Source organism: Lycium ferocissimum, chromosome 2, assembly GCF_029784015.1.
Source record: "Lycium ferocissimum isolate CSIRO_LF1 chromosome 2, AGI_CSIRO_Lferr_CH_V1, whole genome shotgun sequence".
Taxonomy (NCBI): Eukaryota; Viridiplantae; Streptophyta; class Magnoliopsida; order Solanales; family Solanaceae; genus Lycium; species Lycium ferocissimum.
The window spans coordinates 65,335,344-65,407,432 of record NC_081343.1 but is presented as its reverse complement, the minus strand read 5'-3'; the positions used below and the strand labels follow the sequence as shown (position 1 = coordinate 65,407,432).

The following is a 72,089-nucleotide window of genomic DNA, read 5'->3' as shown; positions in this document are numbered from 1 at the left end:
TGGCCAATCCTCACGTGATGAGTCGTTTTGCTCATAACTATATTGGTCCTAAAGAGAATATGATTTTAAAAGATATGCCTACTCACCAAATGGATTTGGTTGCTCTCGGGCTTATGATTCAGGCTCAGACATATTTATGTGGGAGTCTTGAACGTTCTGAAGGTGAGGCCAAACTTATCCAAAAGCTTCGTGAAAAGAACATCGTACTTACTCAGGAAGTGAAAATTTTCAAGGCAGAATACAACTCTTCTGTAGCAGAGTTAGATAGGGCCAAAGATGAGCTAGTGGCGCACCGGGCTGAGGAGAGAAATTTTCAAAAACGAATTGATGAGCTTGAAAAAAAAAAACGAAGCTTTTCGCATAGCGAAGCAAGAAGAATTGGTTATCAATGATCTGAATCAAAAGCTAGTAGAATCAAATCAGCTTTAGATTGATCTCCAAAACAAATTGTGGGATCAAAGCGCCAAATTCAGCAAACTTGAGTCTAATTTTCACACTTTGGAATTGAAAAATGTCAATGATTCTGGTGAACTTGCATAGGTTTTGATTAACGTAGATCAAAGTAAACATGGTAACCATGCTCTAAAGAAAGAGTTAGCAGATAAAGATCGAGATCTTCATAAGAAAAGTGTCGCCTTGGCGGAGAATCATAATAAATTTTCTGGATTTATGGATCACTCCAAAAAATTGCGTGAGCAATCAAATCAACTCCTGGAACAAAATGATATGTTCAAGCGACAAATTGAAAAAATGGAGAAGGAATTTAAGGATGAAAAACAAAAGATTCTTAGTCACGTTATCAAAGCTCGACATGATTTCTTAAAGACTTTCAATCCTACTTCTTTTGATCATGTTCAGCCTTTCACCCTTGCTGAGTGGAATATGAAAGAAGCCAAAGAGATCCTTGGATATAATAAGGATGAATCTACGGTTGAAGAAGGAGAAGATGTCCATACCTCAAATGAAACGAATATATTATCCAGAGACGCATCCATTCCTGTTTCTGAAGATACTTTCTGAAGATACCATAATCAAAAAAGATATGAAGATTGATCCAAATGCCAGAAATGTTCCCTAGAGTACTCTTGTGCAAAATTCCCAAGATGCCCTTCTTCCTTCTTCTTCGATAGTTTCTTCTTCGCATTTTTGAATGTTTCGTTTTATGTGCCTTTCTCTTGTAAGGCTTTGTTTTTTTAAATAAAATTTCTTTTATTCATGGTTTTCCTTTTTTATAAATAATCTCTTGGAAGTTTTCTCTAATTAAAATATTTTGCGGGTGATCAATCCGATTAAGATTTTAATTGTCAGAATCCTTGTACGAAGAATTGTAATTTTAATTTTTGGGAAGTTTGACTTATTGGGTAAAAAAGTCGTATGCCAAATTCCAATGTTTATCAACTAATGGAATTGGAAACTTCCGGCATTATGAATGCATTACTAGCATGTATGATTGAAATCACGAATACTATCAAAAATATGATTGGAATCATGGATATAATTAATTGAAAATAATATGATCGGAATCATAACAATAGAAATCAATTGCAAATAGTAATATGATCGGAATCATGAATCAATAGAATTCAATTGCAAATAGTAATATGATCGGAATCATGAATACACCATACAAACTCGCAAAGATCATGTCATATTCAGTGTTATTACACACATGATTATAAGTTCATAAATTGATCCCGAAGGCTTTACCCCGTACATTTTTGGAGTGATAGATAAACTCTATTGTCGGTTCCTTGTGATAGTCCCTCGTCGTTTTGTTGTGAAGTATGAAGAACTAAACGATGTTGCCCGTAGTCCATTTCCCGTGCATTCAACTTACTGTCTCGTTAAAAACCTTTCCAGTAAAACCCGAATGGGACAAAACCTAGATAAAGGAAAAAGAGTACAGCTCGTTGAATGCAACTAGATGTTAGGAATGGAAGAGCTTCAGGTTGCTTATGTTGTAGTTGTTGGAGACAATCTTTCCATCCAAAGTTTCCAATTGAAATGTTCCTTTCCCTGTATCAGCTATAACCTTATAGGGCCCTTCCCAATTCGCTCCTAGTTTACCTTCGTTCGGTATCTTGGTAGCTGAAGTTACCATTCGCATGACTAAGTCCCCAACTTTAATTTGCCGTAATTTGGTCTTATTGTTGTAATATCTTTCCACTTGTTGTTTCGACGTTTTTAACTTGATTAAAGCCAATTCTCGGTGTTCTTCCAGCAAATCAAGTCCATCCTTCATTGCTTCCACGTTTTCCGCATCTGTTGCATGTACATACCTTATGCTTGGCTCCATTACGTCAATTGGTACCAACACTTTCGCTCCATAAACTAATGAAAAAAGTGTTCCTCTAGTACTAGTTTTGTATGTAACTCGGTAAGACCAAAGAACTTCAGGAAGAACATCAGGCCAACTTAAAGCATTGCAGATTCGTATTTTCAACACTCTAATTATCATTTTCTTTGTGGATTCTGCTTGTCTGTTGCCAGATTGGTGATATGGTGAAGAGGTTACTCGTTTGATCCCAAGATTTTAGAGAATATTCGTTAACTCTGCTCCAACAAATTGTTTCCCGTTGTCGCAGCTTATCTCTTTTGGAATTTTGAATCGGCATATGATGTCTTTCCAGAGGAAATTAATAACTTTCTCCTCTCCAACCTTTGCGTATGCCCCTTGTTGACACCCAATTTTGCCCATCCCTTTATTCTGATTCGTTCTTTTCTTGAGTTGCTAATACTTTAAATATCTTATTCTCACTAGCACTTCATTATTATTATTATTATTACTATGATTAAATACTATTATTTATTAATGCATCGTATATTGCTATTTATTTATTACATATTAATCGTAAAACTAACCTTGATAATATTTCTACTTTATTGTCGCTTTACCTATATATCTATAGTTTCTCTATTATTAGTAAATTTGTAACATTAAATTACTAATTGCATGTTTATTCCAAAAAGAAAAGGATCAAATTCGGATCACACCAGCCCATACTTTAATTAATTCGGCTGGCCCACTATCCGTTTAAATAAATCAGCCCATATTTAAGCCAACAGCCCACATTTTAAGTCATCTATCCGACCAGCCCACTACCCATTTCCACCCGACCCGGCCCGTGTAATAAAATGTTTTCATCATCCTTTTCATCCTAAACCCTAACGCCGCACTTCTCTTTCTCCTTTCTCCTCATCTTCATCTCTCTCTCTCCACCATTTTAGCTACAACACAGTCCCCTTTTCAACCATGGCAGAAAAACAGATGCCATTTTCGTATATCTAATAAATGTCCCTCTCACCTCTTTCCTTTTCGAACAATGATCCATTTTTTAGCCATGGCAGATTTTGGTCTTGCCATTTCTATACAAGTATTCTCTTTCTCCTATCTTCAACGGTCGAATCAACATAAACGATCAAAAATGCCTCTGAAATTTCTGGAAAAAAAAAGCAGCTTTAAGGATTCGATTTTTGATTTTCAAATGGCGAATTCAAGCTCAAAAACCCCGCCCAGACGAAACCCTAGAGTTTGAACTTCACCTATAAATACATCGTTAAGTCCATAGCCGAAATGGGGGGGGGGGGGGGGAGATCGATCGGGTGAGATAGGGATATTTTCTCTCACAAAAAGTCTCGAGTTTCTCTTTTTGTTCAAAATCTGGTCTTGAACTTTTTAAACCGGTAAAACATTGTGTTAAAAACATGAATTTAATGTCGAAAAGTTAAGGCTTTCGATTCGACTAACTTTCGTCGCTGTTGGCCAAAGGACTTTAACTACCAAAGGCATTTTAATTTTCGATCGAGTTTCGGGTCTATTCATAACGAGAGAGTAGATTCGACGCCATCGACACCCCGTTCACTGCACCTAACAAAGGACCATCGCACACGAGTCCGAGGGACTCGTTACCTTCCGCATTCGGTGTTGGGCCAAAGCCCAACGAAATCTTCCTCCCGAGTCAGCCCACCCGCAGCAAAATTCTGGGCCGAGGCCCATAACAATGTAAAAGACAACGAGAGATAATAGCGATCTTAAAATGGGCGAGCCCATTTAAATCATCTTTACTCCTCCATTTTGTCTTTGTGCATTTAAATTATATTGAAGGACTAACACTTTATTTGTCGATTTAGATGAACCTCAGCGAAATTAGAGGATATAGTTTTAGTAATGGGTAGTTAATTTAAGGGAAACCCACAGTTAATTTTATAAGATTTCTTTCTCTCTTTCTTTTGTTAAATTATTCATAGTATCTACAATATTTATTTTCATTAGAAATAATTGATTTTCGAAATAGCGTAACCACATATTTTGAGTTAAAGGCGAATAGTAATAACACTTTCCAAACAAATCATGTTGATTTCAAAACATTTTAAAATAGTGAAGGCTTGAATCATTCCCTTTTATACGTTAAAATCCTCTCTCTGATTTCCGACGATTGCGTCGTATTTTAATAATGTAAAACTTTAAAACTTTATCGATATCAATCTTACAATGATTCTTTTAATTTGTTAGTCAGTATAACTTATTTTCTTCAAGTATTTACAAAACGTTATACATCCTGCACTTTCTCAGTTTATTTATAACTAAGCTATTTTATACCAATTATTATTTTCCTACAAGTCCTATTTTAAATAGCATTACTATATGTCTATCTACAAGTTTAACAATACTTACAAAGATATTTTCTTAAATATTATAAAATATTATCTCCACATTCTTAGCCTAATTAAATATGAGTCCGGTCGGTTAACCGTCTTTTAACGGATCTTAAAGGGTGCTTAATACCTTCCCTTTAGATTAATAGAACCCTTACTCAGATTTTTTTTTGGTTTCGTAGACTTTAAAATAAAATTAACTTTAGATAATTACTTTAATTACCTTAGGTGTCCTAATTCTCCATAAATAATTAGGTGGCGACTCCTGTACTTTAATTAACCCCGAAATTATCGGGATGTTGTAAACTATTTTGATCCCGGTTGAAATAGGGTATAACACCCCTGCTTCAACCCACTTAGAAAAATAGTCAGTTGCAACAAGTAAGAATTTTACTTTACCTTTGGCTTCGGGGAATGGTCCCATGATGTCGAGCCCCCATTTCATGAAAGGCCATGGGGTAATGACTAAATGCAGTGGTTCTGCAGGATGATGTATTGCAGATGCATATGCTTGGCATTCTTTGCATCGACATACAAAATTTTGTGAATCTTTGTCTATGGTGTTCCAATAATAACCTGCACGTAGCAAACATCGGGCTAAAGATCTCCCACTGGAGTGATTTCCACGATATCCACTGTGCACTTGCTGCATAGTGGGTTCCGTATCGTTTGGGCTTAAACACTTGGCGAGTAGCCCTCCAAAAGTTCTCTGATATAACTCTCCATAAACCAGGCAATATCTAATTGCTTTTACTCGCAATTTTCGTGCTTTTTTCTTATCTATGGATTGAGTCCCTTGTTGCAAAAAATTAAGTATTTTATTCCTCCAATCATGTGCCGATCCCGTCTCATGTACTTCAATTTCGCAACCAATTGGATGCAATAAATGGATCACACTTCTACTTCCTGGTTCTCCGGGATCAGCAACTGATGCCAATTTTGCTAAACTGTCAGCCTTGGCATTACTTTCTCGTGGAACCTGCTCTAATTCCCATTCCTTGAATCTTGCAAAGAGGTCTAATATTTGTGTTTGATACTTCTGCATACGTAGGTCTTTGATACTGAAAGTTCCATTCACCTGGTTAACCACCAATTGAGAATCACAATGTACCCTGTTGCTTTTTGCTCCGTATTCCAAAGCCAGCTTTAAACCTGCAACAACAGCCTCATACTCGGCTTTATTGTTAGTGATCTTCGGGCATTTAATGGCTTAGCGGACAATTTCACTGCTGGGTATTTTTAGTACTAAGCCTAATCCCGACCCACTTTCATTAAATGCCTTATCAGTGTACAAGGTCCATATCCCAGAGGATAACCCCGTATTTGTGATGGTTTCTTTTTCCACTTCTGAAGTTAATTTTGAATTAAAATCTGCCACAAAATCGGCAAGAATGTGCGATTTTATAGCATTTCTAGGTTGATAAGTAATATCAAATTCACTAAGTTCAATTGCCCATTTAGCCAATCTGTCTGATAACTCCGGTCTATGGAGAACACTCCGTGGACGGAATGTCGTTACCACGGCAATTGGATGGCTTGGAAAATAATGCCTTAATTTTCTAGCAGCACGTATTAAAGCCAGGGCCAATTTTTCTAAATGTGGATATCTAGTTTCAGCATTTAAAAGTGTTTTATTAACATAATAAATTGGAGATTGTTTACCTTCATCTTCACGTACCAAAACTGTGCTTACCGATACCTCTAAAACGGTAAGGTATAGAAACAGCTTCTCCTAGGCGTTTGGTTTTGACAGCAACGGCGGGCTTGAAAGATACCTTTTGAGTTCTTGCAACGCTTGTTTACATTCTGGCTTCCACTCAAAGTTTTGTTGCTTTTTTCAAAGACAAGGAAGAATTTGTGGCATCTCTCCGATGATCTTCAAATGAATCGAGATAACGCTCGTTACCCTACCAGTCAAACTTCGCACCTCTTTTATGTTGTTGAGATCATCGGGAATGTTTTCGATTGCCTTTATCTGGTCTGAATTTATCTCTATTCCTCGTTTTGAAACCATAAACCCCAAGAACTTTCCAGAGGATACATTGAATGCACATTTTTCTGGGTTCAGCTTCATGTTGAGTTGCCTTATTATTGCGAACACTTCTTTTAAATGAATCAGATGGTCTTCCGCTCTTTCTGATTTTACAACCATATCATCTATATACACCTCCATCGTTTTTCCCAACTGATCTTTGAACATCATGGTGACTAACCATTGAAATGTTGGACCGGGGTTTTTGAGTCCAAACGGCATTACATTATAACAATGCAAACCCCTCAGCCTTATAAATGTTATTTTTGTTTGATCGGCAGGATTCATCTTGATTTGATTGTATCCTGAATATGCGTTAAGAAAACTCAACAATTCATGGCCGGCTGTTGCGTCTATCATTTGATCTATATGAGGAAGTGGGAATAGATCTTTTGGACATGCTTTATTTAGATCTGTGAAATCCACACACATTCGCATCTTTTCATTCTTCTTTCGTACCACTACCACATTCGATACCCATTCTGTATGCTCCGCCGGCCTTATAGATCCAGCATCTAATAGCCTTTGTAGCTCTTCTTCTGTGAATTTGCTTCTATCATCGGGGAATCTTCTTCGGGGTTGCTTTACAGGTCAGTGATAAAGATCGATGTGTAATTTGTGTGTTGCTACCTCCGGTGCTATTCCTATCATGCCAGCGTGGCAAAAAGCAAAAACATTTATATTGTCTTGCAAAAATTAAATATACTTACTTGGTTGGTGTAGTTTGCACCCGATGAATGTGCGCTTTTTCGGAGATGCATCGTCAAACGACATTGAGTTGAGATCCTCAACTGTAGCCGTTGAATGTTCTTCTGTTGAAGAATCTTGTATAGCTTCTTTTTCAACATCTTAAGTGCTTGATCCCGTTTGCTACAGTATAAGGACTTATTTATCCCTTTTACATTCACTTTCTGGCTCGAAATGTTCTATTTTGAGCATGCCTTTCTTTATCGCCACTGCATAACAGTCTCGAGAAATTCTTTATTCTCCCCGAACTTCACCTACACCCCATGGTGTTGGGAATTTGACCACTTGATGATATGTAGATTGTACTCCCTTCATGGCGTGCATCCAAGGACGTCTAACTATCATGTTATAAGCCATTGCAGAGGACATAATAAAAAAAAAGCAGTTTGTAACTCTACTCCGCCCGTTACTACTGGTAAAATGATTTCCCCCAGAGTTCTTTCTGTTAAATTATTAAAGCCAGTGAGCATGTCGGATTTGTGGATTACTTTGCTCGTCAATTTCATCTCCTCTATGACCCCGAAAGTTTATGATGCTTGCAACATTTCCCTGATCAACAAAAACACGTTTAATATCAGTATCCAAGATGCGTAAGGTAAATACTAACCTATCATTATGCGGGAAATGCATATTATCGGCGTCGGCTTCATCAAAAGGTGATACAATCTTCGATAAGAGCCAGCCTATCCCGCTTTTCACTTTGGGTTGTTATCCTTTTGAACTTCACGCTTGAAGTATAAGTAACTTTGTTGACGTCCTCCTGTAATATTGATATCTGCACCACCAGTAATAAAATTAACCACTCGCTATGGCTCTGGAAGTGGCGGCGGCGCTCCTTGCTCTCTATTTCTATAATATGCTTGTTTGCCTTTCTCCGAAAGCAACTCTGTCAAATGTCCTTGCTCTAGGAGATCGGCAACTGCTAATCGCAATGCATGGCAATCTTCAGTCTTATGACCATGTCCTTTGTGAAATTCACAGAAATGTTCTGGATTTCTTTTGCTTGGATCCAATTTCATTTTTTCGGGCCATTTGACCCTATTCCCCAAATTATCCAACGCCGCGACAACTTCTGGCGTCGAAACACAAAAATTATAATCCGTGAGTTTTGGAGCTCCGGTGTTATAATTTTCTCGGAAAGTCCCTGCTGCTGCTGGTGATCTATGTCGATATTGATTATTCCTTCGTGTACCTTTAGGCTTCCTCATGGGTAATATGGTTCATAACGTTCCCTTGTATGCGTCTTATCTCCATCGTTTCTTCTGAAATTACTTCTACTTGACGTATTCTTGGTTGATGGTGACGATTTTCTCATGATTGGATTAACGATATCCTGTTCTATCCAAATTTTTGAACAGTATTGGTAATATATGTCGTTCTAAGTCTTTGCCGGGTACTAAATTAAATGTTTGGTGAGATCCTTAGTTGTCGGCGTTCCATTGTGATGTAATACATGTCGGAACACAATTCCAGCCCATTTGTCTTCGTTTTGAGGCAAGGTGTTGCGGTGTTTCTGGAACCGATGAACGAATTCTTGTAAGGTTTCATCCCTCCTTTGCTTGATGTTGAATATATCTTCCATTCTTTTTTCTGCATTCTTTGCCCCAGTATGTGCCTTTTTTAATTTATCCACCAAATCCGCAAAGGATTCAAGTAAATTTGGGGGCAATTTGGCATACCAATCTAACACTCCTCCTATCAGTACTTACCCAAATCGTTTAATCATAACTGAACGAGTCATCTTTGGTCCAAGATCGCAGGCCCGAATAGCGGATGTATAAAAGTGATATGATGCGAGGGCCGGTGAGTTCCATCATATTTCTTCATTTTTGGTAATTTGAAACTTTCTGGAACATGCTCCGAATCTGCAGAATCTTTCCATCGATGATATCTATAATCACTATCATCCTCTTTTTTGATAGCGGGTGGTGCCCCAGGTATTCTACTAATTCTTTCCTCATGTTCTTTGAACTTTTTCATATGCTCCTCGAACCGCTGCACTATTGGAATAGGTATAATTGGATTGATATCGGCATCAGCATGCCCCGTAGCCTCTGTTGTTATGCCGAGATCATCGGCATTGGTTGGCTCTCCATTTATTCTCTGCTCAAGTGGTACTGATCAACTTGAACCAGCAATCCCGTTTAATGGAGGTGGTTGCGTGAAATTTTGCCGTATTTCCACCATCATTTGTTTCATCACCTCCGTCATCTCTCCTTTCGTAGAATTGCCGTAAATCTTCCACTGGAATTGAAGCTTGATTTGGATGTGCCATTGATGCATTTCCCGTTATCCCATTAGCCGGGTTAGCCAGTACTTCTTCATTGGTCTTTTCGTTTGTCACAAGAGGTGATGTAGAGGTAGCTCCTGCCATATTTGAATGAAAAAGCAAAAGAAAATACCAAAGTAATAATACTTGTGTAAACTGAGATAATACAGAGATCGAACTACAAAGCCAACTGTAGAATTCCCACAGACGGCACCAAACTGTTTGGGTCAAAATTCGTATTTAACTCAAATAGTTGAATTTGTACTGAGGTTAACTGCAGTTGGTAATAATTTGATTTAGGTAAAAGGAATAAGATAATTTGATTTAGGTAAAAGGATCTCTTAGTTATTGATAAAGAATAGATAAAAAATAGATAAATAAAAGGAAAGAGTAAACTTATTCCAATATTGATGAACAACAATTGCTTGGCTCTTAATCTTCAAGAATGAATGAAAGCTTGTTGACCAAAGAATAAAAGTGACAATAAGCAAGAAATAATGATAATAGTGTATTTTCTCAGTAAGACTTGGATCTTTTCTCTATCAATGAAAATCCTATTTATAGGTATATGATTCTATCTGGTGCTCTTTCCGTTGTATGCTTGTAACGGCAATCATTAATTAATGAATTGATGATTGTCATTTAATTTCCTTGAAGGTGGTATCGTTAATAGAAGATTGTGCCTCCATGGTATTCGACATTAATTCCATTTAATGCTCAATAAAGAGGGTATTATCTGTTGTTCCCGTTGATGTTCACCGTTGACTCAATCTGATGCCTTTCCGTAAAGGCTATGCTCCTCAATCTGATGCCTTTCCGTAAAGGCTATGCTCGGCATTATTATCTAATATCTATTTGTCGTTGAATAAATTCACACATGTCAACTGCACGTTGGTCCACATGACAGGTACATTTTTACCCATACACCTACCTAACCAAGAACTTCAACTCTTGTTACAACATGGAAAGTTTTCTCCTTTTAATTTGGCATTCTTTGCCACTAATACATCCCCCTTCCAACCTAGCCAAAGGTTAAATTTCATCTTTTATCCTCTTTTACTTTTGGAATCAGTCAAATGCAATTTGCATTGAAATGGACATGTAGTTAGCTCTGTGGTAAATAAGAAGTGTGCAAGAGAACTCCAGAACCATTAAGAGTGGCGCTAATCCTGCAATTTGCATCAATATGGACTAGAAAAATATAAAATAATTGCAGTACTGGTAAAAAGGGTACGCACGCGACCCACTAGAGGCATGAATGTGCCATTGTGATTAATTAGAAGGCTTCTCAGTGGTGAACATATAAGAGTCAAAGATGCTGTGGCTCTTGGATTCACCTATTAGCCGCAATACATGTAAGAATATTTTGAATTGATTCAACTCCCAATTTAACCGTGACAAAAACTGATGATACAACTTCTCACACCTGTGTGTTCTGAACTTCTGATTGAGACTTCTTTTGTTCTGTTTTGCATTTTTTTTAATTAAAAGGTGATCTTGAGTAATAATAGAATGGCGTATGCTTATTTTTTAAATATATAATGACTGGTAGAGGATCCATTTCGGAGATTTTTGCTAACCATCACCATCCCACCTGGGCTGGTACAAAATAAACCGACAAATTGCACCAAACCGATAAAATCGAAAAAAAAATTCGGCTAGTGGTTTGGTTTGACTTGGTTTGGTGTTAAAAAAAAAAATCCAACCATAATTGGTTTGGTTTGATTTTAGCTAAAAAAAGTCAAACCGAAACAAACCAACCCGACATTACATGTTTCAATTTTTAAAATATTTTATACATAAAAATATTTATTCGTAACCTAATTTATAAATATTTCTTAAATTGTTCATAGTTTTTTGTCTTTTATCATATTATTTCAAGCTTGAACTTAGAATTTTAAATGTCAATAAGTTTTATATCCCATGGATGTTCGTAACTCAAATAAAGTCCAAACCAAAACCAACTCAACACTAATACTAACAAACGAAATTCAATTCTACCACCAAATGAAATAACGTCGATTTCTATTCTTTAGTTTAACCATATTGGTTTAGAGTGAAAATACATAACCTTTTTTTTTCTTTGTCATGTAATTAATATTTATTAGTTGTACTTATTGTAGCATGACTTAGGCCTCATTTGTTTTCATTAAGATTAAGACGTCTGAATCTGAATGTACATCTGAATGATTAAGATGTTGTCTCTAGGTACCGAACACCGAATGATTTATTTCATTTGTTTTTCAATATCTGAAAGTGCATAATGTATTTATTGAAACATAACAAATATACAATTTAAATTAAAAAGCAACTAAATAGTAGAAAATAAATACAAATTTAATAAAATAAATTATTATTTGATAAAAAATGAAACATTTATGTTCACTAGTAATGATGAAGATGTTTTGTAATCGTGGTGGGTGGTGAGTTGGGGGTGGTGAGTGGTTGGGGTGAGAGGTAAGATGTAGTGGGGGTGGGGTTCCTTACAGGAGGCTAAGGTAAGTTTTATCATCTGGTGTGGGGATGGGTTGTCGTTGGTGGGGGTGGGGGTGGGGAAGTGGGGGGATTATGGAGTGGGGTGGGGTTGGGGTGGGACGGTGGGGGGCTGGAGAGTGAGAGTGGGTGGGTGGGGTTGAGGTAGGAGGGTTTGGGGTTGGGGTCATGATAAAAAGTTTCATACAAAAATACCTCTTAATGATACTAAAACTGGTGCAAGCATCTTAATGATTAAGACTTATTATACCCAATAAACGTAGATCTTAACGCAAACAAATGCACTTAATGACTTAAGGTCTGAATCATTCAGATTTAGACCTCCAATAATATAGCAAATAAATGAGGCCTTAGTATTTTTAGATTATATGGTCCTTTTCTTTATGGCTTATTAATTAGCAATATTTATTTTAACCGAGTTATTATCTTTTTTGTTGAATATTTTAATACAATGTCATCACTCATCTCACATTTTGTGTTATTTTCTTAATAAATACAGTAATTATATAGTTATATCTTACTAGAACTAAAGAATATGAAGTAAAAGTTATATGTTTTGTATGAAGACTTTTCCGGAATAAAAAATCGAAAAACCCCGAGAAAACTGAATAACTCGAGAAAATCCGAGGTTGAAAAACCCGAATTTTATTGGTTTGATTTATAAATTTAAAAACCCGACTCAATTGATTTAGTTTAGTATTTAGAATAATCGAACCAACTCGGTCCATGTACACCCCTAATGGCACCCTTGTGGGGTTTTAACTTTAAATTTTGTATCTTAACAAAAAAAGATCCTAATTTGTCTTGTATGTATATAATAAAGATCTTTTCCCACGTTCTCAATCACGTATCGAAAAGAAAAAATTTGGCCAGCTAGCTAGAGGATACTTGTTGAATTTAGACAACGTTAACTAGTTTTTTGAGTTTCTATGTTTTTGAAAGGGTAAAAAGACTGAGTTAGGAAATCTTTAAAAGAAATTGTGCAAACTCAATTTTTGAAAATTTCAAACAAACGCCACCAATTGTTTTTGGTTATTGTAATCTGAACGCGCTATCATCAATTGAAAAAGTGTACTATTGAAGTATTCAAATTTGAGAAAGTCAAAAGGAATAGGATTTTCCCTTTATAATTTGAAGATTAATAAAAGAGACTAGAAGAATAGAATAGTAAAAGAATGGGTAATTTAAGTGCGAGTTTGAAGAAATAAGCTTTGGTTAGCCCTGATAGTGAATGTTTCCTGTAGAACGAAATAATTAAGTTTATGATTCATTACAGATTACAATTAATGCTCTTTCAGTTATATGATCTCATTAACATGATTAAATGAAAGCAGTAAGTAAACTACAAAAATAGTTAATATAAAATTATTTTCGCTTTATGCAAATTATAACTGATTATCGGAGATTATTTCCTTCTGAAAAGAGGCAGCGGACACTCTCCTATTACCAATTGCGTCAAAGCTTGCACTCCCTCAACTTTTTGGGTAAGAATCAGATAGTTGAATCTTGAAAGTTGATGTATCCTCCTATATATATCTCAAGGGGTTCTGATCGTATATAATTACTTGGGAAGAGTGGAAGCAACCGAAAGAAGAAAGAAAAAAGGTCAAGTTTCAGTGGGCGGATTGAGCCTAATTAAAAAGAAAATTATAAATGTGTGTACATAGACTCTAATTCATGAAACAGTTGGAAACAGTTTGGTCAGGCTTTCATGACTAGAAATAAAGAAAGTGTCACGTTGACAGGCCAATCTTTATTGCATGATATTGTTCTAGAAGACTAGAAAGAGTCACTTTTTAAGTTTATATTTATAAACCAAAAAAATGGAAATTAATTCAGAAAAATCATGGATCATGAGAATCCTCAGAATAGCAAATTGCAAAGGAAAAGGTCCCGAGGGTATGCAAGTTGTTTTAGAGCCGCAAAATGCGAGGCTTGCAGTTGATAAAATAACCAATGGGAAGGCAGAATCAATTATTTGTTGCCGTCATACAATAGTAGTTTATATTTAAAAGTGATTCAAAACACACTCAAACTATACCAAATTCGCCATAACACACCTCAACTCCTCATGGGGTCCTATGACCCCCGACTTATTTTTTGTGTATTATTTTCGCTTTCAACCTAAGTGACATTGGACTAGCAAGTGTAGCTACTCTCCTTCTGTGTAAGAAGAGATGATAAAAACTATATGGATTAGTTGTATATTTGCCACATGGCCGTCCAAATAACGTTTTTAATTCCCCAAATCCAATCTTAAATCCCCACAAACGGCTACATCTTCTTCTCTTCTTCCACATTGAGTTCTTCCCCAAATTTTTGGTAAATTTCTTCTCTTCATGTTTCAATTCTTACCCAAGATTGATTCTTGTTACTTTCTTTCCCCAAATTTCGATTAAAATTCAAGTTAGCTATGGAAGAAACAAGATTGGATTTGAATAAGCTTTGTATGGACAATGAAGATCCAATGTTGAATGAGTGAGGTGCGATGAACATGGTGTGTTGCTCCCATTGAAGACTTCCGGTCCGACAACAATCCCGAAGAAGATATTGGTTCTGCCTCCTACAATGGTTCGAAGAAGTGTAAATTTTTTCAATGGAGGGATCGTTCCAGAGTTGATGAAAGATCGAAGTACATTATTCCAAAGTTGGTGAACAAAATGAAGGATATGCATGAAGAATTAGCTTCAAAAGGGAAGAAAATTAAGGAGACGGAAAGGACGGAAGTTCCGAAATTGCCGAGATGTTGAAAGAGATTGAAATGGAAGAACAATTTGTCTCAAGTGATATGAAAATGAAGGAGATGGAAGAACAATCAAGTGTGATTAACTGGGGCGAAATTGAAAATGCAAAAGAGATAAAATCGAAAAAGAAGGGATCAACAACTTTAGCTCTAATTTGATTTTCACATTTTGTATCTTGTTTTGTTTTAGTATTTGGATCAGCTTGGTTAATGCGAGGAAATTCTTCAACTTGTCATGACCAATTGCCTTAGTGTTTCTTGTATTTTTGAAGTTGAATGGTTTAGTTTTGTGCTTGACGTTAGGTAGGCAAAGGCTTGGAAAAATGTCTTTTTTGTGTACCGTGGTTAATGTTAGGTAAGAACTACTTTTCCATTTTATTTTGTCTGTGGTTAATGTATGTTAGGAATCCTTTCTAGTTTTCTTTTGTTTTGTGTTTAATGTAAGTTTGAAATTGATGAATGAAATCCCTTTAATTTAGAAATCAAAGGTGTTACATGTGCTCCAACATAAACCTTGCTTAAATTGAAAACACGGAGATAAAGCCTAATCTATTTCTATGATCTCCTCGTTTTTTTTCAACAAGGAAGTGTATCCGGTCTCTAAGCAAACACATGTGCCTTGAAACACAATATATCCCATGTAACTTTGGTTTATATGCTTGAAAAAATATATATATATATGCTTCAAGGCAAAGTTTGTATAGGCATAAGTATGCCCCCATCGGCATAAGTTTGGTAAATCCTTAACAAGTTTATGCCGACGGGGGCATACTTTTAAAGTATAAACTTTTATGCCGGATCCGGCATAAACTCGTGAAGGAATTTGCAAAGTTATGTATTCGGATCCGATAACTAAATGTTCATCTCAAGACCGCCAAGTGTCGGCGTACTTTTAGTTAAACATAACTAAAAGTCATTTATGTGGCATACAAAATTTAAACTTTGCCTTATAAGGCAAACTTTTTTTTTTGGTTGAAAGTCTATTTTATTCCATCCAAAAACTTTTACAAAAGATAATACTTTTCCATGTAACTTTGGTTTATATGCTTGAAAAAATACATATATATGCTTCAAGGCAAAGTTTGCCCATAAGGCATAAGATGCCCCCATCGGCATAAGTTTGGTAAACTTAACAAGTTTATGCCGACGGGGGCATACTTTTAAAGGGCAAACTTTTATGCCGGATCCGCATAAACTTCGTGGAAGGAATTTGCAAAGTTACGCCGGATCCTAAGATAAACTTGTGTAAGTGAAAGCCTATATTTATAATGTCTTTTGCAATAAATTCCCCACTACTTAACCCCCAACCACCTTAGTCGTTTTTGACCACCTTTAAATCCGGTCAAAAGCTTGACCACATTTGGTTTGCAACATTAAACATGTCTTACCGATGTTATGCCGAAAGAGAGATTAATAATAGAAACAGACTTCCCTTATATATATAAACACTTGCACCAATATAAGTTTGTACAAAAGTAGCGCATCACATTCACGATGATGCAACATTCAAGTGCAGTAGCATAATGTCACAAAACAAGCATCTAAGCCACAGCTACTTTAGTTTGTTTATGAACTGCAAAAACTAACAACTACATTAACTTGTTCTACCAACTACCAACATATTAACACTACTTTCATGGATCCTTTGTCTCATGTAGTTTGGGATTGTCGTCACTTTTTTCCTTTTATTTACCCTCATCTCTTCAAGCCGGGTTTGATGTCATGTCTTTTGCCCTTCCACCTCACCCGGCCCTTGCTTTGTGACCAAGGTCCCAAGAATATCACCGACCTTATATGCTTTCTTGAGCAAAGATCAATTATCCTACTACTTGGCAAGCCATGTCAGAGACAAAGCAAAACAATTGTTTATAGTTAGTAAACTCACTTGCAACAAATATACCCAATCCAACAAATATTTCAGCTCTTATCATTGTATGTTGTAAATCCATTTTCTCGATAAATATACCCATTCCAACAGCCCTAGGCCTTTTGTGCGGGTAGTTCTTCCTCTTTCATTATCAACAAACTGTTACACTAGAAGCTTCAGAGAGGTTTTTGGTCTTCCCCTCCTCACATTAGACCGAAGCAAAGAGTCGATCAGTGCATTGGCCGCAATGTGGCAAGACTAGAAGCTTCAGAGGTTTTTCTTGGTCTTCCCCTCCTCACGTTGGGGACCGAGAAGCGCAGTTGATGTGTGCATAACTTGTTGCATTTTCAAACCATTTAGCACTAATGGTTGTAATTGGACGCAATTACAACAGTAATACTACACGACATAAGATTACACATCTCTTAACCCCAAATAACCCCAATTTAAACTAGGAAAAACCCATAATTTTTTAACAAACCCTAGAAATTCATACGACAATTCCATAAATCCTATATATAATATGGAAAAAAATAAACTTTATGCGTACAAATACCGACAAAGAACAAGACTAACCCGGTATTTTTTCGCTTCACTAAAAGCTTCGAAGATCAATCGACGATTTCGGTCAAAATCCACCGCGATGTTACCACCCAAAGTTAGTTTAACTATGATTCACACCGATTTGCGCTTTAAAATGGTATTTGAGTGATTAATATGGCGTAAATCGAGTGGAAGGTGAGAGAGAATTTGGATTTCAAATTTTGGAAACCAAAATAATGAAACGACCCGTCCGATTTTAATTTTATGAGCGCGTGCATACACTCAAACTCGTTTGAGTGACTTTGAACCATTGAAAGCAAAATAATACACAAAAAATAAGTCCAGTGACATTAAGACCCCCGAAACATGAGGTGTGTTGCAAGAAATTCGGGGCCATAAAACAGTTTGAGTGTGTTTTGAATACTTTTCCCTTTATATTTGGGGAAGAACATGCCAACATGTGATCGTTACAGTTTCACTGCACTTATTCCAATGACGTTAGTCTTAGTATATTTTTGGCTATTTTAGTTATTTTACACTCTAAATCTCACTTGCATGAACATTGGCACTACCCTCTCGGCTATGGCCCCCTTTTTTTTTTCGTTCTTTTCTCTGTGTATATTTATGGGCATTGGGAAAAATTATAGTAAGCATTAGTTACAACCCTTATTAGTAACTTAATTTTTTATTTATATTTAGATTTATATTTTTCGTAATATTATTCTAGGCAATCGAATTTCTTAGACCAAATGAATGATCATTATCTGTGTGTCACGAAAACGAAGGACAATAAGCATTATTATGAAGGGTAAAGTCGAAGCTAGGAGATCTCTTTCATATACAAAACTTACAAGCTGTATTATTCTCTCACCTGATTTGCAAGCCATCAAATTGGGGCCTTTACCCCTAGCATTCTGTGCCTATAATACCTTTTGCAACCGCAATTACCGGCAAGCAAAGCTTTATGAAAATCTGGTGTTGCTTCCTCTGCGCCGCAAAGTGGCAAAATATTTCTGACCTCAAAAAAAGTGAAGAGCACATTTGTTGTCATGTCACACATTTTTTTGTCATGTAATCATTTGTGTCAGGTACAAGTTTGAATAGCGGGTCGTTTGGTACGCAGACTAAATTATTTTGATATTATAATCCTAAAATTATTATTTCAGGACTAATTTATTTCACCTGGGAGGTGGGATAAAATAATACCAACCTTGATGGATAAGATGGGTTATTCTAGACTAACTTTGGGATAAATTTTATAACTTGTTTGGTTGAAGGTATAAATTTATCTCGGGATAAATTTATACTTTCAACCAAACAAGGTATAAAATTTATCTCAAAGTTAATCCCTAAATATCTCATCTTATCCCCGCACCAAACGACCCCTAAGTGTTTAATACGAACAAGTCCTAGTTCAAGTGAAAAATGAGAGTGCTTAACCTAAAAATAAAGGGAATAGTCAAATTTATTTAGGGGTTTAAAGGATACGTGATTTGTGTTTGTTATCAGAGATAAAATAAATAATTAACAGAAATGAACGTGATATTAAGCAGATAAAATATTGAAATAAATAATAATGAAATGATTAAGCCTGGGCTTGATTATTTCTCGGAGTAAATCCCTTGATGAGCTTTATCCGGTGAGAACAGTATCAAAGCTTCAGCAATATTCCAGAGCAAAAGAATAACTTAAGAGAGTCAATTTAACTAGCAAAAGCTTGTAAGAATAAAGTATAGTATGTTGTATTCGATGGTCCTCTTTTTTGGGCTGTTAAGCTCCTTTTATAGTACAAATATAATGACCCTTTAACCAGTAATTAAATCCTAATAATGAATCATAATGAGAAATTAATATTTCCCCTAATACTAAATCGTAACGTCTGCTTCAGATGTGGTCCGGTCGCGTAATGTTATTCCGCTATTAATTACCCGATGTGATTTTCCCTTGTAATTTGACTCTGGGTAGAATCGGGGCTCTTTTGCTTGTATTGAATACTGCAACTGGAAACATTTCATCTTCCTCTGCCACGTGTCCCAATATTGTTTTGACACGTATTAAGTTGTATTTTGTCATGTATACAGAAAGATGTGTACAACTTTAAAGGTGGCTTATGACTTTAGCCTTCATTTTAGACAGCTTAGAGACTAGAACACTACAATTGAATTATGAACTTAATCTCTTGTATTTCGATTACTATTATCTAGCTATATCTTCCTAACTCAATAATCAAGTGAAGATTTTTTTTTTAAAAAAAAAAACATAAATAGTGGGGAAGCGTGGTACAATTATTGAAAAAAGGGCCAAAAATACCCTTTTACTTTGGAAAAAGGGCTAAAAATATCTTCCGACCTTATTTTGGGTCAAAAATACCCCCCTCATCCTTAAAGTTTTCAAATATACCCCTGTCTTGATGAAAATGATCCCCCAAAATTGTTACACCTCGCATTTTTGTACGTTGAGTTTCGCCGAGTGCTAGTTGTCCTAGTCTTGGGAAGTAGGACAAATTTTTCGAGGTCTTGAGGATAGATATGTCCATCTTGGGTATATAAGAGAGTAAAATCATGTTTAGTAATCCTCGGAAAGGTTTAAGACTTGTCGGATCATCGAAGTTAAATTTCAGCAAAAGTTTGACAAAGTGTCACATTATGGCGCAATATGTGGCTCTCAGAGCACAACATGTGGGCCGCAAAGCACCGTTTGAGAAGACGCAGTTGTGCAGCAAAGTGTGACAGTGAATTTTGGTGATGTTGAGAGGCCTGCGACACAACATGCGGCTCTTAAAGCGCGCTTTGCGACGCCGCAAACCTTGCAGCATGTTGTGTCGGTCCAGAATTTTCTGGACTACTACAAATAGACCCAATTCGACCCTAAATCATTATTTCACCATTTTTGGACCTAGAAACTTCTAAAACTCTCTCAACAAGTCTTCTTATGATCTAAGACCAGAATCAAGGGAAAACCAAGTGATTCTAACATAAAGAATTCCATGGTCATCATTAGATTGTTCTTCCTCTGATGGTGTTGAATTTGGAGACTTCTTGGAGGTGAAGGAATTTCGAACTTAGAGTGATCTTTGTGATTGAAGGTAAGATTATCACTCCATCTTCATGTTTATAGTATTATTTGGCATTTACATAACTTATGGGAAGGAGAAATTGTGAAAGTAAGGTTTAAGTTGTGCTAGAACTTGTTCTTAGCTATGCTTGAGTATGAATTGTTCTAGACTTGGTATGGTTGTGAGGTTGTTAGGTTGGTTTGTGCAGATAAAGTTGTAATATGAAGTTGTTGGATTGTTGCGTGAGTTGTGAAGATGAAAAGGGAACTAGTGAAGGATTGATGGTACCGAAATATGTATAGGATTGAGGAAAACAAGCTACATGAATCTTATGCACATAAAGTGTTCGACAAAATGTCTAAATGAGTTCTCTTATAAGTTATGAACCCATCGTTGATACGGATACTTCGTTTACTGTAGATAATCGTTCATAGAGCGTACGAGGACTCGTGGGATCCGTATACTAAGGAGACAAGGTATGTAAGGCTAAATCCTTTTCTTTCTAAAGGCATGATTCCATGGCTATGAACCTCCACAAGATGTCTACCATATTCCTACTCCTAGAAACACTAGAAGCCCATAATTTTCATGATCCTTATGATATGAACGAACGAACGAACGAACGAACGTATGAACAGACTTCCATATTACTCTACTTTTAGAAACATTAGGAGTACTCTAATCTTTGATGTTCCTGTACCTCTTTTATGATTATTCTTTCTGTTCATGGGTCTTGAGATCACGCATACTGATGATGCTAGCTCAAAGATGTTTATCGAGGGTAGTAGGACTTTATGTCACTCTGAGTGTCCTATTTATTCAGCTTATTTATGCATTGCATTCATTTATACATATGCACATTGCCCCATGACCAGAAGGCTTTATATACGCGTATGTTATGTATTATGTATATGGATACATCTATGTATGGGGTATGGGGAAAGTGACGGCGTTATATACGCATTACCATCTGATGAGCTAGTCATATGATGATACGAGGACGATGATGCTGATGGTGATGATGATGTCGGCCGATACGATATAATGGGATGCCTACAGAGGCTTGACAGGCGTTGTATACATATATATGTATATGTATGACCTCATGCATGCATGCACATGATTTATGCATATTATCAGTCCTCAGAAGTTGTTCAAACATACAGGTTACATTCATTTACATTATAGTTTCCTTATGTTCTCTCTCTTGTTACTTTTATGCCTTATATACTAGTACTTTGTCCGTACTGACGTCCTTTTGTTTATGGACGCTGCGTTCATGTCCGCAGGTAAGCAGGGAGACGGATTAGACCCTAGGTGATTTATCCGCGAAGTCTCAGGAGCGCTCCATTTGCTTCAGAGCTACATTTTATTGGTATTACTCTTTTGTGTAAATACTTGGGCATGGCGGAGTCCTGCCCGTCCTTATGACTTCCAGTACTCTATATAGAGGCTCGTACACAGATGTATGTAGATAACCTTATCAGTTCATATTATTGTATAATATTTTGGCAGCCTTGTCGGCTTGTGATGATGGGCATAGTTGTCGATGATTATATAAAAATGTGCCGTTATCTTGTGTTATATACCTTACAGATAATGATATCCATGAGCTATCTTTGTGGTCCACCTAGAAATGATTATCAGATGTATGTTCAGAGGTGTTCGGGAGGTTAGCTGTGTGCCCGTCATGAACCTCAGGTTGGGTCGTGACAAAAATAACCCGAAATCATTTTTTAAATCTGCTCCATCATTTAAACCCAACCCAACCAAATAATAACCCATAAGGCCCCCTTATTCCCCCAATTCCCTCAAATTTCAAACCTAAATTATGGAACGGGTTTAAAAAATGATCTCGGGATATTTTGGGGGTTAATTTCCGACAAAACGGGGGTATATTTGAAAACTTTAAGGATGGAAGGGATATTTTTGACTCAAAATAAGTTCAGAGGATATTTTTAGCCTTCTTTTTTCCGAAGTAAAAAGGTATTTTTGACCCTTTTCCTTATTGAATTATGAACTTAAGCTCTTGTGTTTTCGAGTACTATTATCTAGATATATCTTCCTAACTCGATAATCAGGGAATTCCTAACTCTATAATCAGGGAACAAAAATGAACATAAATAATGGGAAGCGTGGTACAATTATGTGTTCCATATGGAACATAGCTGGGATGTCGTGTGTCCATACTCCATACATAACTTATTCCTACTTACAATAATAAATCCCACCAAACCAACTTTCTAACATTTGGCACAATAGGGGTTCTCTATTTTTCTTTCTCTGGAGGACAACCGATCGACAAATATACCAATTTTTTCTCCACTTCTTTTCTTTTCTTCTCACCTGAAATTCTACTCTGTTTGTCCTTTTCCGTAAAATTTGGCTATATTTCAGTATCTTGTTGCTTTTAATTATCTCATGCCCTCCCTCCTTGCTTATGCTAACTAACATACGCTCCGTCTAATATGAACCAACAGCTTGACTTTATAAAAAATCAAGGTGGATCTCTCGTCAAACTATTTCTCCTAGACATAAGCATTTTTCGTTCTCAAATTCTTTACAAAAATCAAATGCTTATTATTTCTAAGCCCGAAACATCTATACATGTTGACTTTTGGTCAGTGGCGGAGCTACAAGCACCCAAGCGGTGTCAACTAACACCCTTCGTCGAAAAATTACACTGGGTAAATACGAAAAAAAAGAATTATTTTATGTATATATACTATGTGTTTAACCCCTCTAATTTCATCGTATATTTATTTTTTTATATTATGACACCCCTTAGTAAAATCCTAGTTCCGCCACTGCTTTTGGTTTTGAATTGACAAAATTTATCAATTCACATTAACTAGTATAAGAACGCATGCGATACAGGATAAATGTTAAAGGAACGCATGCGATACAGGATAAATGTTAAAGGAAACTAGTCATAGGAGAATATTTCTTGAAACTAGTCATAGGAAAATATTTCTTATCTGTTTGAGCACATTAAATCGAATTATTTCATCAAAATTGTAAATGTCATTTTGATTATTTAAAATACAAATTTGTTTCTCAATACAACGTACCAAAGACCAGGAAGTTTAGTGAAATGAAAGAAAACGAATCGTGTGATTGATAAATGACATTGAATGACATAAGAATATCATAATCATATAATTTATGATACAAACAATTACTTGAACAACATGATTCAGAACAAATAATAATTAATAAAGAAAAAATTAGTTTTTATGGTTAGCCAAATCAAATGCAATTTGCGTTGAAATAAACTTGTGAATAATAGTAAAAGGAGCTAAGGAGCCCACAGTAGCCATGAAGAGTGCAACGCCTACGGTTTACATGCATTAAAAAGACCCCATAATAGCCATGAAGATTGCCAAATATTTTCAGTGGTGGTAGCTAATTATTGCGAACAAATACGACGAACAAAAAATGTTGCCACTTTTTAGAGTCACCTATTGGCCATCATGCATGTACAAACATTTTTGTACGATTCAAATTCAATTCACAGTTTAACCGTGACAGAAACCGTCCACTTTATTCTCTGATTGAAAACTGACCTTTTGTTCTTCTTTTCGCATTTTGTTGGTAGGGATGTTTAAAATGTGATCGTGAATTTTATTAACTGGGGCAGGCTTATTTTATCAAAAAAAAAAATATATATATATATATATATGACTAATGGTAGAGTGGTTATTTGGGAGATTTCAACCATCACCATCCGATCCTCGTGGAATCCGATTTTCTCAACTATTGCACGTTAATGGAAAAGTTTTTTATATTTTTTTATTTTTTACGTACAACTATGATAATGATTCGAAGATAGTGAATGTAGAACAATTTCAGTTTGTATACATTTCAATATATGAATATGTTGTATACAAATATGTCTAGATTAAAATTAATGAATTAAAATAGTTTTTCCTACATATGGAAATATGTACATACAAATATGTGGACTCGAGAAGTTGGATTAAACTCACCATAAACAGTTCACTTTTATGGAAAGTTGAAACCTCATTGACACCATCACGTTAACTGGGTAACCTCAAAACCAATAATTCAATGGACCACGTCTCTAAAAGCGATGTCCGTTATTTTAGCGAAATTAGAAAGGAACTACATCATTTGAAGGGGAAAAAAGGAACAAATATCTTACTATAATCACGTGCCCTTTAATTTTATTATATTGTCTCTTCCCCAACTTGAACTATTATAAAACAATCCCAAAAAGAAAAATCAATTCACGAGTTGACGCATGTATTCGTCACAATTCACTAGTTATGTGAACATTGTTTATTAAATTCATTCTAGAAAGTAAACACAAATGAAATTAATAAAACAGACAACAAAAAGGAAAAATAAATTTCCTCCGCACTATATATAGAAGTCCTCTGTGTGAAGCAAAGTTCGCGGTTAATTGCGCGTATCTCTGCTCTCTCTCTTCTTTCCTTCTTTAACAGAAGCCTAAAACGCCAATATTTCAACCTTAAAAACATCCATCTAAAACAGCCATGGATTGGGTTCGAGGTGAATCAGTAGGCCATGGTAGTTTCGGCAAAGTCAATATTGCAATACCCAGAAAACAGAGTGCTCTGTTTTCTCCATCAGTGGTGGTTAAGTCTTCTTCAGCTTCCTGTTCAGTTACTCTGATGAACGAGAAAATAATCTTGGATGAGCTTAAGGGTTGTTCACAAATCATCAATTGCCTTGGTGACAGCTACACCTATGAAAATGGCGAAAACTTGTACAATGTCTTGTTGGAGCATGCTTCAGGGGGCGCCTTGTCGGATAAGCTCAAAAATTCCGGCGATCGTAAATTGCTGGAATTTGAAGTCAGGAAATACACTAAGGCCTTACTCAGAGGGCTACACTATATCCACAAGAGTGGCTATGTTCACTGCGATATTAAGCCTCAGAACATTCTTCTAGGCCAAGATGGTCAAGTCAAAATTGCTGATTTTGGATTGGCAAAGAGATCCCAATCCACGAAAGATGATAAATTACGATGTGAATTGAGGGGTACCCCACTGTACATGTCGCCGGAAATGGTTGCCTCCGGCGAACAGGACACGCCCGCCGATATCTGGGCACTTGGGTGTGTGATTGCTGAGCTGGCAGCAGGTGTTCCAGTTTGGAAATACTCAAATATAACCCAACTACTTATGACAATTGGAGTTGGTGATGAGTTACCTGAATTTCCAACGAAGTTATCCGAAGAAGGAAAAGATTTTCTTGGAAAATGTTTTGTGAAGGACCCAAGAAAGAGATGGACGGCTGAGATGCTTCTAAAACATCCCTTTATTGCAGATCAAGATTACGATGATGATGACACTGTTACATTGTGTGACGAAATATGCGGGAGTGGCACCCCTTCAACATCTCCTAGGTGTCCATTTGATTTCCCAGATTGGGTATCTGATGACTCTGCTGAATCAACAGTCACATGTCAAATTACATCTCTACCCTCACCGGCAATTCAAGATTTGCTCTGTTTTAACGGTGGGTCATTATCCACATCACCGGCTGAGAGATTGCGAGGATTAATGAATCAATTTAGACCTCAATCTGAATGGTCTAATGCTGATGGTTGGGTCAGCGTTCGGTGATGTCTATCTTTATCAAATTGTTTTAAATTTGAGTGATAGAAAAGAAGCCAGAGTAGTATTTAGATTTTCCAGAGTGCTGAAGATTTTTTGTTATCAGCTCTGATTTTTTTTTCTTTTTTAATTTGTTTCACCTTATTGGTTGGGCAGGTCAATTTTTTCCACTTCTTTGTAAATAGAAAACAAGTTCATAGTACATACCTTGGTTGGAACTTGGAATTAGGATATCACTTTCAATATTAAGACAAGTGATTGGGACTCAACAAAGTGTACAAATTTTATCTTTTATTAGCCGTATTTAGTAAATGAAAGTTATGAAACAACTTGGTTACTTGGAAAAATGGGAATTGCAGAATGGCAGTGGATGCACTTGTGCTTAGATTGGATTTGTTGCTGTTCTATTTTTTTCGCCGAGATATTTTGGGCCAACAATCATCAACTAAATCATACGCAATTATTCAGCTTATCTCTGGCAAGTTGCAACTTCTCCAATTAAATCATTGGCTCACTAGCCGAAAAATCAATATAAAGTGCTTCATAACTTCATTCACTAGCCGAAAAATCAATATAAGTTGCAACTTCTCCAATTAAATCATTGGCTCAGTAGCCGAAAAATCAATATAAAATGCTTCATCAACTAATAAACGGATAAAAACCTTTCGGCATAAGTTGCAGTCCCTTAGATTATGACGACAAATTTGTGACTAGATGCTTCCTATCCAGCCTCTCTTCTTTATTTCCCCGCTTTATCTCTTATAATATACTCATATTTAGGAGAAAAAGAGTGTAAAAGATACAGGATTGCGTTTTTCTTAACAAGTCATGTAGTCAAATTTACATGAATACCATGCGTGAACGGATCAAGTATAAATTGATGTTGAATGAAAAACTTTTTCTTTTTATTTATTTATCAGTAGTGTCAGAGCTAACATCCACACATATTAACTTTTTTATCGACTGCCTATTATTTTTCACTGACATAGATACTAAGTAATCAATTGACACTCATCGAGAATACTAATGGATAGCTCAATGATAGAATTATTTTTTTATTTCTTCTTCCCCGATCGAGCCTCTCCACTACTCAAAAAAGATAAATACAAAACTTTTTACACCCTGTGATCGTCAATTAATGGAAGCCATGCAAATCTTATTCCAAAAGGCAAGAAATGTGACGTGAGAAGGGATAATGGGTATTCTTCTTTTTTTCCTGAATAAAGAAAAGTCAACTTGCGCAATCAGTTTTGAAGAAAGGAATACATAGTTGGGTGCAAAACTAATCTTAGAATGAATTCTTTCCTAGTCCATCTACAGTTGCAAGTGGCTATGTCTTTGCAACTTCCTAAGCATTTGCAAATTGCAAGATGTCAGGATTGAATTTTAACAATTCCAGTTGTTTATAATTTACTCTTGACTTTATCTATTAAAAGGAGGTTGATTTTGATATTTTAATGATGTGACAATTGGACTAGGAATCCTTTGCAAGTAGAAACCCCTCCACTGGCATCTTCACATGTTCCTGATTTTACATTTATGACTCTAATTTTCAAAACCTAACTAGCCTACGTCCTACAAGAAAAAGATAGTAGTAACTTGCTATCATTATTCTGACTTAAATATACAAATCCTAATCTTTAAGAGCATGGACCAAAGGATATTCCTCAAGCCACAGTTTGATTCTTGTTTGGAACGAGTCACTTTACTTTGGGTGATTTGCGCAATTAGAATCATTTCACGTTATTTAACTTTTGTTTTCGATTAACGAATTTGTAGTATTTAACTGAAAATACATACTAGTGTAGAAGACTTACGGGTTTCTCCTAGGTAAAATTAAAGCAGATCTGCAACAATCATGGCTCGTGTCACTGATTGTAGGAAATCCTCACTAAGCAGATGAATCCCCTTTATCCGCGGTCTAGATATCCACTAGAGGATGCAAATGTATTTTTTGTTCACCATAATCATCATACTATTGTTGAAAAATCTTATAGCAAATGTATTTATACGTTATTGATAGGGTTTAGAGGAGGACTAGTTAATGGCTAACGGGATAATTAGCATTTAGCACCTCTGATGGGTAAACCTGACCCAGTTGTTATTTCCAACACAATTTGCACAAAAGTAATTCTGGTTTTATATACCTGAAAAAATAGTCTGTCACAAGTCACGTTGCACGGGTCATGATATTAAGTACAATTTTTGTTCTAGCTATCTTTAAATTATTTATAAGTCATGGTAGATTTGGCAAGCTTGCATTATTCATAAGTCATGTTGATTCAGGCATGACTTTAAGTGTAATCTTCATTCTACCTATCCTTAAATTGTTCACAAGTCATGACAAATTAACATATTTGCCTTGTTAACAAGTCATGTCAAATTAATAAACTTGCCTTGTTCACAAGTCTTGCCAGATGGGACATGACTTTAAATATAATCTTCATTTACCTATCTTTAAATTGGTCACAAATCATGCCAGATTGGTATGACTCGTACGTTTTCATTCTACCTATTTTATAAAATTGTTCATAAGTTTCACTGCAGTGGCAAGAATTAAAGCATTTTAGGTCCTTTACATCAAAATACATGCATGCCAAACTGTAATACTAATGTTTGCATCCGTTTTTGACTACTTGTATGAAGGATGAAGATAAATTTTTTTAAAAAAAATGCTACATGCACCTTTGTCTTAGTCCTTATTCCACTCTCCACAATATTATTATTCTTATCCTCCTAATCAGAACCTGAAAGCTCGCAATTGCTTTGCTTATGTTGCGCGATGTTATAAGTTTCAAATAATGACAGTAATTTCATAAAATAAAAAATTAAATTTTGAACTAAATCACATTAAGAATAAAAGGAGCAGAGGAAGTTATGCCAGCTGAGTCTATATTTTTGCACAACCTTTTAAAAGCATAAACAAAAGTGGATCACCAGCCTGTAAAAGTGACACTTACGAAGGCGTTGTTGATATTTTAGGTTCATTGCCTCCTACTACTGCTGTGAATTTCAAGGAGTGGCCCATCATTTTGGATTGTCAATTATGGGCCAAACCTATGCCCAGTGCATATATCCAATTTCTGAGTAGGGGTTAACTAGATGGGACAATTTGCAGGATTGTTCTTCGCTGGGGTGGTCTTTAATTTTTGTCCCTCAAATTGGTGATCTTTAATTTTTGTCCTCTATCTTTGCAAATGGGTCTTAAGGCAGAATTTGCAAAATTGTGCATACAAATTCTGCCTTAAGGCCCAAATTCTGAGGCAGAATTTGCATGGACAGATTTGTAAAATTCAGCCTTAAGGAAGAATTTGCAAAGGCAGAGGCCAAAAATTAAAACCACCAATTTGAGGGATAAAACTTAAAGACCACCTAGGTAAAGGGCAAAAATTAAAGACCACCCCAAATGAAGGACAATCCGCGCAAAAAAACAAGGAAAATTTACTGCACATAACTACCTCTAAGACTTATTTATTAATAATAGCTACCTTTTATTTTATTTATTTTTAATAGGGTTAGAATTCTACATAAGCGTCTCCGTATTTCCCTAAACTTACGGTCCATGTTTAACTCCCAATCTCTTCTCTTTTCAAATTAATTTCTCTCCCATCTTCAATATCTTCAACCGTATTATACGCCCATTATCTATCATCATTATTATCACGATTCCATCTTCCTTAATCGTTCCGTGTAGGTAACGAATTTTGATAATTTATTAGAATTTTTTTACTTTATTTGTTGTATTTCTCTATTTTTATTCTTATATTTCATCGTTTTCTTTGTTTCTTTTTCATGGACTTTAAAACAAGATCTAATTCTCCATTTTAATGGCGGAAAGATACTCCAAGTAGGAATACTCGAGGTAGTCCTCATGCTTATGATGGTCCTAGTTTCTTGGGATTTTCACAACAACAACTTCCAATTGCGGGGAGAATCGCTAAAATTGCCGCCGAGGTAAGAAGAAGAAGATTCATGACCCATCAAGGATGCGTCAACTTCCTCCAACCGAAGTTCCAAAACGGAGCAAGCAAAAGATGATGTAACAAGAAAAAGGTTCTAAAGTTGCTCAACAAAATAAGAGAAAAGTAACCAAGCCTTCTTCGACGTTAAGGGTAAAAATGTTGTTAAAGATGTAGATGCGGAAGAGGATGAACGGTATTGATGAAATTTTCGTTTTGTACTTCACTATATTTCGTATATTTCGACATAATTGGATATGCAATTCGGTGTATTTCGTATATATAATAAAATCTATATGTGCATCAATCGTAGTTTATATCGTATACAACATAGCATGGAAGTTGTTTTTCGTGGTTAATCGTATTTCATTATATTTCTATGTTTTTTCACAAGTACATATGTTTACTATTATGTACTTATTGATTTTAAAAGTTTGTGTTAGTTGTGTTATGCAATTTTTTTTTTTTTTGTGTGTGTATATTTTTCTTGGATATGCACCCCACATTTGAATCAACTAAGGACAATCTTCCGAAATCAGATAATGGAATTGAATAATTCAAACAGTTCGTATTTTACTATATTTAATTAAATCCAACTGAAATGTAATGGCAATACAACAGTCTACGTCACTATATTTCAATGTATTTCTTAGTATATTTCAATATATTTCATAAATATTTCATAGTGTAATGTATTTCATATTTTTAGGTGACTAACATACCTTACGGCATTCGACCTCTCCGTCGAAATTGAATCTTTTCCGAATTGCATAATTGGGCCATAACATTCTTGAGTGTCCTTATCTTTGTAGATTTGATCAACAAAACATCCTTGTGTTCCTTGTTTGAAATTATCAAGTCATCGTTGTTTTGAAATAAAACAACGACACTTTAGCACAATCCGACGCATCCAAATCATTTGAATCAACTACGTTAGCAGCATATAATCATTAAATTCAAGTTGAAACATATGATCAAAATTCTCAAGATCTTTATGCTAACGCACAACGGTGATTCAAATCCCGTTTTCTCTCTTAAGCTCAACATAAACTATTACTCCCATATTGTTGCGTATTTCAATTGGCATGTTGTCTCAACAACATATTTTATTGATATCGTTTTCCTGCTAATATCAACAAATTGCTATAGTTTCGACCAATTCACCGTATGAACAATAATCTTTGAAGACATCGCTTTTCAGTTTGTAATCAACAAAGTCGTTCATTCCAAAAACCGGAGTGTCTGATCACTGTTGTTATGCTTGACATGTTTCGTTTTGATAATTCAACAAAACTAGAAGAACATTGACTGCATTGGAAAAAAAAAATTCATCGTTCCAATGAAAATTGAATAAAAAAAAAATCACGCAAATCATTGAAAATTTGAAACATACCTTTTGTAGAATCAAATACAAATCTCGATCTTCACTAAAATTCCATATATACACTCGTTCGTATCTTATTGAGTGTATTTCAACTTGATTTTCAAGAATTCGAATGTAGAAAACGAGCTCGAAGAGATACTTCGTAGTTGGATCTTTTTAGATCTTGAGTATTTTTTTAATTCAAAAGTTTTGATTGTGATAAAAGTGGAGAGAGATTTATGGAACAACATTCATTACGCGTGATTAATGGCGTATTTAAACCAAATCCCCGAATTTAAAAAAAAAATCTTTTTAAATGCCTAATTTTAAGTGTCGGACGTTCCGTGTATTTCTAAGTATTTCAAAAAATGAAATACACGCGTTTCAACCAAAAAATGTATTTTTTTTAGTAAATAACAATTTTATAGCTATTTCTTGTTACAAGCTACTAAAGGTAGCTATTTATGTAAGTTTCAAAAAAACGTGCACATAACTACCTTAAGACTTATTTATTAATAATAGCTAATGGATAGCTCAACAATTCAGATAATGGAATTGAATAATTCAAACAGTTCGTATTTCACTATATTTAATTAAATCCAACTGAAATGTAATGGCAATACAACAGTCTACGTCACTATATTTCAATGTATTTCTTAGTATATTTCAATATATTTCATAAATATTTCATAGTGTATTTCAATGTATTTCATATTTTTAGGTGACTAACATACCTTACGGCATTCGACCTCTGAATCTTTTTTCATAACTAAACCTCTAATGTGAAAACGAGCTTTAGTTGGATCTTTTTAGATCTTGAGTATTTTTTTGAATTCGAAAAGTTTTGATTGTGATAAAAGTGAGAGAGATTACATTATGGAACAACATTCATTACGCGTGATTAATGGGCGATTTAAACTGAATCCTCAATTTAAAAAAAAAAATCTTTTCCATAATACGGAAATTTTAGGGTGTCGGACGTTGGTATTTCAAGATATTTCAAAAAAATGAAATACACGCGTTTCTTTCAAAAAAAATCGGCTACGCTTAGTAAATAACAATTTTATATTTATTTTGTTACAATTTCTTAAAATGTAGCTATTTATGTAAGTTTCACAAAAAACAAGAACTAGGTGTCGAGCTTTGGGGCTTGGGCCATAGCATTACAAAGTGGAATTAGGGCCGCTAGTCCATATGATCTCTTTTCAAGCCCAAGTGATTTAAAATGTTTTAAATATGTTTTATATTGGTCGAGCTTAAAATCAACTTATTTTGAAAAAAGCAATTAATTTAAAAAACATTTTTGAGCAACAAACAATTAGTGTTTGGCCAAACTTTTAAAAAGTACATCTAATGTATTTTTTTCAAAAGTGCTTTTCAAAAAGTAATTTTGAGCAAAAACTATTTTTTTAGCTTTTGAAAAACTGTTTCTGCTACTCCCCGTAAGCACTTATTTTCTGTCCAATGCTTGGCCAAACACCTCGCTTTTTTAAAATAAATACCGGGGACATGGGATGTAAGTCCCATAGATCTTTACTTTTAAAATTCATACTACGTTAATTAAGTAGCATAACAACACAAAAATATAGAAAGTACATAAAAAGCTTAAGAAGATTAAAGAAATTCATAGAAACAAAATACCTAGCCTATTTTTACAAGTATGCAATGATGTTAGTAATTAATATAATCCAACTTTGTTTATCTAACCCAACGAGGCGCCTTTCAAAATGACTTTTTTCACACTTCTTTGGTATAGATCGAGAAACTTATATATAGTAAAATTTTATTTGCATTCAAAGTTTATATCAAATCGAGCAATTTCATCTTAGTAATTAAAAAGTAAAATGAGGATGCATATATATCACTTTACCATACTTGACTAATAAATATATGCATGAAAGATAGATGTCTTGCATCATTGATTTCCCAAATTAAACTGACGAGAAATGTTAAGAATAGCATCCAAACAATACATATGAATGACTTATTCACTAGACATACGATGGACTTAGATCTCAAAGTTCTGTAGTAACAATCTCATCTGAATGAACCAAAACATGGAATTAAAAAAATATATAAGTACATCGGTTTCTAGAGTTCATGTTTTCCTCAACGGGCATTTAATTCACTCAATACAACAAGCCAGACAGCTACTCCCCATCTGCGACAAACCTGGCAGCCACACCTCATTTTCCTCTATAATTTAACATTTGAAAAGTAACAAAACTTGGATCTTTAACGAAGCAGCACTTGCCTATGTTGTGAAGTTGTTTGTCTCTTTGTTACTCGGCGTGTCTTGTGGGTCTGTTTCTGGAATAATTATTTTATACGTAGGTGCAGGATTTCTTCAACGAAATTGGAACGTTCATTTTCTTGGGATCCATTACAACGTTGCATTGAACCCTTTTGTAGAATTTGGGCTTGACCACTCTTCCCAAAACATAAGCCCTGGCTCGAACCATGAAATCTAGGGTCAACGACACTGGTGCTATTGGTTTCCCCTCCTTGCTCAACAAGTCGACTCCTCCTCCATACAATGGAATTTTACTTCCTATCAATGTCACCGCTACTGTTCTTTGACTTTTTCTTCGTTGGTAAAACTTTTTTACCTGCGCTAGTTAAGACCACGTACACAACATTATCGACATGTGAATTCTTAAGGAGTCTAATTAGAAAATTTTATATAGTGTAAGAATTTCTTTACACTATCAAATCATCTACAAGATAATTATCGGAAACTGTCTATAATAAGTGGAATTAGTACTAGGATAAAAATAAAGAGTACATGATGTAAAAATTATCCACACAATTACCCTATAAATATATAGGGTGTGTCTGGTATGATGAAAAATGGCTCTCAATTTTTTCACGTTTGATTGGTCAAAAAATTATGCAAAACATTTTCTAGGGGAAAACAAATTCTTTAAAGATTAAAAATTATTTGCCTCATGGGATTACCGAAAACAAGTTCCATAAGCGGTATATCACGTTGATGGTCTCCTCTAACCCCCTAACACCCCATCAATCACACTCATACCCCTACCTCCATAATGTTTATCTAAATTATATATAAATATTCTTGGGACAATATTTTCTGTTTACTTAAAAAACAGTAAGAAAAAATTTAAATCCCATATATTTTTCAGAAAACATTTTCTGTGAAAAATCATTTTCCCCCATAACCAACACACACTAAAACCATTTCGAAATTATAAGTACATCAAGTTACATCAACTAAAAAATAATGTTAATAAGAGGTAATTGACTACTTACAGTGCCAGTGGCTACAGTGAGCTCTGAAAAGGCGAGAACGAGAGGGGTAGAAGTTACATGCACCCCAAAGAAAGTGCCTGTATTACGAAATCTGAGCTTCACTGTGGAGTTCATTGATACCATCTCTGTTGCAACTCCCGAGAAGTCCATGCCCGCTTGAACCCCAAATTCATTAAATGAAATACTCTGCACATTACAAATCACTCAATTTAATTAACAAGTATCCCCACCGTCCATTTATTTGAAGCCTATACAGTATTAATTAATTATAAATACTATATATAACATTTGCTAGGCCTTAGCATAGTACTATAAGCCCAACCTGCATATCTTTTAATATGGGCATACGTATCTGATCAAGAGATTCATTTCATCTTAGTCAATTCATCAGATGATAAATGAAGGCAAATTTACACTGTGAATCTCAGTTCTTAAGTAAACTTGAATTAGGATAACAAGAATTTACAGAGTTGATTTCTCAGATGCACTCAACTAGTAATAGTTATTATTTCATAAAGCACTTTCTTTGTTGAGGAAATTGGAATCAAGAAAAAAATGTGACGTTCTAAGATAATAACTATTAGTTGAGTGACTACATAAGAAATAAGCCCCAATTTACATAGCCGCAATGATGCAAGTACATGAAGGGAAGAAAACGGATCTGCGCCTTGGCATATCTAATAAGATGTGTTTTAAGTATATATACTACTCGCGGTTAATTTGGCTGATTGATCTTCCAACTAGCAAGAACGGGTCCGGAGCCTAAAGGGTATAAAAATACACGGTTTTAAAAAGGAACGTCTAAAAAAATTATTATCAAAAAGGGGTATATCGTGGGGTTCCACGATTGAAATCGGACGATTGAAGCAAAAACAAAAAAAAAAAATTTTACTTGTATAACGTGGATCGGTCCGTTATACGATTATAAATAACGTACATATAACGTGGATCGGTCCACGTTATACAATTTATATTTGTTAACAGATCCCCTAAATATTTCTTGGCTTCATTCCATTTCTCTTTCGTTCTTCATTCTCCTCCATTGCAAATATTTTGCAGAACCTATCTCCTTCTCCTTTTTTTCTTCTCCTCTCTATTTTTTTAAACCAAGATCTAATTTTACACTTCTTGTCTTTATCTATTATTGTTATTTAAATTAAGGTATTTTTTCTATCGCTATAATATTATATATTTATAGTAGATGTAGATCTGTCTTATATATCTTAATTGTTATTTTTTATTTGTGTTATTTTAATACGTTTGTGTTATTTGTGTTATTTTAATTTGAACTTAAAATATGATTGTTAGAAGCATTATTATAAAATAATTTGTTTATGCACTTTTGAAGAAATTTATTGTTATGTTCTTTATTTTTGTGAATTGTTATATAAAATACTGAATAAAATTTGTTGTTATGTTCTTGTTATTTTTGTGGATTCTTTTATAAAAGATCTATGGATTGTTATGTTCTTGTTATTTTTTGTTAGTTTTGTGGATGTTTGTAAAACGTGGTGATCCACGTTATACAATATATTTTGTATAACGTGGATCAATCCACGTTTTACAAGTATAGATCACTATCTTAAAACATTGTCTGATATTGCCAATAATCGATGATGACATTTTCACGGGGAGAAAAGAGATGTGTCATAAAGGATCGAATTTTTTTCCTCCCATTTTGTGAATGTTGCTTTGTTTGATGTATTTATGCATTACCATAGTAATTTATGTAGTAATTTCTTAATGCTCGGAAGTTTGGTATAATTGTGAAACGTGGACGGTTCCACGTTAGATATATTTTGTTATGGATTGTTATACAATATATTTGCTATGGATTGTTATACAATATATTTCATTGTACCTTTAATGTGATATTTATATAGCGAGAAAAGTGAAACTTAATTGATGCCTTAGGCCAAAAAAAAACTTAAAATGTCATGATAATGCTTTATTATATGGGACCTAAGTCTAAGTGGGTAGACAATTATTTTGTCTATACCTTATAGGTATTTTTCGATCTACACTTTGGGATTATAAAAAACTTTAGAATTTATCGGATCGGGTTAGTATATATATTATTTTTATTTGTTGGACCATTTTTTTGATAATTTTCCTTGTACTATGCAATTAGGTATGTTATTTGAGAACAACGAGGAAATGAAAGGCGCTTGAGACAATATTGTCTAGTTCATTTGTGAAAGGTAAATTTTGGAGGGTTATTTGCAAGCGTCATATGTTGGGATGTGAGTGGATGACCGTTTTAGAGAAATTTCAAGTGGTATGTGGAAGGCGCAAAGCGGATCTCCGCCACGGTTGTCTCGCGGATGATTCGAAAGGATCATTTCAATTTTGAACGGTCACCCCGTTGATACATATATTATGGTCGATCCATCATATTAAGTCGATTCGGGAAAAAATAAAAGGATTGCATTTGTTTACTCCTAGTTATAGAAAAGCCAAAAGGGCGTAAGAAAGCTATTGAAATGGTATTTGGTGATTTTGAAACCTCTTTCAGACATTGCGATACATGGAAAATTTGCCTTAAAATATTTCAAGGGGCCAGTTGTTGAGGTGGGAGCACGAATCAACTACAAAATAATCTTCAAGTTTCTTTCGCTTATAAACCAAGCATCGATGGATTCAAAACTGTCATCTTGCCGGTAAGTATGAGATGAATGCATCTTTGTTGGAATTGATGCGAGAACAATAACATTTTTCCACTTGCGTATGCTATTGTTGCACGTGAGAGCTTTGAGTCTTGGACGTGGTTCTTGTGTTATTGTGGAGACATATTGTTCGTGAGAGACAAGGAATTGGACTTATTTCGGCCAGTCGTCGGGGCGTCTTGCAATGTGTCCAGAACCACATGATTGGTTCTCCATAGGTTTTGCGTTGCATTTGAAAAGCAACTTGATAAAAAGTTCCGATGACCTTGAGAACCTAATGTGGTTGGCGGCTACGGAGCACCGAAGAAGAAATATAAAATGAGGATGGAACAAATCGAAACAATGTCGCCTGTATTGTTAAAATCTCTTACGGAGGAGAAATGGACATTTAAGGACAACGGTCATATTGTCTAGACGGTTTATTCTCGTGGAGGCAACTGGGCGTTTAAAAATTTTGTTGATCGGTTTGTTGAGAGAAGCACCCTTGCTGATTTGTTGATTGCGGATAAAACCTGGTGGAATGAATGCGGGGAGAGGTCCCGTGATTGTCGGCCCGGTGACATTTGCCCATTGGGCTTAGTGTTCGTGTGGGAAATGGAGAGCCATGGAGTGGAAGGAGGACTTTGTGGTCTTTCACGTACGGTGGAAATTTTTCTTGGATTGGGTGATGAGTGGCCACCTTCTCCACCTTGACGGGAACTCTGAACTTTAAGAAGGAGGAATGAAATGGATATAGCTAAACATGGCTAGAAAGTGTAGTACCGAAATGACATTCGGATCGGCTATGATAGAAATCGATGAATTGTTGGTATTTGTTGGTTTTTTTTATATTTTTCTTAACAATTGTTATTTCCTTATGTACTCTTCCAAGAATATATAACATGTCTTGTGCAGTTTAATAGTTAGTATGTAATTTAACATTTATTACTCAGTTAATGTGTGACGTTTATTTAACTTATATTTAGTCGCATATATAACACATTTAATTATTTGCATGTGTTAAAATATTTTTTTGAGTTAATCATGCTTTAAAAATTAAAAAAATTAATAAATTTCTTTTATTAAAAATATAACCGAATATGAGTCAAATGAATATTCTTTTACTTGTATAACGTAAATTGTATAACGTGGATCAGCCCACGTTATACAAGTTATAATTGTATAACGTGGATCAGCCCACGTTATACAAGTAAAAAAAATTTTTGTTTGTTTTTGCTTCAATCGTCTGACAAAGAATTTTGGGGTACATCGTGGAGATGATATAGTATAATAATTTTTAGACGTTCATTTTGGTAAAAACCGTGTATTTTTATATCACTAGCAAGAACTCTGTTCGTTACAGACAGTTCCACTATCAGTGATTCAGTGTAGTAAAATTATGTGATCGCAGGTTAGTACTATTCTAATCAGTTTACCAATTAATGTTAAACTGGTCCAAATCCTACTTGTAATTATTTCATAACTAACCTCAATATATAAATATTTTACTTTTAACCTATATTACACTAAACTTAAACTAAAAAGGAAGTTAAATTTACCTTCATGGTGACGACAGGTTTCTGATTTCTGCTAGCACCCCACAGGATCAAAGAAAAGAAAGTGAAGAGCAAAAAGAAGCCAACAACAAAAGCCAAGAAATAACATCGTCGAGGGACACCTTTGCCATATGCATCGTCATCAAGAAGTCCTTCTTCTTCTATAGCATCAAATTCTTTCCATTGTTGCTTATCTCCTTTGCGATGACGATTATGGTTGGTGTCTCCCACTGTTGCTTCTTGACCCATTGCTAGATTTCTGTGAACTGGGCTTGAGTGAGCCCGAATACCTAGTGGAAGATGAGTCACGGGATTGTCGGCCCGGTGAGCCCATTGGGCTTAGAATGGGAGTGGAGTGGAACGAATTCGTGGTCTTTTCACCATCATGAGAGTCTCTTGACGGGCTCTGGACGTAGTAAACGGGCCGATTCGGAGATAAATCGTACTCGAATCAGTCTTGGCATGATGTGTCGATGACATTGTTGATCTTAATTCTTTAGAAACAGAATGAAGAAGGAGTGGAGAAATAGAGATCAGTAGATCTAGGCTGATCACTAACTTTGAGAAATATGAAGTAATGTAGTCTAGAAAAGTCCAACAAGCACGTTGGTTCCGGTTTGTTTATTTGTTTTGTATGCCAAATATTGCGTGCAAACGCAGTGAATTGAGGGACTGATGGGCATGGTAATAGGAGACCAAGAGTATCTCTCACAGGAAAAAATAAATGTAAAATCTTTATTTAGTATGTGCCAGTTGGAGTTTTGACTATATTTATGCGGTGTTGAGCTAAATGAGTAATTGATAAACAATAAACCGATTGATGTTGGCTTATTATTTGTATATTTCCAGCTAACCCACACCCCAAAAGGTCAATTTTACTATCTAATTTAGAGATTTGATTTTTGGCTTTATTCGGAGAAGCAATGGACTGGTAGCTTCCTTCCTTTATTTTTTCCTTCTTTTTTTCAATAAGACCTCACTTGTTTGCACTTAATGGAGATCTGAATGGTTCAGACCTCATGCCATTAAATATATTTATTTACATTAAGATCTAAGCAATTATTGGTCTGAATAGATCTTAAACATTAAGATCTTGAATAAAATTTTGATATCATTAAGAGGTATTTTGTATGGATAAATTTTACCACCAGCTCCACCCCTCCCCACGCCTCTTCCCACCACCCACCCTAAGCCCCCCAACCCACCACCCCAAACCCACCTACCCTAATCACTACCCACCCCACCCTACAAACCCACCCCTGCCCTATCCACCCCACTACCCACCCACCCAAACCCTCCACTACCTACGCCCACTTACCGCCACCACCAACACCACCCGAACCTCACCCACCTACCCCCCACAACTCTCCCACCACCATCCACCCCACCCCCAAAACCTAACCCACCACCCACCACCACTATAAACATCTCCATCATTACTAGCAAACATAAATGTTTCATTTTTTTTTATCAAATAATACTTTTATTTTATTAAATTTGTATTTATTTTCTAATGTTTAGTTACTTTTTTATTTGAATTGTATATTTGTTATGTTTAGATAAATACATTATGCACATTCAAATGTTGAAAAATAAACAATCATAATCATTCAGTATTCAGATCTAGAGACAACATCTTAATTATTCGGATGGAAAGATTCGCATTCAAAACGTGCTAATCTTAATGAAACAAATGAGGCCTAAGTATGGAAGTTAAGAAGAGACGTTAGTAAAGTCCCAATTATTGTGCAGAATACAATCGCAACCAACGCAGCACCAAAGTTTGTGATGCGAAAGTGGTTAATGAAGTGACGAGTTGAGTAATGGCATGAAATCTCAACGGAGGTAAACCACTTAATGATTCCCTTCTATCCAAGCCTAGTGAATGATTAGTCAAGATTGTACCAGTGCTAAGGTAGCATGTAGACGTATTCGTAACCGGCCGAGGCAAACAAGTTAGCTTCGACAATACGCCGTTAAAAAAAAAAAAAAAAAAAGAATTGCAACCTCTAAACAACAAGTTCTATTTTAAGCTACTGTTTAATTATGTATATTTGTTTTGGGCCATGAGATTAGCAGGTCCAAAAAATTAGGCAGATTGCCCTTCTTTTGGGGTGGTCTTTAAATATTGTCCCTCATATTTGTGGTCTTTAAGTTTTACCCTTTCGCTTGAAAAATGGCCTTATACCTGAGGTTCTGGATCCGAACCCCGCTCAAAGATAAATTTAAAAAAAAAAAATTCAAGGCAAGGCTTGGATCGCGTGTATCTTGGGACCCGGCATACACTAGTTAAGAAATAACCAAAGTTATGCCGAACCCTAAGCATCTTTTATTCTTGTAGCGGGCAAACTTTTATTTAATTCTTAATTAAGTTCCGCCCTTACAAGTTGTAACTTTTCAAGACATAATTTCAGTTGCTGCCTTAGTATTTCCTTAGTTAATGTGATAACTAAAAGCATGCCCATAAGGCACAACTTTTCTTAAGACATAGACTCGCCTTTATAAGACAAAATTTTAGTTATGCCTTAAGAAAAGTTCACTTACGCATACTTTTAGTTATGTACACAGTATAACTAAAAGTATATGCCCCTAAGACGGAACTTTTCCGTAAGACACAAACTTTGTCTTTATAAGATGAATCCTATAGTTATCCGGGTCCCAAGATACAAAAGACCCAAGCCTTGCTTTGGGATTTATTTTTTTTAATTTATGCATGAGCGGGGGTTCGAACTCAAAACCTCATGATTTCAACGCGAAGCTCAGGATTGCAGGGGAAGGGCAAAAATTAAAGACCAACATTTTGAGGCAAAAACCAGAACCATCCCAAATGAAATCCTCGCGAATTGTACTAGCCGGTGTCGAGATGGTTGGGTCGTTACGGTCGCGCAGATTGCCCCTTATTCGGGGTGGTCTTTAATTTTTTCCCCTCAAATTATTGTCCTTCGCCTAGAATACCATGAGTTTCTGGGTTCAAGCCCCGGCTCAGGCATAAAAAAAAAAAATTAAAAAAATCGCAAGGCAAGGCTTGGCTTTTGGAAAAGTATGCCTTACGCGGTATAGATTGCCTTAAGGCATAACTAAAGTTCTGGGGGATCCCGTCGAGGTTGCCTTATAAGGCAGACTTTTAGTTATGCCTTATGGCAACCTCTGCCGGAGACAACATAGGTTGTTTTAAGGCATAACTAAAGCTATGCCGGATCCAGCATAGGTTGCCTTATAAGGCAAACTTTTAGTTATGCCTTAAGACAACCTATGCCACGTACGACAGACTTTTCTTAAAGCCTTGTCTTGCAAAATTATTTTTATTTTTATGCCTGAGCGTGGGTTCGAACCTAGAACCTCGTATTTTCACCTTTTTTTCGAAGGGCAAACTTAAAGACCACCAATTTGAGGCAAATTTAAAGATCATCCCAAAAGAAGTGGTAATCCGCAAAACGGCAATTGGCAGAATGCCCCTTATTCGGGTGGTCTTTAATTTTTTTCCCCTAAAATTGCTGGTCTTTAATTCTTGCCCTTTGCCTAGAATATCATGAGGTTCTGGGTTCGAACCCCGGCTCAGGCATAAAAATTAAAAAAAAAATTGCAAGGCAAAGCTTTTGAAAAAGTATGCCTTAAGGCATTACTAAAGTTCTTAGGGATCCGGTAGAGGTTGCCTTATAAGGCAAACTTTTATTTATGCCTTAAGGTTTAGTTATGCCTTATGGCAAGCTCTGCCGGAGACAGCATAAGTTGCCTTATAAGGCGAACTTTTAGTTATGCCTTAAGGCAACCTGTGCCGGATCCAGCATAACTTTAGTTATGCCTTAAGGCAACCTATGTCGCATAAGGTAAACTGGCAACCTATGTCGCATAAGGTAAACTTTTCTTAATGTTTTGCCTTGCAAAATTATTTTTATTTTTACGCCTAAGCAGGGGTTCGAACCCAGAACCTCAGTATTTTCGACCACCTTTTCAAGCGAAAGGCAAAACTTAAAGACCACCAATTTGAGGGGCAAAATTTTAAGAGCACCCTAAAAAAGGACAATCCACGCAAAAATTACATTTCATTGTTGGGCTGTTATTGCATAGATATTTCATTTAAGGGAAATTACATAAACAGCTACATGTTATAAGCCCCTAACAATATATAGCTACAAGTTTGCAATTTACAAACCGTAGCTACCTTTTATATGGTTTCAGTTGTATTTTTGTGTTTTTAAATACAATGAAATACATGTATCATAAAAACAAAGTGAGGTAAATCCTTTAAATACACAAAGGACTTTCGGCTGTATTTTCGTGTTTTTAAATACAGCAAAATACATATATCATAAAAACAGAGTGGAGTAAATTCTTTAAATACATGAAGGAGTTGTGTATTTCATTGTATCTATATTCGATAGTCCTTTTTTTTTTGCTGTATTTAAATGTGTTCATGTTCAGATCAGTAAAGTCACCGCCTGATGTCGCATCAGTTGAATGTATTCGACTGTGTTTGAATGTATTTACACTAAAAAATGACGAAAATGAAGAATACAATCAAATCTGGTCATAACGTCGGCGAAAATAAAAAATACTACTGTATTTACACTCAAAAAAATGAAAAATACATTCAAATCCTATTAAAGGACCAGATCTAGCCATGGCGGCCAAGATTTTCGTTGCCATTTCCGGCATGAATAGGAAGAATACAATCAAAACCGGTCGAATTTCCGGCGAAATACAAAATACCACTGTATTTACCCTAAAAAAATTTGAAGAAATACACAAAATACCACTATGTATACAAGCACCACTGAATCCAATAAACATCAACAAGTAATCATAGGCATTAGCAAAAGAGAACAACTTCAACAAAACTTCAACAATGAAAGCCATGGATTCTGGTCAAATTTCTGATCAAATACAAAAAAATGACGAATATACTCAGATCTGAGATCTCATGTTGTTCATGTGGTTATGTGTGTCAAAAATCTGAAATCTCACGTTTAGGTGTAGTATGCATAAGACTATGAAGAATAATACTTCTTCGATTTCGTAGACGCCTAACTGATTGAATGCTCGGAAATCGGTGATGGCGAATTCATTGGTGCGGATTTCTTCAGTTGAGAGAGAGAGAGAGAGAGAGAGAGAGAGAGAGAGAGAGAGAGAGGGAAGGTGGAAGTGAGGTCATGGAGCGGGGGTGGTTGGGCGGTGGTTTGGGTTTCGCTGGAGATGGAGAAAAGGAGGGAGAGAGGTAGCTATAGCCATAGCGAGGGAAAAAATAGATAGAGGTGAGGGAGAAGAGAGGAAAGATTGATACAGTGGAATAATTCTATATATTTAGTAGGTATGATATGTAAATTAAATTAAATTAAAAGGTAGTTATTGTCTATAAATAACTCTTAGAGTTAGCTATGATAAGTAAGAAATTAAATTAAAAGGTAGTTATTGTCTATAAATAACTCTTAGGTTAGCTATGATAGGTAAATTTTTCTTTATTTAAATCACCAATTAAGTGCTATCTTTTCTTACCAATTTCTCAGCTTGGCGTTTTTCATTAAATTACTGTCCTACGTACGCCATGGATCTATGAATAGTACATAACATGTAAAGTAATCTTGTTCCGGTAGGTGATATTTTACCAATCAATCAACAATCAATTGCTTCTTAACAGCAAATTAGTTTGAATGTGACAAGCATTTTAGCTTTTTCTTTAAATTATTCCATGTTAAAATATATCAATCAGATATATAAAAATTGTAGAGAGGATAAGTATACTTAAAAGGTCTAGGAAAGCTCATAGATGTAGCGGTTTTTGGCATACTTTACTATGTAATTAGTTGCTATTTTTGAGGCCTGATTCTCACTTCTCCAGTTGTAGGTGCAAGTGAGATTAGGTGACTGCTCCTTAGGTATTGCTTTTATTGTTATCAATGGTAATATTCACAGTTGTTACCAAAATAAAATTATTTTTACCTTTGCGGACAGCTTTTGAAGAGTTTTTATGACTTGCTGTGTTGTATTGTTTTGATAAATAATTCCAAGTTATTGACTTATGTAAAAGTCAACAACTAATGCTTTTAAATGCAAGTCTTTTCTAGAGACACAAGATGTTACTCTCTTCCTCATTCTAGGAGAATATCCTAAAGTAGGCAGTACCTTGATTGTTTGAACTTTTATTTCAAGTCCTATGTAAATACAAAAGTAAATTAAAAAAAGATAAGGGAGGAGGTGTTGAAGAAATATAGGAGATCAAAAGGGTCGGGTCTTCTGGCTGGAATTGCAACCATGAAATTGGGCTGAATTCAGCGCAGTCAACATTATCAACATCACTAAAACTCAAAACAAGTCCGTCTAAGGCTGACGGGCTTTAGACGGAGCACAACTCTTTGGACGAGGATGTTAAAGATCTAAGCCCAAAATGTATATGTATATTCCTGCTAGGGGTCCAAAGTCCAATTTCTAAGTAAAATTTCCTTTTCAACCAGTGATATGTAAAGTAAAATTTCCTTTTCAACCAGTGACACCCATGATACCATGGATGTTTGGTACACAAGGAATTAAGGATTATGATATATCATGAGTTGAGTCCTACTTAAATGTGAGGAGCTGTAATTTGGTTTCTTTATATGTTTTTGGGCCAATTTTTGGAGCTGAATTGGACCCATTTTTCATTTTTTATCATTATATCAAAGTTTAAGTTAATCTTAAATTTTTAGTTTACTCAATGTTGGGCCTCATATTATATTTACTAATTTTAATGGGTTTCATATCAAAGTGAGTACTATTAAAATATATTTATATAATATATATGTGTTACTAAAAATATTGCTTTTACAGTATGAGATAGTTTATTAATTATAAGTAGTAGAGGGTCAAATTTATGTTAGTGGACGTTATATATATTTTGTTAATGAAAAGGTAGTGGGCTTGGGAAAATTATTTGTGGTCACTAGTCTAGAACAAATATTACTATCCTTGCCAATATTATCAAATAATTACCAACATTACCAACAATTACCAGTTTTACCAAAATTTAGAGATTTTCACCGTGCCCACCTTTTTAGCCTATTTTAAAGGTGAAATATTTTTAAAGCTTTACACACGTAAACGTATCTATCGGATTCTACCCGGCATTTATCAAAATTGCTAATTTGAAACCTCCATCAAAATTCTTGCGATTTCCCACCCTTAGAACAGTGTATTGCTCACTATTCCTTCTTCTCTCTTCTCCCAAACTTCCCTTTTCTTTCAAAATTCTTGCGATGTCGAACATACCCATCACCCCTAGAAAGAGCCCTCGTCGTCAGGGTCGCGTTATATGTGAGGATGGTCCGTGTTTTGATCTACTTAATTTCACTCAAGATAATGTAAATGAGAAACCAAAATCGGCACGTACGTAACACACGTGTTAGAGGAAAAGTGGCCGCAAAGTTCAAGTAGCATGGCCGGTGAATCTGTCAAAAGGAAGGCAAGGACATTATTATTGAAGATGACAATTTTGTAGAAGAAAGAATCATTGTGAATCCCACAAAGAGGACCAAGGTCGACCATGGAGCCAAAAAGAAAAAGAACAAGAAGTCAAATAATCCAAAGGTTTTTAATTTTTTAATTTTTTTCCTTTCAGTAATTTATGTTGTATATACATACAAACTCTTTATATCTTTTTTGGAGTATATATAAAGCGTGTTTTTGTATTATTACTGTATTTTTAGATATATATATTTATATTGTATTTCCCAATTGATGAATTTGTATGATTTGTATTTTTTATACAATTCCTCTACCAATTGTATGTTCATTATTTTGATAGAAGTGCATATCTACATGTGTTTTTTATTATATATATATTTTGTTGTATCTTGAATTCCCGATAAGTGATATACCTTCCAAAGCCATTTCCTTCGAAGTCACACACAAAGGATATTTTCCTAGTTCCTTATGATCCTTCTTCATATCAAAATATACAAGGACTCCCATATCATTCCGTATTTCCATTGGAGGACATCTGTCATTCACTTTGTATTTTATTTCTATCGATTTCATTCTGGTGTCTATTCCAAGATGTGTTGCAATGGCTGAAACCAATGCGTTATAGCTTATATCTAGACTGATAATTACTCCATCAATATTGTAATCAACGAAGTTACCGCCGTCCCACCGACCACCGTGACAAAGCATAATCGCCATAGTCGTCATTGTTCTGAAAATCATGATATATACCTCCGAATTAAAGTCTACTTCTCCAAAACTGAATGAAGATATATTGAGCAAATCAAATTCTCAATGAGATCATACTAATCATAATACTAAAAGAAACAAACATTGAATATTTCAAGAAGAAGCCGATAGAGTTACAAACACAATGGATTTTTAAATTTTGCTTCAATGGCGCTAGAGTTCGTGGATAAAAGAATTGGTTATGAAAGGGAGATTGTGGGGCATTATATTCGCAAAAGAATTTAAACTGAAACGATTGTGGAGGATTCTATCTATACACAAAAGAAGGTAAGAGGGCATATCCCTTGTATTCAGGCGTTTTTGGTGGGAATTATATTAATGGGAAACTTGTATTTTATGGGGATATACCATATTTTGTATTATTGGTAATCAAAAAACTGGTACTATTGGTAAAATTGATTTTCCTGGTAGTATTAGTAAATAACACTACAATATTACCTGTACAGGTAATTTTCCCAACTAAATACTACATCAGTCATGCAAAGTTTAATATCATAAGTAAACGTAGTTGTATTTTTTATGAAAAGATCTTAGTAGTAATCAAGAGTTTTATAATGCAAACTAAATGCTGAATTACTTGTTCAATTTTTTTTAATATATTATAGGAAAGAGATCAACCTGTAAAAGTTGGTTCCATTTTTAGTTGATTGTTAAACTCAGATGAACAATGTCACTAAGCACCCTGACTTTTCCATTTTATCTTTAAAAATTTTGAATTCTTAACTGTAGATCCAACTTTTGATTCACTCGTGGGATCCGGGCGATTCGTGGGACCACCACGGCTACTCTCTTCTCGAGAATCCATACATCCCTTATCAGTGTATGGACAGTTATTTCTCGAGCACAGGTTTAGCTGCGGCCCCAATGGGAAAATATGAAGCACCTAACAACGCATCTTCACAGACCAAGAACTATGAGATCACCAGAGGCAGATGGAGCACTATAACTTGGGGTTCAATTGAACCCCAAACTTTCGATGCGGCATATATATTTATGTGTAAAAAATTACTAAAATTATAATAAATAGTAGATATGAATCCATAACTTTAAAAATATAATGGTTTAGTGCTAAAAATTTACGATATTGAACCCTTAGACTTAGAATTTAGATCCTAGATCCGCCTCTGGAGATCACCCCTTTCGAATAGAAGGCTTGTTATTCAACAGTATAACATGACTTATATACTCGTGTCAACCAAGGTGTATGTGGATCTATTCAAAATTTTAATGAAGTTGATTGGAAAAATACAAACTTCTGTACAGAGAATTAGAATTTCGATATGATAGTGGGTTGCCCGGGATTCGAACCTGAAACTAGTCGGACGGAGTAGATAAGTTCCTTGTTAAATAAAATAAATGTTAATCTTACATTAAATAAACAAGTAAAAATCCCTCCACAAGCCGTGCTTGCACTTTTCATTGCACAGGCTTTCACTATGCACACATCAATTCATTTCTGATAGAAATTAGAAAGAGTTTAAAATGTTGAATACTCAGTTGATTTATTGGCCTTTCACATTGTTCTTATAACTCAAGCCTATTTTTTAAGAACTTACAAAATTTACGAAGATTATTCTGCAGAAGTAGTTGCATAGGATGTGGATTGACCAAAGAACGCAAAGAAAAGAAAAGTATAAGAGGGAAGGAAGTAATTTGAAAGAAAAGTATGTGCTTCTTCCAGATATATATAACGTTCAAATGTGAAGCTTAGTAGTAAATGAATTGTTGGAAACAAACCAATCCCTTTCGCTTTTCGGCAATCCACGTTTTAAAGGATCTTTGAAATTAGCGAAATTGGAAAAAATTAAATAGTGTGCAGATCATCTTCTGCCATGTTCGAAACATTCGATACAACGTTTAATTTAATCTTAATATTTCGTCTCACTTTATTAATCCTATTGATTATTCAAAAGTGAGTATTATTAATCACTTTTGACCTCTTTAATGACACCAGGGTAACTGCACTAAAACATCTAAATCTGTCTAGCGACAAAAATTTTGAGTACAACAACCACATAAAATAAGACAAAAGAAATAGTAAGCAAAATCATTCTCTAGTCCTATTAAAAAAGAATTTAAGTTATATATATTCAGAGTCTAAATGATTTTTATAATAACATCAGATGTAGATGTAGATTGGTTTGATAATTATAAATTTTGAATTCTATCCCATTAAAGTTACTAACATTTAAATTTATAATTTTTATATTAAATAATTTTTTAAGACAAATAGAATTTGAGTTAAAGCTATTGTAATATTACTAAATCATATCGTAAATATATTCGCCCCTGAATTACATCCTATAATAGGAAACTTACTATTTTTATTGCACTATAAATACTTGTCGTGAAAGGAGAAATTCGAACCGATTTTTAAGCAATTTATTTGCACCCGCTGAAACATAAAACTTAATTATAGAAAAGTATTAAGGGAGATAGAAAGAAAAAGAAAAAAAAAAAACTAAAAGGATATAAGAGAAGTAGACATAAAACGGGATATATAAATAGAAAGGGTCAGTTAGAAAACAGAGATTTCCCAACTAACATTATTGTCCAAAAACGGGTTCAATTGAACAGAGAGAGACAAGACATCGTATATATAAACTGAAATTAGAGGATTTTGGGGAGTTATCAACCCCCTCTTACATATTATCACAGAGCCTAAATGATGCAGGCATGTAATCTCTTAATCTCAATTCCTTGCTACCCAATTACTGTTAATTATATCAAAATTTCTCATTATAATCTTTTGTTTCTTTTCTCTTTTGCAGGAGATAATCCATTACCCCATCAAGTTTCTTCTTCTCTGTATTGCCCTTTCTTTCTTATTCCACCATTGTTCTTGCCTTAAGGTATTTAATCCTTAAACATTAATTATCTTAATCCCCAGTTAAGATCGCACTAATTCAATATCTGTTATTTTCTTTGGACTTTGATTTATAACAGATTGGAGAAACTTGTAGCAGCAGTAATTGTGATGAAGGCCTAGTCTGTTCCACATGTCCTGCTAATGGCAATACCCGGCCCAGATGTACTCGGGTTCAACCCACTATTCCCACCACCAAGGTGAATTCATCATATATTATAAAATCCAATTATTTACTTTTTTCTCTTTTTCATCAATGGTGTATTCAATCTTTGTTTTTATTTTTTGTGGTTGAAAGGTAAAAGGTTTGCCATTTAACAAGTATTCGTGGTTGACGACTCACAACTCGTTTGCGATTGCCGGGTCAAAGTCTGCGACCGGGTCTGATATTCTTGCTCCGACCAATCAGGAAGATTCCATTACTAGTCAGCTCCAGGTGATGTGCTCTATTTTCTGTAATATAATGAGCTGAATATTTACCTCAAATAGTACTCCCTCCGTTCTAATATAGGTGTCTTACTCTCCTTACCAAAAAAAAAGTAACTTGTTTTATATTGAGTAAGTTGACAACAAGTTAAAAAATTCATTTTAGTATGTTCTGACACATCTTTAATTTCGAATCACACGATTGAAAAGTCTCTCTATATTTCTTAAACTCCGTGGGGAGGGATTGAGGGAGTAAATTCTCTCTCAACTTCCTTTGTTAGTACAAGGGCTGTTTGGTCCATTTTAAAGTACTTTCGTACACACTATTTTACTTTTCTTTCACTAGGCAAAAGAGAGAATTTAAAGGAACCCAACGAGCTCAATGCGAATATTTTTTTGGCAGTTTAATGCAAAAAGATGGAATACCTTACTCTGAAAGATGAACACTTTATGTAGGAACTCTTTTAGGTAGGAAAGAGAAGAAAAAGTCAGAACAGGGTGGCAATATATAATTGCAAAAACTCATTTTTTACTTTTGCTTACAACATAAGCATGTGCTTTCACCTAACCATCTCATCAAATTGTCCACATGGGAATGTCCTAATGGGTGCTCTTTATTAAAGTCTACTTAAATCAAACTAATACGGAGGATCTTAATTATGAAATCAAATTGCTATCTTTATTCCCCACCTTTTTTATTTAAGATCTTGCGAAACAAAAAAGAATTTGTTTTTGGCAAATTCACAGCTGTGTGATTCAACTAATCTGAGAACTACTCCAGTTAAAAAAAAAATATGCTATCAGTAAATATGTAATGACCATTTCAGATAGCATTCGGATTTGACATCGAAGTTTACTACTATAACTTAAGCAGTGAATTTAATCATTTATTAGCTTGTCAAGTTGGAAAATTCTTAAAGTGAAAACTCTGCTAAAGAAATTTGATTTTTAATGTCTGTAGAATGGCGTTCGAGGACTTATGCTTGATATGTATGATTTCAACGATGATATCTGGCTCTGTCATTCATTTGGTGGAAAGTGTTACAATGTTACAGCATTTGTAAGTGTTACAACACATTCCAGTTATACTTGATTGCTTGATTCACTTGATGTTGTTTGTGATTGATGGAACTTCCTATTTGTATCAATTCAGCAACCTGCAATCAATTCGCTGAAAGAAATTCAAGGGTTTCTCGAAAAAAACCCATCAGAGGTTGTCACAATCTTCATTGAAGACTATGTCACATCTCCAAAGGGCTTGAGCAAGGTTTTTAATGCTTCTGGTCTTACTAAGTACTGGTTTCCGGTTTCTCGTATGCCCAAAAAAGGAGAAGATTGGCCTACAGTAGATGACATGGTCAAGCAGAATCAACGTCTTGTAGTCTTCACCTCTAAATCATCAAAAGAGGCTTCTGAGGGCATTGCTTATGAGTGGAGATACGTTGTAGAAAACCAATGTGAGTTACAATCTTCGACTTATTTGATACTTATGTTACTTTCTGCTGTCCTTGTATGACATGCTATGAGAATCTCGATATTCTTGCATTCGGTATTTACTTGGCAGCTCCTGTGAGATCTTGTTATGTTGATTTGCATTTACCTTTCAAGTGTCGTTTTGGTTTCAGAATGGCATAAGTTGGTCCTAATCAGTAGCTCATCTTTCCTACATTTGGTATAACCCTGACATGGTTGTTCAAACTATTATGACTTGATGTGTTTATGTTCTGCAGATGGAAAGGGTGGGATGACAGTTGGTTCTTGTCCAAGTCGTTCTGAATCATCTGTTATGAGTACATCGTCAATCTCTTTGGTTCTGGAGAATTATTTTCCTGACAATCCCAACAAAACAGAAGCCTGTTTGGATAATTCTGCTCCACTAGTTAGCATGACGAAGACTTGCTTTCAAGCAGCTGGCAAAAGGTGGCCAAATTTTATTGCTGTTGATTTTTATCAGGTATAGTCTCCGCAGTCATGTTCGTTTGCTTAAGTTATCTCTTGTTAAACATAAGAACATTATGAATTTTTCTTACCGATGCAGAAAAGTGATGGGGGTGGAGCTCCAGAAGCTGTAGATGAAGCAAATGGCCAATTAGCTTGTAACTGTAGCAGTATTGCCTATTGCAAGGTGCGCTTGCTAGCTTTGATATCAACTGCTAAAATGCACATAACACAACATTTGACACTATTAGATCATCATTCTAGCAGTATTTCGTATTTTTATGTTCCTGCTTTTCTTGCGCACTCTTGATACTTTACTCCCTTTCCACCTAGAAATTAAATGAGCTAAGATGCAAATTCTAACAAGAACACTTTTTGCAATAATAACGCGAAAAGTTCCTGCATTTTCTGGTTTCAAGTGAGTGATTTCAGAGGCTGTTTTCACTGGAACAATTGAAGAGAAGGCGAATACTTTTGACCATGTAGGCCAAGAACATATTTGAATAGATAATAAGTAGACATGAAGTTTGCTAAGTACTTTATACTTGGCAGCGTGCAAATAATATAAGGTGAAAAAGAAGTGAATTAGACATATACTTGATTGTCTTATTGATGCTACCAGAAATAATAATGTGGATATTTCCTTTTTATTCTCTTGTATACCTGAGTAACCCGTCTTGCTGTATTCTTTTACGATTTTTTTCGTTCTCTTCACTCCCTGAATTGGATTCTCTTTATGTTAGTTACTTCATTGCGCTATTCTTGTCTCACTTTCCCCTGAAACTTTATTGATTTTCTTTGGTAGCAGGCAAATGGTACATCCTACAAATGCGAGGCTCCAAAGTTGTCACCCCCACCACCAGCACAAGCAACGACTACAACTACAGGAACATCACAAGATGGCAACAATAACTCTCATTCAAGCAGAAGTAAACCACTTTATTGGTTGATTGGCACAATTTTTGCAGCAACTCTTCTTCTGCACATATAATTGCTGCATTCTCCAAACGTCTATGCTCAAATTTTCAGATCAGACACATTACCTTGCGGAGCAGAATGACAATCCTCCTTATCTTTGATTTTTTTATTTATATATCTTGTATTTACTGGTTGAGTTTCTTCACTTGTCGGAGATTGATGTGTTTATAATTAAAATGTGTATGATGGGGCAATGAACTGCAGCGGGAAATTGAATTGTTCTGTTTTTTGTTTCTCTAATTAGATATCGCAGCTGGTGCTAGACTTTCCTCTCAGCGCACAAATTAGATGGTCAAACTTAGGCAAAATGGACACGCACATCTTCATAAATGAATATGAAGTTAAATATGCCGACATGTTTTATTTACTTCTCATATCAAGATGTTTGGAATTCATTAATAATTCACACATTTGATATTTCAAACTAAAATTTTATTAATTATTGCCAATTACGCATCTTCAGCGTTAATCTCTTTCGCAAATAAAAGGGGAAGTTGCTCAAGTGATAAGTACCTTCCACTTCCAACCAACCCTCAGGTTGCGGGTTCAAGTCACTAACGAGTAACGTCATCAGAAGTTAAATATGCTTACGTTCACGCTTAAGTATTTGATACGTAACATATTTTATTTACTTCTCATATCAAGATGTTTGGAATTCATTAATAATTCACACATTTGATATTTCAAACTAAAAATTTATTAATTATTGCCAATTACGCATCTTCAACGTTAATTTCTTTCGCAAATAAAAAGGAAAGTTGCTCAAGTGGTAAGTACCTTCCACTTCCAACCAATCCTGAGGTTCTGGGTTCGAGTCACCAATGGGTAACGTCATCAGAAATTTGCAAATATTATTTTCCCCCACTTTTTGCTCCTTTGGTGACTCCAACTCAACTCACAATCTTAGGGTTAGCAATGGAGGGTGTTTACCACTTGAGCAAGCCCCTCTTATCAAAGATATTGTTTTTAATAATAAATATTTCAATATTGGTTTGAAGTGTATTTTAATTTGTGAATAATAGTTTTTACTTACAAATCTTAAATTCTCACAAAAAAAAAAAAATCATGTTCACAACTTCTACTTTTAAATTTTCTTTCAACTTCCATACTCTTTTCTTTTCTTTTTAACTTCAACCAAATATTATCCAAATGTCTAGTAAAGTCGGGAAATAACACTAGGATGAAGGGGATCATGCAAATTTCGTGGGAGAAATCATCGTTCTCTTAAAGGCTAAAACTATGGCCATCACCTTTTGCATGCCACCAATATGAGGAGTACGTGCACGTATATAGATAGGATCAATCATCAATATTTGCGCCGATCTTAATGATTCACAGAAAGAATCTCTGAGAAGCATTATGAATATTTACACAAAGGGTGAGACATTATTCTGGGCATTGAGCAAATTTTTGGGATGGCTAATTGGAAGAGCATAATAATATACTCATTTTCATTGCCTTTCAAGTTATGTGCAAAGGCTTGGAGGTCCCTGAAGTTCCTAGTGCTGAATTCGGAGCTTCAAGGAATCGACCCGCTCTTTGTTTTGTCTTCCGACATGCTCATCATGACTGATCCAGATCACAATCCTTTTACTAGGGATTATGCTAGCTAATATTATTTTAGGTACGTTTAATTCTGGTATTCCTCAATTATTCACTCTCGTTAACTGATAGAGTACATATGTACCTTGTAAGGCAACAATGTATGAGATGGATCCGTGATTTGAATTTATTATGCGTTGTAAATTCTAGGATAGAGATATCAGATGTTAGTAACTGAGTTCTGAATCTAAATTTTGTACATATTTGGTGAATTTCTTAACAAAATCTAGAGTTTAAACTAAAATTACTGAGTTTGGCTGAACACATATGTAATTAACCTTCTAGCTCCGCCCCTCTAATAATAATGAGTATGCAATGGTTTCTACTCAAATTATAATATAGTTGACATTTTTGTAAAAATATCCATCGGATTTACAGTCCATCCGCCTCTGAAAAAGCCCCCTTTGCATAAGGAAACCATTCATATCGACCGTCAAAAGATAAGAAAATGCCGCCCTCTATATTGGTAACAAGTAGTAGTAGCGATTTTTACCTTCTTCTGTCCAGCAAACTGTTAGCTAATTGGTATACAAGGTCTTTTTTTTCAATTGATAGATAAAGGTCTATTCCAAGAGAGATGAGAAATCTTGCTTGCTTACTCAAGATAGATTTATTACTTGATTGGTGAAGTACGCTCTTGTCTTACCTCAACTCTGAGTTAAATTTGAGATTATTTTAGTAAACCGATTATGAGCTAAGGCATGGTAAAACTGCCTATCTCAACCTTAAATTGAATTGAATGTTATTTACTGATGCATGAGCTGATCAGTCACCCAACACCCTGTAACACCTCGTGCATTCCGGCTAAGATTTGACTCGTAAGATGGGGGTATAATGAACCCAATTTGAGTAGTGTATAAATGGTGTTTGAAACCCAATCAAGACATGGGAAGAGTCCTTGAGCAAAGTAAAGTCGGAAGCTACTCTACGGAGCGTATTTTCAAGTGAGTTTGCACCATAACTCAATTAAAATGAGTATACGGAAAAATATGTAAGGAATTTGGGAAAATTTCCTTCTTAAAAGTTGTAGATCTTTGAAATACCTTTCCAACGGTATATTATGGAGGTCAAACAGACATCTGTACAAAAAGTTATGCCCGTTTTACTAAAACATTATCTTGTCAATTTACGGTGGAATCTACGGGCCGTAGATTTGGGCCGTAAAACTGGTCCAGAAAGCCCAAATCACTGTAATTGATTTACGGTGGGATCTAAGGTCCGTAAAACTTTTACGGGACGTAAAATAGGGCGTAAAATGGGTCCGACAGCAATTATAAAACTTCGTTTTAAGGCTTTTTCACTTCATTCTTCATACCCCCAAGCCCTAGAACGGCCTTCTATTATCTCTCATCATCAAGAACACCAAGGTAAGCCTATTCTAATCATTCCAAGTCAATTCTAATACATATCCTTGTAATCTAAACAAGAAATCATCATTCCTAAACTAGGGTTTTCAAGAAAACCCATCTCAAGGTTCAAGAACTCAAGATTTTGGAAATCTTCTTCAAAGTTAAAGTATTTAATTCAAGTTTGGAGCATTACCAGGTATCTAGAGTTACTATCTACGTGTGGGAACATCATTGTTCTTCCCCGCGCCTCAAAATCCATAAATTATGATTCTCTACTAAAACTAGGGTTTCTATACCATGCTCATGGTAACCCTAGGCCCATGTCCATGATTATATATGTATGAATTGCTATTATTCTATCATTGTGTTCTTAATAACTCCATATGATTATTGAGAATCAGTCCATAATCCATGAAAATCCATATCTTGTATTCCATGGGTTCTTGCATGCATGTTTTAGCTAAAATGATTATTTCATGAATATCCTACATGTCTACAAGTTTTCATGCAACTATATTATATAATTACTTTCATGCTATGATACAAGATACATAAATGCTAAATACAAGTTATTTCATGAAACCACGTTTACAAGTTATTTCATGATATCCATGTACAAGCAAGTTATATTCATGAAAACCATGGGCAAAAAGTGCCACTTATTTTACATGTTCATGTTTTGGGAGTTGCTTTAATTACCGAGGAGGGCTTTGCATGCTACCGAAACTACGTAGCCACCGTAGGATGAGGATCGCTCCACCCATGTCCCGACGATCTCTCATAATGACCGGATCTTTTCATAATATTATTAAACCTCATGTCCACGGCAAGGTATGAGTGTTTGTCACGGTAGGACGCAAGTACCAGACCATGTTATCGGTTATATTTACTGCTCTCCTTACTCACGATACTTTACGCTATATATATGTATATGTACTCATGTTCATGATCATATTTTCAGTTTCAGTTCTTATCATGTTATTATTCCATGTCCCATGTTATTTCTTCAGTTGCTTTACATACCAGTACATTCAATGTGCTAACGTCCCGTTTTATTTGCCCGGGGGCCTGCATTTCACGATGCAGGTACTGATTTATAGGACGACACATCTGTTCGGTAGGACAACATTCGTATCAACTTATTGGTGAGCCCCATCTCATTCGGGGTTTAGTCAACTCTTTATTTAATGATTAGCTATGTATCTAAGGTATGTTGGGGGCCTTGTCCCAACGAGTATGTTTTTCATGTTCAGACTTATGTTAGAAGTTTCATAGACTAGACAAGTCAGTTATGTCATGTCACACTTTCGGAGTCGTATAGCCATTTTGGCTCATTCATGTTATTTCCGCACTCATGTTTAAACAAGTATTTTGATTAAGTATTATGACTTATTGCATTTTGTAAAGGCTCATCATGCATTCACATTATATTCCGCTCATGTTATGCCTCATGATGATTTAGCAAGCCATGTGGTTCGCTCGGTCACATGCAGTAAGGCATCGAGTGCCGTGTTTCGCCCAGGCCATGGTTCGGGGCGTGACACACCCTCTAGAAAGTAAGATCGTAAAACTACTATTGTACTTTTCTTTCCAAATCTGCTAAAAGATCAATGACATTCTTTTAATTAGCATCATTATATTGTTAATCTATATATAATATAAAGCTAGGCATAAACAAGGTGATGTGACACCTCTCTTTGGCCAAGAAACACAATTATCTTTTTTCTCCTTTTTTTTGGCATTTTGTTCTATTTTCTCATTTATGTGATATGTTAAAAAAGATTAAAAGTCATTTCATTAACTCTCTTAATTATGTTAATGTGATTAATGTACATTAAACTCATTAGTAAAAGCAAAAAAACTTTACTCTCCCGACGGCTGAGGAGTTATGTTTCGGAGATATATATGAACCTTCTCTTAGGGAAATATATGAGGAACAAAGTTAGAAGTACACTTTTACTAAAACTCTGAAGTGGCTTCTCTTGCAATAATTTTTTTTTTCTTATGATGGTTAGGACCATTTCTTCGTCAAAATATATGAAGCTGAATTGTGAAAGGATCTATATTAAGGTATGGATTTTTTTATTTTTTTTTTGGGGACAATTTAAATGACTGGTTTCAAATTCTTCATTTTATATTATTTTAAATTTCAGAAGTTCATAATTATTCAAAGAGGAGTTTGAGACTATGACATGATATGAAAATTGAGAAAATTTAGCTGAGTGAGATAGATTTTTTGATAAACAAGGTGGAGTGTATGTATTAAAGTTCAATCTGAACAGACACAAGTTAGGTGGTGTGGCACCTCTCTTTGGTTAAGAAACATCTTTGTATTTTTTGCTTTTATTTTTTATCATTTCTTTGATTTATTGTTGTAAGAAAGAAAGATAATGAAAATTTGAAAAGGAAAATGAATAGTTAGACAAACAAGAGTTTCTTTATCATGGTTTATTTGTCTTAAAATTCTATAGAGAATGGTATTCATTTGTCTTAAAATTGTATTGAAAATGATAATTAATTATCTTATTCTTTGAAAGAAAAAATTTCTCAGTGATAATGTTCCCTCCTACCCTGTAACTAAAGACCAACTATCAAAGATGTTACTACTACTCTGCCAAGGTCAACTTCGAATGAAATTTTGCCATTTGTTTGCAAGTGTTCATAATATCATTCAAATATATCTTATACTACTATTATAATTATATGAAGGCATGAGATTATATCTGCCATCCAATCTAAAGGGAACAGTGTAAGCTAAAATTAAGTAAATTCCTTTTGTTATTTATTTGTACTACTATAAATGTCTCTACTGTAAAAAATAAAAAATAAAAAAAATCTCTATTGCACCCCTCTCTCAACATCATTGGCGGATCATGTGATCTCCGTTTCTTCTGTTTTGGCTTTTAAAATTAATTTCTTTTTCTTTAATCCAGTAGTGCGTCATGTTTCAGTTATTATATCATTTGTTATCTAATTTAAATAGAAAAGAGCATGGTCCATTACCATATTTTTCTTGGTAATGTTAAATTGTTTTATTTAAGTTATAATGAAAGTGATGGTGTCATATGTGTGGTCATGGTATATGAAGCTTGAATATATAGGGGTTGGGGGGGGGGGGGAAATCTAATTGTCTTTTTATTCTATAATTGCCAAAATTAGTATAGACGGAAGGTCAAATCCAGCTATATATAACTTAAATAATCTTTATAGAAAATGAAATTTGATTGTTTGTATCTTTCACTTACTTTATAAAAGATGTACTTTATCTTATAAATACAATGGATGAGGCATGAATTTTTAATTCGGATTGATACATTATAGTAATGTCTTAAAGTTGTATTGCTCTCTCTCTTCTCTGTTTGTTGGTTTTATTTGATTATTTTCAAGTTACATCAAGAAGGAAAAAATATTTCTCTCTAATAGAACATTTAATTAATTAGATATTATTTTCTCATTACAGTTGTAACATTAATTTTTCTATCATAGTTAATTTTTTGATATAAACGCGCGAAGCGCGGTCAATTTCTCTAGTTGCAGGATATGCGCAACTCCTCAAAGACGGCCCTGAATTTTTAATTTGTTGAGTTGCACCTAGAAATTATATATACAAGGATGTTAAAATACTCTATTTACAAATTACATCTTCTTATGGACACTTTGAGGGAAATCTTTTTGTAATGAACGGTTATGTTGAATTAACAAAACGTGGATTTAATTAAATCGACAATTATTATCTATATGAGATATTTACAATATTAGTTATAAATAAGTACTGAGTAGTCGATATCATAAACAAATGAAAGATACTTGTTCCCAAACATCATTGAAATATATATAATCTTAAGATTATAAGACCTCAATTTTTCGAGCAGGTCGAAATTTCATGCAATAGAATCACCGCTATATATACAATTTACTAATGACGAAAATGAATAATCTTTAACAAGTAAGAGATTCAATACACCATCATATGCACAAATCTCTTAATCTGGATACTTTTTAATTTTATATTATTATTACCAATAACGAAGAAGTCAAACTTAGTGAACTGCACGTGGAATTAAGACACGGCTGCATTAGATCCTACTTCCTCCTTTTAAGTGATTTTTAAGGGTTTGACACACTTATTATAAAACTCACTTAATAAAATAAATTATCTTGTTAAAAGTGACAAATAAAAGTAAAAATCTATTTTTAGAATCTTTGAACAAGTAAAAGTGAACGAAGGGAGTACATAAGAAAATGTAAAGAAGTTTTGAAAAACTTGTTAAAAATTTGATCAACATTTAGTAAACAAGGATAATTAAAAAAGAATTTATTCGTTTTAAAAACACTTATATTGAAACAAATTAAAAATACTAGAAAAATCACTTAAAAGGGAATGGAGGGAGTAACAAATAAACACATCAGGGAGCAATTTACCCCAAAAAAAAAAAAAAAGTTGAAGAGGTTAAAATGGGAAAATTGAAAAAACCAGGAAAGTCTTCATTGTCCAATTGGGGGGGCAATTCGCAGAATTGCCCTTCTTTTGGGGTGGTCTTTAAATTTTGCCTCATATTGAAATCTTTAAAATTTTGCCCTTCGGCTAACACCCATAGGTTTCGTGTTCGAACCCACGCGCAGCAAAATTTAAAAAAAAAATTCGCAAGGCGTAGTTTAAATTTATACGGACCCGGTAAGATACTTTTGTTAAGGAATTACAAAGTTAGCGGACCGTGCATACTTATGCCTTGTGGGCGGACTTACATAAGTATGCCGGGTCCGTGATAACTTTGATAATTCCTTCAAAGTTAGGGGTCCGGCATAACTTTGATAATTCCTTCACAAAGTTATGCCGGTCCGCATAAAAGTTTATGGATAAAGTGGATCCATGCCTACTATGTCAAAGAGTAGGATTTGACCAATTTAACAAGGTTTGGCGTATATATTGGATGGTTAGACAAATTATTGGTTCTTGGAGAATCCTGGAGCAAGTGCATACTTCTTCTCAACCTGGAAAAAGCTTGATTCGAACTAAATTCTTGCAATTATTAGGTAATCTGAAAGAGTCAATCGAAAAATTTATGGTGTTTCAACATGCCACTCGACCAAAATATATTTCACAATGTGATTGTGCTTACATGGAAGATCAGCGATTTGCTAATAGGATCATACAATGGGGCTTGAGTGTAGAACCAATTTGTGTTATGTGCAAGTGTTGTGATGAAGAACGTTTGCCCATTAAAAGTATGCCCCCCAGCATAACTTTGTGAAGGAATTATCAAAGTTATCTGACCCGATACTTATGCCTTATGGGAGACTTGGCATAAGTATGCGGATCGCATAAATTTGATAATTCCTTCACAAAGTTATGCCGGTCCGCATAAAGTTTATGGATAAAGTGGATCCATGCCTACTATGTCAAAGAGTAGGATTTGACCAATTTAAATTTTGGCCGACATATTGGATGGTTAGACAAATTATTGGTTCGAGAATCCCGGAGCAAGTGCATAAAAATTCTCAACCAAAAAGCTTGATTTTAACTAAATTCTTGCAATTATTACAAGGTAATCCCGTTTGCCCAATTCAACATGCCACTCGACCAAAATATATTTCACAATGTGATTGTGCTTACATGTGAAGAAATAGGATCATACAATGGGGCTTGAGTGTAGAACCAAAAGTGTTGTGATGAAGAAAGTTTGCCCATTAAAAGTATGCCCCCACCGCATAACTTTGTGAAGAATTATCACTCCGCATATGGAAGTCCGCCCATAAGGTATGAGTATGCGGGTTCGGCATAAAATTTGTAATTCTTAATCAAAAGTATGCGGTCCGCATACACGCGATTCAACCCTTGTCTTGCGATTTTTTTAATTTTTGCTTGAGTGAGGGTTCGAACTCGAACTCGCGCGAAGGGCAAAAATTAAAGACCAATATGAGGGGCATAATTTAAAGACCACAAATATGAGGGGCAAAATTTAAAGACCACCCCAAAAGAAGGGCACTCCGCGCAAAAAATTGCAATTGGGGAAGCTTCTTTATAGGGGCAATTGGCGCGAATGCCCCTCTTTTGGGCTGGTCTTTAGATTTTGCCCCTCAAAATGGTGGTCTTTAATTATTGCCCTTCCGAGCAAAAGCAACATAGTAAAAAGACATTATTACCCCTGACCGTTACATATAAAAACAAATATCGTTATTCTCAAATCCTTGCTTCTTTCATATCGTTAACCTGTGCCAACTTCGTTCTCAATTTTTCACATTATTCAAATCGTTGTTCCAAGCCGATTTCTCAATTGATTTTGTCGCTACAACATCCGTAAAAGGTACAAATCTTAATTCAACTCAATTTAACGATTTTATTGAGTTTAGATTGTTAATATTTGAAAAAAATCATCTTCTACGACCTCGATTATTAAGAAACAGATGACATACAAATTTCGTATTGAAAATTGCGCATGATAAAATTAATCAACAAAAATAGAATTGATTGGATTTGTTGCTTTGTTCTGATTTTAATTACTTTATACCTTAATTAAATTAGTATACAATGCTTATTTACTTGAAATTGTAATAATAATAAATTCAATTTAAATCAGGCAATGCTTATCGATTTAAACTTGAATTAAGGCAAACTGTGTACAGGAGGCAAAAGGTCAATTTACAAAAGCGTACAGTATGCCGTTACCGGCAACTTTCCGAACCAATTTCATAACAAGTATGCCGGAGAAGGCAAAATTTCTGGTTTATATAGAAGTATAAATTAGTCCAAATAAGCTTGCGTCAATCCTCTAATTGCAATAATCATAGGGTGCATTTGATTTAAATTGGATGAAGGTAGAGGAGGTTTTCAATTTTTTTATTTTTTTAAACCAAAAACAAGCTTATTGCATTATCATCAAAAAACAAAAAGTGCTCATGCCGGAGGAGGCAAAAGTTCAATTTACAAAAGAGTATAGTATGCCGTTATCGGCAATGTTCTGAACCAATTTCATAACAAGTATGCCGGAGAAGGCAAAAGTTTTGGTTTATATAGAAGTATAAATTAGTCCAGTTGCATCAATCCTCTAATTGGAATAACTGCTATAGTGCATTTGATTTAAATTGGATGAAGGTAGAGGAGGTTTTCAATTTTTTTATTTTTTTAAACCAAAAAACAGTTATTGCATTATCATCAGCAAAACAAAAAGTGCTCATGCCGGAGGAGGCAAAAGTTCAATTTACAAAAGAGAATAGTATGCCGTTATCGGCAATGTTATGAACCAATTTCATAACAAGTATGCCGGAGAAGGCAAAATTTCTGATTATATAGAAGTATAAATTAGTCCAGCTTGCATCAATCCTCTAATTGCAACAACTGCTGTGCATTTGATTTAAATTGGATGAAGGTAGAGGAGGTTTTCAATTTTTTTATTTTTTTAAACCAAAAACAGTTATTGCATTATCATCATCAAAACAAAAGTGCTCATGCCGGAGGAGGCAAAAGTTCAATTTACAAAAGAGAATAGTATGCCGTTATCGGCAATGTTGTGAACCAATTTCATAACAAGTATGCCGGAGAAGGCAAAAGTTCGGTTTATATAGAAGTATAAATTAGTCCAAATTGCGTCAATCCTCTAATTGCAATAATCAGGCAGTGCATTTGATTTAAATTGGATGAAGGTAGAGGAGGTTTTCATTTTTTTTATTTTTTTAAACCAAAAAAGCTTAGTGCATTATCATCAAGAAACAAAAAGTGCTCATGCCGGAGTGAGGCAAAAGTTAAATTTACAAAAGAGTATAGTATGCCGTTATCGGCAATGTTGTGAACAAACTTCTCGAACAAGTATGCTGAGAAGGCAATACTTCTATTTAGAAGCCATTAAAGTAAAATTCTACAAACCTACGTATACTTACACTTCATTACACATACATTTAAATATATATATGTCCACAAAACATAAAATCCTAACTTCATAAGTACATCGCTCTAATTTCATGTGTACCCATTCCAAATTGCCCCATCGTCAATTTGGCCAAGGTGTTGGAATAACCTCTCGCCTTACAAATCGTAATTCTCTTCGCATCATCATTTTCTCTCGCTTAGAGCACCATAAAGAGCCCTCGTAAAATCTATGTCTCTTTTGATATCAAAGAATTTCATGAGTAATTTGCAAATTTGCAATATTAGGATGAATTTGGTTATGAAGATGGGCATGTTCATGTGCTTGCCCGTGGCCACCATTAACATGTACAATATGTTGATTTTGGTTCATTTTGTATGTGATTATATCCGATTTTCAGAAGTAAAGTGTTTTTTTTTTTTCCTTCTTCCAAAAGTTGTGTTGGTTTATATAGAAGTATAAACCAACGCAACTGTTGGATGGATTTGATTTAAATTGGATAAAGACAGAGGAGGTTTTTCAGTTTCATGAAAATAACTGTTGCAATCTCATTGGAATAACTGTTGCAGAAACAGTTACTCCGTTTTTGAAGAATGCTGGTAGCGGCAGAACTTCTGTTTACAAAATGGTAGAGTATGCCGTGTCTGGCATACATCATGACTTTACATGCAAAGTCTGCTGGGAAGGGCAGAACTTAAATTTTCAAAACTAACAACTTAAATACATTTCATTTTGGTTTTTTCTCAAGTGAATCTTTCTTTATGCAGGAAGTTTAACAAAAAAATGACACCAAGATGCATCTACGTAGCCTTCAACGGCAAATGGGACGCCACCTACAATTATGTTAATCATGAAACCAAGCTAATACTTGTCAATGATGGTGTAAATTTTCAACAATTCACTCAACAGATATTTGCGGGGGCATACACAAGACACTCAGCAAAAAGAGGCCAACATATGGTTTGACACCAGTGAGAAAACATCCAAAGGGATGCATGTAACAAACGACATTGATCTTCACACTTGCTTGTACCGCTCAACAACAATGACAACTTCGTAAATTCCCGTTTCATATTAGAGTTCAATTCAAATTCGATGCGGAGAACAACCCATTACAAGAACATCATAATGACTCTATCCTAATGACAGAAGGACAAACCATAGAGGAAATTGACAAACAACTTTGCATTGCTTATGAAGAAGACATGTCTGAAATTGGCTTGGATGATGAACAACACAGCCCTATTGGACATAACCTTGGGATTCCACATGAGCAGAGCGAGATAGTAACTCCTAACCGTACACCTCAAGCCAGCCTACAATGGCAATCGCCAAACATTGAGCAAGTTGTAAACAATGACCTTTCTCAAAGATCCAACTTCAATGAATGTTGTATCACTTACTCCGAGCATGACAGTTGAAGAGGCAGAAACACAACCATGCAACAAAAGAAAGACACTCAAGAGGAAGAGGATACAAAATGATACACAAATTTTGACACCTAGTGCATCGATTGATCAAATAGAAGTTGGCATTTTATTCAAAGATAAAGATACCGTGAAAAGTGCATGAATAACATTGCAATTACTCGTCATCAACAAGACAAGGTAGAAAAGTCATGCACGCAACGGTATTACATCGATGTGTTGAACCAACCCGCATTTGGCGTTTCCACGCTCAAGGTTCGTAGGATCGAACTTTTCAAAGTAGTTAACTTTGAAAAGAGACATAGTTGTTCAATAAATTTCATCACCTCTCGATATGAGGAATGCAACTTCAAAAGTCATAGCGGAATACATTACGTACCTAGTACGCCATACACTACAAGAGATAACACCCAAATTTGTCATTGAAGAAATGAGAAGCGATATGGCTTGCACATTGGTTACCACAAAGCATGGCGTTCCCTCCAACACGCTTATAATGTCATAAGAGGAACGCCGTAAAATAACTACACACTTCTACCGCAATATCTTCACATGATGAAATTAAGAAATCCCGGGACAAATTGCTAACATCAAATGGACTGCCGACAATAAGTTTAAGTATGCTTTTTTCGCTTATGGAGCATCAATCGAGGGTTGGAAACACCTGCACCGCAATAATGGTGGATGCAACCTTCTTGAAATCAAAATACCGCGTGTGCTCATGATAGTCGTAGCAAAAGATGGAAACAACAAGATATTTCCTCTAGCATTTGGTATTGCGACTCGAGAATAATGAATCCTACATGTGTGGTTCTTCGTACACGTGAAAAAGGTGTTTGGCACGCGCAAAGACCTATCAATTCTTTCCGATCGCCACGCATCAATTGCAACCGCAATCAAAGAATCGTATCCAGATACCCAAAGATGGAATATGCATCTACCACACGGAGAAGAACTTGCAAAAATATTTCCCATCCGAAGCGATCCTATCACGTTCTACAATGCAAACAACTACCTACAAACAGCAGTAGTTTCGTACCTATATGTCACGATACAACAAATCGACCCAAAAGTCAGCAGAATACATAGAGAGAAGAAGAACCACCGTAAAGATGGGCACGTTCATTCCACACCAACAAAGGCGTTACAACATGCTCACAACGAACAATGTCGAGACAATGAATTCGTATCGAGGAAAGCAAGAGAGTTGCCAATAATGGCATGTATTGATTACATCCAGAACAAGCTGCAAAATTGGTTTTACCAGAGAAAATTGGATGCAATGACCGTCCCATGACCTGACATGTTGGGCTGAAAAGATTCTGCTTGAAAAGATAAGTAGAGGCTTCACAATGAAAGTAAGTACATTTTCCCAACATACACTTCAATATTAGTTTGGTGAGCAATGCATAGTTTAATTTTAACCAAACACAAAAGTTATGCTGGATAAAGGAAGAACTATGACCCCATTTTTATACTTCGTTCTGCCGAAGGCGTATTCTTATTTTAACTAGCATGGAATTATGCCGTAAGGGCATAATTATGACACCGTTTTTTATACTCACAATGAAAGTAAGTAGATTTTACCAACATACACTTCAAATCTTAGTTTTATGAGCAATGTATAGTTTAAAATCAAACAAACACAAAAGTTATGCGGACAAAGGAACAATCGTGACCCTATTTTATAAATAGTTCTGCCGGAAGGGGCAGACTCTTATTTTCACTGTACAGGAAGTATGCCGGAAAGGGCATAACTCTCACATAATCTGAAAATTGCCCGAAAAAATATCACTCATTTATATTGTCAATTTCCACAGGTAGAAAACATAACTCCCGTCAAATTTGTTGTGAAAGATGAAGGATATCAATACAATGTAGACTCAAGAATATGACTTGTGAGTGCTTGGAGTTCCAAACCGACGAGTTACCGTGCACACATGCCATGGCGTTTATAGACAAAAGAAGTTTGCCAAAATCTACATACCGTGCGGATCGGTTCAAGAAACAAGCCTGCCAAGAGACATACAAAGGTGAAATACTATCATTGGAAATCAAGACTCATGGATTATTCCACAAAACATTATGGATATTAAAATAATGCCGCCCGATGTTAAAATAAGACCGGAAGAAAACAAACAAAAAGATATCGCCCAAGAAGAGAATCGACAAAGTACACATACGTACGTGGTAGATGCAAGTTCTTTGGACACACTAGGGCAACCCGTAACCACAAACAAATTTCTCTCAATCCATATTCAAGACGATACAGAAGAGGAAATTGTCATCCTAACATCACACTCTTATACATGGTTTATATGAATTGATCTTATGATTCTTGACGCATAATGCGCACTCGCCCGAAAGAAATGGCAAAACTTTGGTAGTACTAAGACCGAGACTTCAAGCATCAATCACACATTTATTCTTCTCGTCCATTCTTTCTTTTATTATTTTCTTTTACTAAGTTGTTATCTTCTTGTTGTTGATAATAAAAAACTATATAAGAGAAAGAGATAAATGTCCCTACATGAAATCTACAATTCTCTACCATAAAACATTGAGGAAAAAGAAAAAAAAATCATCAAATTTAATTATCCAGCTTTTATAATTTATGCCTCCTGTGGTGTGTATAAAAGCTTTTTTTGGGAAACAAAATTGGTATCTCAAATACTACATCCCGGTAAGTTTAATAGATGTATGCCTTGGGACATAACAATATTATTCTCTCTGTTGTTTTCATGTTTCACATTTATGCCGGACCCGGCAGGTCTTTCGCTTACAAAATAAATAAGTATGCCGTTAGCGGCATACTTATGGGCTTTGTTGCTTATATAACATTTTAAAATGCTGGAAAATTGGATAAAACATTCAGCACAATACAATTAACACTAAGTAAAATATTTCATTCATTCATAGCAAAAATTCATTCATACTAAAACAACCATTATGGCGTCTCAACTAATCCCAATAAAATGCGTTCGACTGTTCGTAAAAGTTAAAAACGTTTTATCTTTGTTGCCGATTTCGCCGGTATGGGTGGAACTTCGTTCATAAAATGAGGAACTATGCCGACCCCGGCAAACTCCTATTAAATAACCACCATAAATTTGGTTTTCAACAAAAAACAAATTTTTTCCGTCACAAATAATCCCCAATAAATGCATTTTGGCCGGTCAAATAACTTCAAATGGTTTGTCTTTGTTGTTGGTTATGGCAAGTTTTCTTAACTTAAATTTCATTTAATGGGTGGAACTTCTGTTCATATAATGAGGAACTATGCCGACCCCGGCAAACTTCTATTATATAACAACCATGAAGTTGTGATGGAAACGGTATAACTTGGATTTTCAACAAAATAGCAAATTTTTATGAACAAAGAGAAGTTGAGATTAAAAATGAACACCATCAAATTACAAAGGTGGTTAAAGTTGAAATTTATAACACAAAACAAACTGTACAATCTTATAACATTTACAAAAAACACAAGGGCGCACCAAAAAAAACAAAATTACATAGTGCAAAAATAACTAAGACAAACTATTTTTTCCTTTCTTCACAGAGTATCTTGCTCAACTAAAACAATCTATTTTTTTGCTTTCTTCACGCATCTTGCTCTCTTTTTCATGTCATACTCACAAATACCGCATAATAGAAGAAAGAACCAAAACACATAAGATTGCATAAAAACAAAAATTATTAACAAGAAAACACCAAAAAACAAAGACACACATAAATTAACTTAATTCATGAAGTTATGCCGGAACAGGCATAACTTTATGCCGTAACCGGCATAACTTCAGTTTCAAAAACCAATAACTCTGCCGGACCAAGATATGTTGCCTCGTACAAACACGCCTTCATGAAAACACAAAGTTACTAAACAAAAAAAACACCAAAAATCTTAAACTAAAGCTTATAATCAGAAAACATATAAACTATCATAAAAACCAAAAATCATAACACATACAAAGTAACTTAAATCACGAAATTATGCCGAATAGGCATAAATGTAGTTTCAAAAAACAAAAATTCCCGCCGAACAGCATATGCCGCCTCGCACAAACACATTCTTCACAAAAACCGATTATTAAACAAAAACAACAAGAACAACATAAAACAAATTGCTCACAGCAAAACTTCAAAGATTCAACGAAGAGAAAACCAAAACGCATATCAAAATCAACTAAAACATATTACGACATTCATAATACGACATTCAAAAAACCAAAATATATACATGGGCAACGAAAACTAAAGTTCAAAAAATCATACGTACACTTTAACAAAACACTATAATTTTAAATAAAAAAGGATCACTTAAATATAAAAAACGACGAAGACAAAGATATCAATTCAACAAACAACAATTTAACATAAAAACAAATATTGAAACGAGCAAAAGATCCAAATTCGTACCTAAATTTTGGAACGTATAAGACAGTACACAAAACAAAGGAGGAACGAAGAAGCAAAAAAAGAAAAGAAAAAGGGCAAATGACTTAAATAGAAAGGGTTTTAATGGGGTAAGGGTAATTTCGTCAAAAAACTTTCATTAAACAAAGAGCAGGGCAAAAATTAAAGAAGGCATAAATGAGGGGCAAAATATAAAGACCAGCCCAAAAGAAGGGCACTCCGCGCAAAAAAATGTCTTTATAGTCCAGTCCAAATATTTTGAACCTTTGAGGCCCAATAGGGCTTTCAGTATTTTAGGCGCGAAAACAAAACATTCCCGCCATTTATCTCCTCATCATCAACACTACATTCCCAATTTTTTTTTCCATCCCTACGTTTCCAGATCTCAAAGTGAAAAAAAACTCTCTCACATTCACAAAAAAATGTCTTCAGACGAGCAACCAACAGTAGTGGAAGGAAGGCGGTCGAGTCGAAAACCAACGGTCAGTAAAAGAGCAGAAGCACTGGAACGAATCAAAGCTCTTCGAACCGGTAATCGCCGGTCCACTGATAACACCGGTTTTCAGATCAAAATAGATGAACCGATTTACGATATAGTCGAAGACGACGAGTATAACGACATAGTTGCTAAGCGGCGTGAAGCGTCTAAGGGATTTATTGTTGATGATGATGGATTAGGGTATGGAGATGAAGGACAGGAAGAGGATTGGTCAGTTGCCGGCGTGTTATCTTCCGAAGGTAAAGGATTTATTTATCTTTAACTATAAATATCTGAAAGCTCTCTACAATTTCACTCTATGAAAATAACTAGCAGCACCTTATTTATAATTGTACGAAATCTACTTTAACTCAAAACAATTATTCCAATAGAAATTTGACTATAGGATCCTAACTAGACATGAATTAAAATACGATGACCTAATCAACTTTCATGAAGGCCAGGAAGAGTATTGGTCAGTTGCTGACGTGTCATCATCCGAAGGTGAAGGAATGAGAAAATTACGCTCTATGTCTATAGTTGAAAATATTTACGCCACTTAGCTCATAGCGTTTGTGTATAAACACCTGATTTTCAACATATTAGTTTATAAACACCTCCAGACCCCACATGGTGGGATTATACTGGGCTTGTTGTAGTTTATAAACACCTATTATACACTTTATACAAGGTTGATACATTACGTATAATGCTTTCCCCCCTTAGGTATAATGTTGTATAATTTTGAATATTGGGCTGCGCGGCAATATTTTCAAAAGCTGTACATTTTTGAAAATTTTCCATTTTTTTTTAACTATCAATATCTGAAATATTTTCTACAATTCCACTCTATGAAAATAGCTACTAGCACCACTATTTCTAATAGTACGAAATCTACTTGAACTCAAAACATGAAAACTTGTTCCTATATAAATTTGACTATAGATGCTAACTGGACATGAATTAAAATACCAAATCCTAATCAACTTTGAATTATTATTTCCAACAGAAGGATCGGGGGATGAGGATGAGAGGCCAAAGAATAAGAGGAAGGCATCGGAGAAGAAGCAACAAATTACAAAAAAGCCATCAGCTGCACTTACAGCTGCTGCGGCATTGATGGGTAAGCAAAGGATTTCTAGTATGTTTACCTCTTCAGTGTTTAAGAGAGACGATAAGACGACAAGGAATTTGTCGTGCGATAGCATTGTAGATGATGTTATAGCTGAATTTGCTCCTGATGAGGCTGACAGAGAGCGAAGGCGAAGGGGAAATTCAAATTCTAACTCATTGCATGCTTCGAGGAGTTCAATTGCTAATTCCAACTCGTTTACTGTCAAAACTGAGAAGGCTGTAGCTGATAATAACCTTGATTTCATGGTTAGACAGGAAGTCAAGAGTGTTACTGTTGAAAATAGTGAGTCTATTTTCGGTGGCTTACCTAAAATTAGTATCGATGAAGGAAATGATTCGGCCAATGATTACCAAAATAGTGAGGTTTTAGATGCTGATGTGGAAACGAGGGATAATGATAATGTGGTAAATTGTGCTGAGGTGAAATTAGAGCCCTTGGTGGAAAATAAGGTGTTTGCACTAAATGCAAAAATTAAAGAGGAAAAGGATTCTGGCTTGAGTGCTACTGCTGAATGGCAGGCTTTAAGGAATGCAGGCAGCGGGGTTTCGAACTGCAATGAATCTGGGGCAAAACTAGATGAAGATAAAACAGGTTTTGAGTTGG

General features: G+C 35.1%; 5 protein-coding genes across 5 annotated transcripts in view; 3 read left to right on the top strand and 2 right to left on the bottom strand.

Moving 5' to 3' along the window:
• Nucleotides 1-1,927: 1,927 nt before the first annotated feature.
• On the bottom strand, nt 1,928-6,910 carry LOC132047875 (uncharacterized). Its single transcript, XM_059438852.1, has 5 exons — nt 6,584-6,910; nt 6,432-6,487; nt 5,923-6,263; nt 5,056-5,808; nt 1,928-2,391 (listed from the first exon to the last, which is right to left on the bottom strand). The coding sequence occupies exons 1-5, from the start codon at nt 6,908-6,910 to the stop codon at nt 1,928-1,930; spliced, it is 1,941 nt and encodes a 646-aa protein (XP_059294835.1).
• Nucleotides 6,911-24,925: 18,015 nt separating this feature from the next.
• Nucleotides 24,926-26,343, top strand: LOC132046854 (mitogen-activated protein kinase kinase kinase 20-like). Its single transcript, XM_059437654.1, has one exon. It carries the CDS (start codon nt 24,926-24,928, stop codon nt 26,018-26,020), a length of 1,095 nt encoding a protein of 364 aa, XP_059293637.1. The 3' UTR covers nt 26,021-26,343.
• Nucleotides 26,344-33,375: 7,032 nt separating this feature from the next.
• LOC132046852 (uncharacterized) lies at nt 33,376-39,551 on the bottom strand. Its single transcript, XM_059437652.1, has 3 exons — nt 38,811-39,551; nt 34,607-34,792; nt 33,376-33,942 (listed from the first exon to the last, which is right to left on the bottom strand). The coding sequence occupies exons 1-3, from the start codon at nt 39,054-39,056 to the stop codon at nt 33,658-33,660; spliced, it is 717 nt and encodes a 238-aa protein (XP_059293635.1). The 5' UTR covers nt 39,057-39,551; the 3' UTR covers nt 33,376-33,657.
• A 9,974-nt stretch (nt 39,552-49,525) lies between these two features.
• On the top strand, nt 49,526-53,439 carry LOC132046853 (PI-PLC X domain-containing protein At5g67130-like). Its single transcript, XM_059437653.1, has 9 exons — nt 49,526-49,683; nt 49,781-49,861; nt 49,956-50,075; nt 50,174-50,311; nt 51,263-51,361; nt 51,455-51,758; nt 52,032-52,255; nt 52,340-52,426; nt 53,048-53,439. The coding sequence occupies exons 1-9, from the start codon at nt 49,675-49,677 to the stop codon at nt 53,228-53,230; spliced, it is 1,245 nt and encodes a 414-aa protein (XP_059293636.1). The 5' UTR covers nt 49,526-49,674; the 3' UTR covers nt 53,231-53,439.
• A 16,760-nt stretch (nt 53,440-70,199) lies between these two features.
• LOC132046851 (DNA polymerase alpha catalytic subunit-like) overlaps nt 70,200-72,089 on the top strand; it is a 20,406-nt gene continuing 18,516 nt past the window's right edge. Inside the window, exons 1-2 of the mRNA XM_059437650.1 lie at nt 70,200-70,611; nt 71,361-72,089. The exon at nt 71,361-72,089 is cut by the window's right edge and continues 89 nt beyond it. Coding sequence (XP_059293633.1) covers nt 70,296-70,611; nt 71,361-72,089 — 1,045 coding nt within the window. The 5' untranslated portion in view covers nt 70,200-70,295. The remainder of the gene's footprint in view (nt 70,612-71,360) is intronic.

Coding starts and splice junctions, on each gene's coding strand:
- LOC132047875 (XM_059438852.1), bottom strand. CDS start 6,910: ATGCCGTTTGGACTCAAAAACCCCGGTCCAACATTTCAATGGTTAGTC. Junction 6,488..6,583: donor ATCTCAACAACATAAAAGAG/GTGCGAAGTTTG, acceptor CTTTGAAAAAAG/CAACAAAACTTTGAGTGGAA. Junction 5,809..5,922: donor TGATAAGGCATTTAATGAAA/GTGGGTCGGGAT, acceptor CTGTTGTTGCAG/GTTTAAAGCTGGCTTTGGAA.
- LOC132046854 (XM_059437654.1), top strand. CDS start 24,926: ATGGATTGGGTTCGAGGTGAATCAGTAGGCCATGGTAGTTTCGGCAAA.
- LOC132046852 (XM_059437652.1), bottom strand. CDS start 39,056: ATGGGTCAAGAAGCAACAGTGGGAGACACCAACCATAATCGTCATCGC. Junction 34,793..38,810: donor AACCTGTCGTCACCATGAAG/GTAAATTTAACT, acceptor TGTAATGTGCAG/AGTATTTCATTTAATGAATT. Junction 33,943..34,606: donor TCACTGTAGCCACTGGCACT/GTAAGTAGTCAA, acceptor TAACTAGCGCAG/GTAAAAAAGTTTTACCAACG.
- LOC132046853 (XM_059437653.1), top strand. Junction 50,076..50,173: donor CCACTATTCCCACCACCAAG/GTGAATTCATCA, acceptor TGTGGTTGAAAG/GTAAAAGGTTTGCCATTTAA. Junction 51,362..51,454: donor GTTACAATGTTACAGCATTT/GTAAGTGTTACA, acceptor GTATCAATTCAG/CAACCTGCAATCAATTCGCT.